At 48.6% G+C, this 60,948-nt stretch overlaps 1 protein-coding gene across 1 annotated transcript; it reads right to left on the bottom strand.

The window, feature by feature from the left end:
* Nucleotides 1-5,197: 5,197 nt before the first annotated feature.
* LOC147094554 (uncharacterized) lies at nt 5,198-26,017 on the bottom strand. The gene is made up of 2 exons (XM_085974392.1): nt 25,926-26,017; nt 5,198-9,360 (listed from the first exon to the last, which is right to left on the bottom strand). The coding sequence occupies exon 2, from the start codon at nt 9,344-9,346 to the stop codon at nt 8,147-8,149; it is 1,200 nt and encodes a 399-aa protein (XP_085830518.1). The 5' UTR covers nt 9,347-9,360; nt 25,926-26,017; the 3' UTR covers nt 5,198-8,146.
* Between the last annotated feature and the right edge of the window lie 34,931 nt (nt 26,018-60,948).

The raw sequence follows: 60,948 nt of genomic DNA, 5'->3' as shown, positions 1-60,948 counted from the left end.
AGCGCCGCACTGTCGGAGGGACAGTACTGAGGGAGTGCTGCACTGTTGGAGAGGCAGTACTGAGGGAGTGCTGCATTGTCGGAGGTGCAGTAATGAAGGAGCGCCGCAGTGTCGGAGGTGCCGTCCTACGGATGAAATATTAAACCGAGGCCCCCGTCTGCCCCCTCCGGTGGACGTAAAAGGTCCCATGGTGCTATTTCGAAGAAGTTATCCCCAGTGTTTTGAGCCCAATATTTATCCCTCAATCAACATGATGAAAAAACAGATTATCTGGTCATTATCACATTGCTGTTTGTGGGAGCTTGCTGTGCGCACATTGGCTGCTGCGTTTCCCACATTACAACAGTGACTACACTTCAAAAGTACTTCATTGGCTGTAAAGCGCTTTGGGACGTCCGGTGGTCGTGAAAGGTGGTTAAGAAGGCAAATGGAATGCTGGCCTTCATTACAAGAGGAGTTGAGTACAGGAGTAAAGAAGTCTTACTCCAATTATATCTTCTTCTTTCTTCTTAGGCAGACCCTCGGAACCGAGGATGACTTGCTTTCACATTAAAAATGAGTTTTCAGGTGACTGATGAGACCACACAGGTGGGGCAGATGGTGGTTGAAGGGGCAGGGTGCTTGGGTTGATGTGCGCTCCTTGCGCTTGGCTTCCGCTTGCTCCCGGTGAAGAGACTCGAGGTGTTCGGTGCCTTCCCGGATGCTACTCCACTTTGTGTGGTCTTGGGCCAGGGATTCCCAGGTGTCAGTGGGGATGTTACACTTTTTCAAGGAGGCTTTGAGGGTGTCCTTGAAGCGTTTCCTCTGCCCACCTGGGGCTCTCTTGCCATGTCGGAGCTCCGAGTAGAGCGCTTGTTCTGGGAGTCTCGTATCGGGCATGCGGACAATGTGACCCATCCACCGGAGCTGATCAAGCGTGGTCAAAGCTTCGGTGCTGGGGATGTTGGCCTGAGCGAGAACACCAACATTGGTGCGTCTATCCTGCCAATGGTACCACCAACGCTGGCTCCAATTATATAGGGCCTTGGTGAGACCACACCTGGAGTCCTGTGTACAATTGTGGTCTCCTTACCTAAGGAAGGATATACTTGCCATAGAGGGAGTGCAACAAAGGTTCACGAGATTGATTCCTGGGATGGCGGGACTGTTGTATGAGAAGAGATTGAGTAAACTAGGCCTGTATTCTCTTGAATTCAGAAGAATGAGATGGGATCTCATTGAAGCAGACACAATTATTACAGGGCTTGATAGGGCGGATGCTGGGAGAATGTTTCCCTTGGCTGGGGAGTCTAGAACCAGGGGCCACAGCCTCAGGATAAAGGGTCGGCCATTCAGGACTGAGATGAGAAGAAATTTCTTCACACAGAGGGTGGTGAATCTTTGGAATTCTCTACCCCAGAGGGCTGTGGAGGCTCAGTCATTGGGTATATTTAAAACAGAAGTCGATAGAATTCTGACTAGTAAGGGCATCAAGGGATATGGCGATAGGGCCGGTGAATGGAGTTGAGGCAGAAGATCAGCCATGATCTCATTGAATGGCGGAGCAGGCTCGAGGGGCCGAATGGCCGACTCCTGCTCCTATTTCTTATGTTCTTATAAACGCAAGTCTTTCTTTCTTATTGTGTCCAATTCTGGGCACCGCACTTTAGGAAGGATGTGAAGGCCTTAGAGAGGTTGCAGAAAAGATTTACCAGAATGGTACCAGGAATGAAGGACTTCAGTTATGTGGAGAGACTGGAGAAGCTGGAGTTGTTCTCCTTAGAGCAGAGAAGGTTAAGGGGAGATTAACCAGAATGGTTCCAGGGATGAGGGACTTCAGTTACGTGGAGAGACTGGAGAAGCTGGGGTTGTTCTCCTTAGAGCAGAGAAGGTTGAGAGGAGATTAGATGGAGGTGTTCAAAATTGTGAGGGTGTCTGGACAGAATAGAATGAGGGAAACTGTTCCCATTGGCGGAAGGCTCGAGAACCAGAGGACACAGATTTAAGGTGATTGTCAGAAGGTCCAAAGGCTCCTCACAGCTTACTGTCCCACCTAGCTTTGTATCATCAGCAAACTTGGATACATTACACTCGGTCCCTTCATCTAGGTCATTAAGATAGATTGTAAATAGCGGAGGCCCCAACACTGATCCACGCGGCACCCCACTAGATACAGCCTGCCAACCTGAAAAAGATCTGTTTATCCCTGCTCTCTGTTTTCAGTCCATTAACCAATCCTCTATCCATGGTACTATATTACCCCCAACCCCATGAGCCCTAATCTTGTGTAATAACCTTTTATGTGGCACCTTATCGAAAGCCTTTTGGAAATCCAAATATACTACATCCACTGGTTCCCCTCTATCTACCCTGTTAGTTACATCCTCATAAAACTCTAATAAATTTGTCAAACACGATTTCCCTTTTATAAAACCATGTTGACTCTGCCTAATCATGTTATGATTTTCTAAGTGACTTGATACCACTTCCTTAACAATGGATTCCAGCATTTTCCTGATGACTGATGTAGCTTTCAAAAGCTCTTACAATAATGTGTCCGTGACTACACAAACCACTCTGGGTCCAGGTATATTGTGTATCAGTAAAACAGTCCGTGACTACACAAACCACTCTGGGTCCAGGTATATTGTGTATCAGTAAAACAGTCCGTGACTACACAAACCACTCTGGGTACAGGTATATTGTGTATCAGTAAAACAGGTTTATTAAGCATTAAAAATCCAGTACAAATAAGTAATACTTAACAAGAAGATAGTCACAGTCTGTTCGTTCAAACCCCGGCGTTCCTTCCGAGTGAGCGCGGTGCAAGTCTCCTGATGTACCTTGCTGTGTTCCGTTGACCGATGCGTGCTTACTTGGGATCTTGCTGTGTTCTGTTGACCGAAGCTCCTATCAATCTCTGGTTACACGGTGCGCTGCTTTCGATGTTCAAAAACTGTATCTTTATACCCTTTTCCCTCTCGTTTTGCCTACGTGGCAGTAATTAACCCTCTAACACCTGGTGAAAAGTCTTGCTTCCCTCGTTACCCATCTTATGACCTTGTTTGATCCTTCTGACTTTTTCTCCATGTATAACAAAGTACCCTTATCTCAGATCTTCACTTTTCACAGAACACTTCCTAGAATGTTGACAAAACAGTCTGTCCATCCGATAGCTGGACCAATGAAGGACGTCTCCAACTCTTATCTATCTCTCTAGTTTTTATCTCTTTAAACATAATATTGCTGAATTCCTCATCTCCATAAACTTAGCACAACATTCCATTACTTCAGTAATTTTAAACAGAGGTTTTTAGTCAGGTTGGCATAATCCCATCCTGCTTTGCTCTCAGCCATTCTCCATTTTATACAGGCTTTTAGGATCTTAACATACAATTTCACATATTATAGTTATATAAAAATGGTTATCGAATCTTAATAATGTTTACTAAACCCTACAGGTACACCCTATCCTACATATCCCGACCTTGAGTGCGAGGCATTTGCCGACCCCTCAAAACTAAAATCTTACATATGGATTATTTTTCTTCCGTTTATGTAACTCTAACATGTTCTGGGCTGTGATCATATTTAAATGTGATTGGGCATTGGAATTTAGGTGTTTCAGGTAGCAGCTGTAGTAAGCACATCATTACTACAAGTTGGGCTATGACCAGTACATGGGAAATTATCCTAATCCAATGAGGAATTTCCATGTTTATCCCTATGTTGTCTTATTAGTCTTAACAATTTTTGACTCCCTACCTTGTGACATTTGTGTTAGAACATAAGAAATAGGAGCAGGAGTAGGCCAATCGGCCCCTCGAGCCTGCTCCGTCAATCGGCCCCTCGAGCCTGCTCCGTCAATCGGCCCCTCGAGCCTGCTCCGCCATTCGGCCCCTCGAGCCTGCTCCACCAACCGGCCCCTCGAGCCTGCACCGCCATTCGGCCCCTCGAGCCTGCTCCGCCAACCGGCCCCTCGAGCCTGCTCCGCCATTCGGCCCCTCGAGCCTGCTCCGCCATTCGGCCCCTCGAGCCTGCTCCGCCAACCGGCCCCTCGAGCCTGCTCCGCCAACCGGCCCCTCGAGCCTGCTCCGCCAACTGGCCCCTCGAGCCTGCTCCGCCAACCGGCCCCTCGAGCCTGCTCCGTCAATCGGCCCCTCGAGCCTGCTCCGCCATTCGGCCCCTCGAGCCTGCTCCGCCAACCAGCCCCTCGAGCCTGCTCCGCCAACCGGCCCCTCGAGCCTGCTCCACCAACCGGCCTCTCGAGCCTGCTCCGCCATTCGGCCCCTCGAGCCTGCTCCACCAACCGGCCCCTCGAGCCTGCTCCGCCATTCGGCCCCTCGAGCCTGCTCCGCCAACCGGCCCCTCGAGCCTGCTCTGCCATTCGGCCCCTCGAGCCTGCTCCACCAACCGGCCCCTCGAGCCTGCTCTGCCATTCGGCCCCTCGAGCCTGCTCCACCAATCGGCCCCTCGAGCCTGCTCCACCATTCAATAAGATCATGGCTGATCTGATCCTAACCGCCAATCTACTATCACAGAACCATCTCCTGAATCTAACAGAATTAGACACACAAAATAGGAGCAGGATCAGGCTACATGGCCCCTGGGCCCGCTCCGCTACCCACAGGGCCATGACCGATCCGAACCTAGATTCATGTCCAAATTCCTGCCCGCTCCCCGTAACCCTTAATTCCCTTTACTTCTAGGAAATTGTCTATTTCTGTTTTAAATTTATGTAATGATGCAGCTTCTACAGCTTTTTGGGGCAGCAAATTCCATGGACCTACCACCATCTGAGTGAAGTAGTTCCTCCTCATCTCAGTTTTGAAAGAGCAGCCCCTTATTCTAAGACTATGCCCCCTAGTTCTAGTTTCACCCATCATCTGGAACATCCTCCCTGCATCCACCCGATCCAACCCCTTCATAATCTTATATGTTTCAATAAGATCGCCTCTCATTCTTCTGAACTCCAATGAGTAGAGTCCCAATCTACTCAACCGCTCCTCATATGTCCATCCCCTCATCCCCGGGATTAACCGAGTGAACCTTCTTTATACTGACTCGAGAGCAAGTATGTCCTTTCTTAAGTATGGACACCAAAACTGTATGCAGTATTCCAGGTGCGGTCTCACCAATACCTTGTACAACTGAAGCAATACCTCCCTATTTTTATATTCTATCCCCCTAGCAATGAAAGCCAACATTCCATTGGCCTTCTTAATCACTTGCTGCACCTGCATACTAACCTTTTGAGTTTCGTGCACCAGGACCCCCAGATCCCTTTGTACTTCAGTACTTTCCAGTTTCTTGCCATTAAGATAATAACTTGCTCTACGATTTTCCCTGCCAAAGTGCATAACCTCACACTTTCCAGTATTGTATTCCATCTGATAAATCTCTGCCCACTTACTTAGCCTGTCTATGTTCCCTTGCAGGTTTTTTATGTCCTCCTCACTCACTACTTTCCCTCCCATCTTAGTATCATCTGCAAACTTTGATATGTTACACTCGGTCCCCTCCTCCAAATCGTTAATATAGATTGTAAAGAGTTGGGGACCCAGCACTGACCCCTGCGGAACACCACTAGTTACTGATTGCCAGTCTGAGAATGAACCATTTATCCCAACTCTCTGCCTTCTGTTAGATAGCCAATCCTCTATCCATGCCAGAATATTACCCCCAATCCCGTGATTTTTTATCTTAAGCAATAATCTTGTGTGGCACCTTGTCAAATGCCTTTTGGAAGTCTAAATACACTACGTCCACTGGTTCCCCTTTATCCACCCTATACGTTACTTCCTCAAAGAACTCCAGCAAATTTGTCAAACATGACTTCCCCTTCATAAAACCATGCTGACTTTGTCCTATTAAATTATGATTATCTAAATGTCCTGTTACTGTCTCCTTAATAATGGACTCCAAAATTTTACCTACCACAGATGTTAGGCTAACCGGTCTATAGTTTCCAGCCTTCTGTCTACTGCCCTTTTTAAATAAGGGTGTTACATTAGCAGTTTTCCAGTCTGCCAGGACCTTTGCCGAGTCCAGGGAGTTTTGGAAAATTATTACCAATGCATCCACAATCCCTACCGCCACTTCCCTCAAGACCCTAGGATGTAAGCCATCAGGTCCAGGTGATTTATCTGCCTTGAGTCCCATTATTTTACCGAGTACCACTTCCTTAGTGATTTTGATCGTGTTTAGCTCCTCCCCCCCTTCAGCCCCCTGTTTGTCCAGTGTTGGGATATTCTTAGTGTCTTCTACTGTAAAGACTGATGTAAAATATTCAGTGTTTTTACCATCTCCATATTTCCCACCATTAATTTCCCGGTCTCATCCTCTAAGGGACCAACATTTACTTTAGCCACCCTTTTTCTTTTTATATAACTATAAAAACTCTTACTATCTGTTTTTATATTTTTTGCTAATTTACTTTCATAATCTATCTTCCGTTTCTTAATCAATCTTTTTGTTATTTTTTGCTGTCTTTTAAAGTTTTCCCAATCCTCTATCCTCCCAATAGATTTGGCTACCTTATATGCCCTTGTTTTTAGTCGAATATTATCCTTAATTTCTTTACTTAGCTACGGATGGCTGTCTTTTCTTTTACACCCTTTTCTTCTCAGTGGGATATATATTTTTTGGAAGTTGTAAAATAACTCCTTAAATGTACACCACTGATCATGTATCGTCTTACCCTTTAATCTATTTTCCCAATCCACTCTACTCAATTCCGCTCTCATACCTTCAGTCTCCTTTATTCAAGCTTAGCACGCTTGTTTGAGATCTAACCTTCTCACCCTCTAATTGAATATGGAATTCAACCATGTTATGGTCACTCATTCCAAGGGGATCCTTTACTAGGACATTTTTAATTAATCCCGTCTCGTTACACAGGACCAGATCTAAGGTTGCTTGCCCCCTGGTCGGTTCAGTTACATACTGCTCAAGAAACACATCCCTAATACACTCAATGAACTCATCCTCAAGGCTGCCCTGCCCAATTTGATTTGTCCAATTAATATAATAGTTAAAATCCCCCATAATTATAGATGTTCCCTTATTACAAGCCTCAACTATTTCCTGATTGATACTCCATCCAACAGAGTTGCCACTGTTCGGAGGCGTATAGACTACGCCCACTAGTGTTTTTTTCCCCTTATTATTCCTTACCTCCACCCAAACTGTTTCATTATCCTGATCTTTTGACCCAATATCATTTCGCTGTTTAATTGGGTAGATCTTAAACAAACTTCTGATCTTACATAGTTCAAAGTTTTACTACATGGGTTACATATCTCAAATACAAAATCATTTCAAGTTGGAGAACAACCAGAGCGTGTGAAATAATACGAGCCTAAGGGCATGCTGATGTATTAAGCCCAATATCCCACCAGTGTGTGTTGTCCCTTATGCTTCCAATGTCAATATCTATTCTCCAGTTGTCTTGCTCCAAAACACAAAAAATGCTTTAGGGAGGCGTTCAGTCGTATCATGAGCTCACTGAAACCCTCAAACAATAGGGGAATGTCGGGTCTGAATTGTGCCACATAACTGTGCAGCTCGTACTGAAAAACGTGTTGGTTGATGGGATAGGTCCTGTTAGACCCGTAAAGCATGGTAGTTGTGGTGGTAGTGACACAGGAGGCACCACCAAAATCACCTCATACTGGATTCGTACTGGTTTTTCCCCACGCTCTGTTACCAACAAAACACAATTATTACAGTCACAGTTAAATTCAGTCTTACAATCATTTCAAGTGACATTACAGTTTCATATCTACTTCCTGATCTTCCAAATCGAGATCCTTTCTCCCTTCCGTTTTTCAAAATAGCGGCCACGGGATCTTTTACACCCAACTGAGAGGGCAGACGGGGCAGCAGTTTAACATTGCATCGTAAAGATAGCACCTCTGACAGAGCAGCTCTCCCTCAGTACTGCCCCGGAGTGTCAGTCTCAAGTCTCCAGAGTGGGACTCAAATCCACGACCTTCTGAATCTAGAGGTGAGAGTGTCACCCACTGAGCCGAGGCTGACCCCTCTTAAACTCCAGCCTAGTTACTGGGATTATCAGCATCTTCAAACCGCCCCCCAGCCCTCTAATTGCCATTATTAACACAGAACAGTCCTTCATGTGATTAACAGCAGAATGGGACCAGTGCGCTCAGGTGTGAACTCGCTGGTGTCTCAGGTGAGTTGAACTGGTGAATCCCTTTTCACACACTGAGCAGGGGAACGGCATCTTCCCAGTGTGAGTGCGCTGGTGTTTCCAAAGACTGGATGAGTGGGTAAACCTCTTCCCGCAGCGAGAGCAGCTGAACGGCCTCTCCCCGGTGTGGATGCGTCGATGCATCTCCAGGCCCTTGGAGCATTTGAAACTCTTGTTGCAGTCGGAACATTTAAATGGCCTCTCATCAGTGTGAACCAGCTGGTGTTCCCGCAGAGAGTCGGAATGTGTGAATCCTTTCCCGCACTCGGAGCAGGTGAACGGCCTCTCGTCAGTGTGAACGCGCTGGTGTTCCCGCAGGGAGTCTGAACATGTGAATCCTTTCCCGCACTCGGAGCAGGTGAACGGCCTCTCATCAGTGTGAACTCGCTGGTGTGTCTGCAGATGGAATGAACGACGGAATCCTTTCCCGCACTTGGAGCAGGAGAACGGCCTCTCGTTAGTGTGAACTCGCTGGTGTATCAGCAGAGCGGAGGGACGAGTGAAACCTTTCCCGCACTCGGAGCAGGAGAACGGCCACTTCCCGGTGTGAACTTGCTGGTGTGTCAGCAGGGTGGAGGAGAGAGTGAACCCTTTCCCGCACTCGGAGCAGGTGAACGGCCTCTCCCTGGTGTGAACTCGCTGGTGGTGCTGTATCAGTTCGCTGGATCTTCTGAAGCCCTTCTTGCAGTCGAAGCACTGAAAAGGTCTCTCATCGGTGTGAACACGCTCGTGTATCAACAGGTTGCAAGACTGGTTAAACCTCTTCTCACAGTGAGAGCAGGCGAACGGCTTCTCCCCAGTGTGAACTCGCCGGTGTCTCCGCAAGGAGCCTGAATGAGTGAATCCCTTCCCACACACGGAGCAGGTGAACGGCCATTTCATGGAGTGACTGCGTTGATGAGTCTCCAGCTCGGAGAGGCAACTGAATCCTTTCCCGCATTCCCGACATTTGCATAGACTCTCCTTGCTTTGGTTACACTTGTGCCTCCCCAGGCTGCTCGTTCGGTTGAATCCATGTCCATACACAAGACACGTGTGCAGTTTGCTCGTACTCTGATTGCTGCTTTCCGCTTCCATATGTCGATGATATTCAGGTCCTGATGAATCGAGTGACTCTGTCAGATCTTCGTGTGAAGTTTGCGTTAAGTTGCCCATCTGCAATTCCTCCCCTTGCAAGAGACAGTAAAAGAGGTTTATATAAGTAATTAATGTAAATACAGGAGAGAAAATAAAGAAAGACTGGCCTTTATACAGCGCCTTTCACGACCAACGGTTTTACAGCCAATGAATTACTTTATGAAGTGTAGTCGCTGTTGTAATGTGGGAAACACTGCAGCTAATTTACATGATAAATAATGGCCAGGACACCGGGGATAACTCTCCTCCCCTTCCTCGAAATAATGGGATCTTTTATGTCCACCTGAACGTCTCTTCCGAAAGACGGCCCTCCGACAGTGCGGCGCTCCCTCAGTACTGCTCCTCCGACAGTGCAACGCTCCCTCAGCACTGCCCCTCCGACAGTGCAGCACTCCCTCAGTACTGCCCCTCCGACAGTGCGGCGCTCCCTCAGTACTGCCTCTCCGACAGTGCAGCGCTCCCTCAGTACTGCTCCTCCGACAGTGCAGCGCTCCCTCAGCACTGCCCCTCCGACAGTGCAGCGCTCCCTCAGTACTGCTCCTCCGACAGTGCAGGGCTCCCTCAGTACTGCCCATCCGACAGCACGGCACTCCTTCGGCACTGCCCCAGAGCGTCAGCCTAGGTTTATGTGCTCGAGTCCCTGGAGTGGGGACTTTGAACCCACAACTTTCTGACTGAGAGACGAGGGTGCTCCCAACGGAGCCACTGGCTGGCTCTCAATGTCTTTCACATCCTTGCTAAAGTGCGGTGGCTGGGGGAATTGTCACAGTCCCTTTAATCAGAAAAACACACGAGAGGGGGGAGGGAGTCCCTTTAAATGTGGAGGGGGGCGGGTGTCCCTTTAAATGTGGAGGGGGCGGGTGTCCCTTTAAATGTGGAGGGGGCGGGTGTCCCTTTAAATGTGGAGAGGCGGGGCCGCGCATGCTCATTCGGCCCCCTCACCCCAACACCAATCTGCCAGTGCGCCTGTGCGGGGCTTCCCGGGAGCAGACGGAAGGCCGGGCCCAGGGATGAGGCGGAATCAGCGGCCGGGGTAAAGTCAAGTGTTTGGGGAATCGATTTAAATCGAGGTGAGCGGGGAGCGGAGAGCGAGTTTATAAAGTAAAATACGAGAAAAACCAAACCTGAGAGTCGGGCGAGCGGGCGGGACCTCCGCGGACGCCGAACGGAGCGGATTGAGCCACAGCAATGTGATTCTGACTGACGGGAGCACTGACCAATAGGTAGAGGGCTGAGCTGGGAGGACTGAACTGGGCGGCCTGGTCCTCCAACCAATGGCGGCGCGCCTAGGGGGCGGGGTCTCCTCTCCAGCTCAGGTGCGCTGGGGCCGATTGTGACGCACTATCCCCAGGTGAGAGCAGCACAAGGCTGGGGCTGGAATCTGGGAGAGGTCCGCAGGCAGCGGGCCTGGCAAAGGGCCAGAAGCTTCACAATGCAAGCTTCTTTCAAATGCTCGAGTCCATTAGAAAAGATGTAATAGCAGAGCACTTGGAAATCAGTGACAGGATTGGACAAAGTCAACATGGATTTACAAAAGGTAAATCGTACTTGACGAATCTACTGGAATTTTTAGAGGATGTAACTGGTAAAATAGATAAGGGAGAACCAGTGGATGTGGTGTATTTGGACTTTCAGAAGGCTTTCGATAAGGTCCCGCATAAGAAATTAGCGTGTAAAGTTAAGGCACATGGGATTGGGGGAAAGGTACTGACTTGGATAGAGAACTGGTTGGCAGACAGGAAGCAAAGAGTTGGAATAAACTGGTCTTTTTCTGAGTGGCAGGCAGTGACTAGTGGGGTACCGCAGGGATCGGTGCTTGGGCCCCAGCTAGTCACAATATATATTAATGATTTGACGAGGGAACTAGATGTAATATCTCCAAGTTTGCAGACGACACAAAGCTGGGTGGGCGTGTGTGCTGTGAGGAGGATGCCGAGAAACTCCAGAATGATTTGGACAGGTTGGGTGATTGGGCAGCAGCGAGAGAGTTCGAGTAGAGGAACAAGGATGTCTTGCTGCAGTTGTACAGGGCCTTAGTGAGACCACACCTTGAGTATTGTGTGCAGTTTTGGTCGCATTATCTGAGGAAGGATGTTCTTGCCATGGAGGGAGTGCAGCGAAGATTCACCAGACTGATACCTGGGATGGCAGGAATGACGTATGAGGAGAGATTGTGTCTGTAGTGTATGTACCTTTAAGTGGAGAACTACTTTTTACAGCTCCTGTATACTGTAGTACCGGCAGTGACCACACCTGTATATAACCCTGAGTAGGGATCTGTACTGTTTAGTTTTAGAGCCACCCTGATCCAGTAAACACCTGTTGTTTGTTCTCTGCAGCCTCTGTCGATTATTTGAAGGACACACTACCTAAAGATATCCAGATTTAACATTGGCGACGAGTCGTTTCGAACCTACCTGCAACTCTGAAGGCGGCGGCCGATTCCACCAGTGCGGGCGTCAACCATCCAGGGAGAACTTGAGCATCGCAGAGGAGGCTGTAGAGAGCTGGGCTTGGTTCTCCAGCCGCAACGATCCAGCGCAGCGGGCTGGCAGCAGGTACGGCGCAGACCCTTCCCGGACAGCGGCGGCAGGAGCCGACCGACGGCACAGAAAAAGGCCGAGCAGCGACGACGGGTAAGAGAGAGGGTAAAGCGCACAGGGCGCAGCCGGGGTTGAAGACCGAGCGGCGTCAACGTGAGAGGGTGAAGCGCGCAGGGCGCAGCCGGGGTTGAAGACAGAGCGGCGTCAACGAGAGAAGCGCGCAGGAAAACGCGCAGAGCGCGGCCAGTTTCAAGGGCTGAGCAGCGTCCGCGGGGGAAGAAAAGAAAGCGCGGGAGACGCCATTTGGGCCGCAGCAGAGAAGAAAGGGAAGCGCGGGAGATGCCATTTTGAGCCAGCGGAGAAGAAGGGAGAGCGCGGGTGATGCCATTTTGAGCCAGCGGAGAAGAAAGGAAAGCACGGGAGACGCCATTTTGAGCCAGCGGAGAAGAAGGGAGAGCGCGGGAGACGCCATTTTTAGCCAGTCTAACCACACCCAGGGATGCAGAAGAGTGGCAGGGTCACAGCGTTCGACAATGAGGTCGAAGATTGGGCGACATATGTAGAACGCATCGAAGTGTACTGCAAGGTGAATGAAGTGCCAGATGCCAGGAAAGCACTGGTATTGTTGAATTCCATGGATGCAAAAACGTACGGCTTACTGCGAAACCTAGTCACCCCAGAGAAGCCAGTGGAAAAGGATTTTGAAAGCATAGTGGCAATCCTACAGGACCACTTAAACCCCACACCGCTGCTGATAGCAGAAAGATTTAAGTTTCACAAAAGGAACCAGCATAAAGACGAAAGTAATGCTGAGTATTTAACGGAACTACGCAAGCTATCGAAACACTGCCAGTTTGGAACGGGACTAGCAGATACTTGAAGGGACAAGTTTGTGTGTGGGCTTCAAAGTGAAGGAACTCAGAAACGGCTTCTATCAGAAAAGGATCTTACGCTGGACAAGACTTTCAACATGGCAGTATCACACGAAGCAGCCGCACGGGGCGCTGCAGAGATACAACGGAGACCGCAAGAATATGGCACAAATGAAATGTCATATGGAGCAGTGAAGTGTTATCGCTGCGGCAGAACAACACACGACCATAAGGATTGTTGGTTCAAGGACCAAGTGTGCAGACAGTGTGGAAAAGTAGGACACATAATAAGAGTCTGCAGGTCGGGAAAGAAAACCAGCAGCAAGAAACCTCCACAGGAGAAGTACAAAAAGGTACATAAGGTGACGGAGAGTAGTTCAGACGAACAGAAAAGTGATACAGACTCCGGAAGCAAGGAGCTGGGTTGTCTGAAACTACATAATATAACCAAAATGGAGGATCACCAAACTATCTGGGTCACGCTCAAGATAGACGGAGTCCAAGTGAAAATGGAACTGGACACAGGATCAGCCCTAACAGTCATAAACCGAAGGGACTACAAGCGGCTATTCTCAAATATACCCTTGAGAGATACAGAGATTGTCTTGAAGACGTACACGGGGCAAAAAGTCTACCCCAAAGGAAAAATAAGGGTGAACGTGATATACAACAGCAAGGAAACACCAAAAATGGACTTGTATGTATTGCCAGATGGAGGACCACCACTACTAGGACGTGAATGGATCCAGAAGATACAATTAGATTGGCATTCCATACAAGCGCTGACGGTAGATGCCAAAAAGGATGACGACGTCACACCTGGACGACTGTCAAAAATGCTAACTGACGCACAAGAAGTGTTCCAGGAGGGACTCGGAACACTAAAAGGCATAACAGCGACGATCAAAATAGAGGAAAATGCAAGCCCAAAGTTTTTTAAGGCCAGACCGGTGCCTTATGCGATCCGCCCAGCTGTTGAAGCAGAGCTGGAAGGTTTGGAACGTTCTGGAGTACTGTCCAAAGTGGACTGGAGCGAGTGGGCTACACCCATCGTTCCTGTAATGAAGAGGTCGTTGAGTAATACGCCTGGGGAACCAAAGAAGATTCGCATCTGTGGGGACTTTAAGGTGACAGTGAACCCAGTCCTTCACACGGTACAATATCCGCTTCCGCGGATTGAAGATATTTTCGCCTCGCTATCTGGAGGAAAACGCTTCACTAAGATTGATCTGGCCCAGGCGTACCTGCAAATGGAGGTAGAAGAAGCCTCGAAACAGTACCTCATGATCAACACTCATAAAGGTCTCTACCAATACAACCGGCTGGTGTTCGGGGTAGCATCAGCTCCGGCTATTTGGCAAAGGGCAAAGGGCAATGGATCAAGTCCTGCAAGCGATTCCAGGGACCCAGTGTTATTTGGACGACATCCTGGTCACGGGCGAAAATGACAGTGATCACCTCGCCAACCTGGAGCAGGTACTCACTAGATTGAAGGAATATGGGCTCCGAGCTAATCGCCACAAATGCGAGTTTTTCCAGAAGCAGATCTCGTATTGTGGCCACGTTATTGATGGAGAGGGGTTACATAAGTCCGCTGAAAAGATTGAGGCAGTAGTCAAGGCTCCAGCACCGGAAAATGTGTCACAACTGAGGTCGTCCCTCGGGCTGGTGAACTACTGCCATAAGTTCTTGCTGAATTTGTCCACAGTACTACACCCACTGAACACCCTACTGCAAACGGGGGTACCATGGAAGTGGAATGACGAATGTAAACGAGCTTTCCAGAAGTGCAAAGAATTGATCACATCAAAAGAGGTGTTGGCTCATTTCAACCCAGCACTACCAATTCGGTTGGCGTGTGATGCATCACCCTATGGTATTGGAGCGGTGCTGTCGCACAAATTCCCGGACGGCTTGGAGAGGCCAGTAGCCTTTGCGTCTCGGTCACTAACCTCAGCAGAGCGTAACTACGCCCAGATTGACAGGGAGGCCCTCAGCCTAGTGTGGGGAGTGAAAAAGTTCAACCACTATCTGCACGGGCAGAAGTTCACTTTGCTGATTGACCACCAACCACTGGTCTCCATCTTTAATCCAAAGAAGGGCATTCCGGTGATGACTGCGCAATGGCAACAAAGATGGTCCCTTTTTCTAGGGGCGAACCAATATGAAATAGAGTATAAGGGCACGAAACAGCATGGAAACGCTGATGGGCTATCACGCCTGCCACTGCCTACTGCGGAGGAAGCACCAGCAGTGGACCCTGTCGAAATATTTTATTCGTCTATAATTGAACGCTTGCCAGTAACTAACGCCGGTATAGAGGAGACCCGAAATAACCCGACACTGTCTCGGGTATATGATTTGACGGTGAAGGGATGGCCAACACATGGCGACTCACTGTTGCCAGCATTCTCATCCAGAAGAGAACAGCTGTCAGTATGCCAGGGGACCTTGATGTGTGGATCCCGAGTGGTAATTCCACCCAAGTTAAGGGAGAGAGTGCTCAATGAGCTTCACGAAGGCCATCTGGGAGGGGTGAAAATGAAAAGCCTTGCTAGGGCTTGTGTGGTGGCCGGGGATTGATCAGCAAATCGAGGACCTGACAAAGAGCTGCTCAGGATGCCAGAAGGTCCAAAATGCACCACCACATGCCCCTCTACACCCATGGGAGTGACCCTCCTCTCCATGGCAACGAGTGCATATTGATTTTGCTGGTCCATTCATGGACTCAATGTTTTTAATAGCCATGGATGCGCACTCGAAATGGCCTGAGGTGATCAAAATGTCCTCCACCACCACGGAGAAAACGATTGCAGTCCTACGGACCATATTTGCCAGGAACGGCTTGCCAGAGCAGATTTGCTCTGATAACGGACCACAGTTTGTGTCCGAAGAGTTTCGGAAATTTATGAAAAGGAATGGGGTAAGGCATTACACATCCGCCCTGTATCATCCAGCCTGACCCTTTCGGGATAGCGCCTTTCCGGAGGTTCTTGTTCTTGGTGCAGAGGCAATTCTGACCCCCTTTCATCGGGTAGTTCATCGGGTTCCACTGCTACTGGGTCTGAAGTAGATACTACCGGTATGTCGGGTTCATCCCCAGGTACTCGAGACATGGGGTTGACGCATTCCTGTGATGCCAAGATCTGATCGACGTGGCGTCTCACAATGTTCTCCCCGACATCCACTGTGTACATTAATGGCCCCTGCCTTGTACATATCATTCCGGGTTGCCACTTCTCTGTTCGATAGTCCCGGGCCAAGACTGGTTGCCCTACATTGAAGCTCCTTGTCGGCTTCTCATTGATGTGCTGGAATTGTTTGTCCTCAACATTTCTTCGCACATTTGGTCTGAGCAAGTCGAGACGAGATCTCAACATTCAGTTAAAGAACATCATGGCCGGGGTCTGGTTGGTAACTGCATGTGTCGCGTTTCGGTAGGCGAATAAGAAATTGTCCATCTTATGCTGTAGTGGAATTTCCTCATCGCACATGGCCTTTGTCGCCTTCTTAAAGGTTTGTACGAACCTCTCAGCCAATCCATTGGTGGCTGGATGATACGGGGCGGATGTGTAATGCCTTACCCCATTCCTTTTCATGAACTTTTGGAACTCGTCGGACATAAACTGTGGTCCATTATCAGAGCAGATCTGCTCTGGCAACCCGTTTCTGGCAAATATGGTCCGTAGGACTGCAATCGTTTTCTCTGTAGTGGTTGAAGACATCTTTATCACCTCAGGCCACTTTGAATGAGCATCCACTGCTATTAAGAACATTGAGTCCATGAATGGACCAGCGAAATCAATGTGCACCCGTTGCCATGGAGAGGAGGGCCACTCCCATGGGTGTAGAGGGGCCTGTGGTGGTGCATTTTGGACCTTCTGGCATCCTAAGCAGCTCTTAGTTAGGTCTTCGATTTGTTGATCGATTCCCGGCCACCACACATAAGCCCTAGCTAGGCTTTTCATTTTCACTCCCCCCAGATGACCTTCATGTAGCTCATTTAGCACTCTCTCCCTTAACTTGGGTGGAATCACCACTCTGGATCCACACATCACTGTCCCCTGGCATACTGACAAAGACTGCCTATTTCCACCTCCGTAACATCGCCTGTCTCCGCCCCTGCCTCAGCTCAACCGCTGCTGAAACCCTCACCCGGGCCTTTGTTACCTCTAGACGCGACTATTCCAACACACTCCTGGCTGGCCTCCCACATTCCACCCTATGTGAACTTGAGGTCATTCAAAACTCGGCTGCCCGTGTCCTAACTCGCACCAAGTCCCATTCACCCATCTCCCCTGTGCTCGCTGACCTACATTGACTCCCAGTTCAGCAACACCTCAATTTCAAAATTCTCCTCCTTGTTTTTAAATCCCTCCATGGCCCTCCTCGCCCCTTCCTATGTCTGTAATCTCCTCCAGCCCCACAACCACCAGTGATATCCGCACTCCTCTAATTCTGGCCTCTTGAGCATCCCCGATTTATAAATCGCTCCACCTTTGGTGGCCGTGCCTTCAGCCGCCTGGGCCCTAAGCTCTGGAATTCCCTCCACCTCTCTTTCCTCCTTTAAGACGCTCTTTAAAACCTGCCTCTTTGACCAGGCTTTTGGTCACCTGCCCTAATTTCTTGTTATGTGGCTCGGTGTCATTTTTTTTGTCTTATAATATTCCTGTGAAATGCCTTGGGATGTTTTACTACATTAAAGGCGCTATATAAATACAAGTTGTTGTTGTTTCATTTTTAAACATTTAACCGTTCTTGCAGTGACCGATGGCGGCTTTGCCTGGCTGAAGTTCTGGAGTGTCCAGAACCAGGGGTCATAGTCTCAGGATAAGGGGTGGGCCATTTAAGACTGAGGTGAGGAGGAATTTCTTCACTCAGAGGGTGGTGAATCTTTGGAATTCTCTGCCCGAGGGCTGTGGAGGCTCAGTCGATGAGTATATTCAAGGCCGAGATCGAAAGGTGTTTGGGCTCTCGGGGAATCGAGGGATATGGGGATCGGGCGGGAAAGTGGAGTTGGGGTCGATGACCTTATTGAATGGCGGAGCAGGCTCGAGGGGCCGAATGGCCGACTCCTGCTCCTATAGAATCAGAATGGTTACAGCACAGAAGGCCATTTGGCCTGTCGAGCCCATGCTGACTCTCAGCGAGTCCCACTCCCCCGCCCTTTCCCCGTAACCCTGCACATTTCTTTACTTCAGGCACTTATCCAATTCCCTTTTGAAAGCGGTGATTGAATCTGCCTCCACCACCCTTTCAGGCAGTGCATTCCAGATCCTAACCACTCGCTCCGTAAAAAAGTTTTTCCTCATGTCGCCTTTGGATCTTTTGCCAATCACCTTAAATCTGTGTCCTCTGGTTCTCGACCCTTCCGCCAATGGGAACAGTTTCTCTCTATCTACTCTGTCCAGACCCCTCATGATTTTGAACACCTCCATCAAATCTCCTCTCAACCTTCTCTGTTCTAAGGGGAACAACCCCAGCTTCTCCAGTCTCTCCACGTCACTGAAGTCCCTCATCCCTGGAACCATTCTGGTAAATCTCCCCTTAACCTTCTCTGTTCTAAGGAGAACAATCCCAGCTTCTCCAGTCTCTCCACGTCACTGAAGTCTCTCATCCCTGGAACCATTCTGGTCAATCTCCCCTTAACCTTCTCTGCTCCAAGGAGAACAATCCCAGCTTCTCCAGTCTCTCCACATCAGTGAAGTCCCTCATCCCTGGAACCATTCTGGTCAATCTCCCCTTAACCTTCTCTGCTCCAAGGAGAACAACCCCAGCTTCTCCAGTCTATCCACGTCACTGAAGTCCCTCATCCCGGGAACCATTCTTGTAAATCTTTTCTGCACCCTCTCTAAGGCCTTCACATCCTTCCTAAAGTGCGGGGCCCAGAATTGGACACAATACTCCAGTTGAGGCCGAACCAGTGTTTTATAAAGGTTCATCATCACTTCCTTGCTTTTGGACTCTATGCCTCTATTTATAAAGCCCAGGATCCCATATACTTTTTTAACCGCTTTCTCAACCTGCCCTGCCACCTTCAACGATTTGTGCACACATACCCCCAGGTCTCTCTGTTCCTGCACACACTTTAGGATTGTACCCTTTAGTTTATATTGCCTCTCCTTGTTCTTCCTACCAAAATGAATCACTTTGCACGTTTCTGTGTTAAATTTCATCTGTCACATGTCCACCCATTCCATTAAACATAGAAACATGGAAGATAGGAGCAGGAGTAGGCCATTCGGCAGGGAATTCCAGAGCTTAGGGCCCAGGCAACAGAAGGCACGGCCACCAATGGTGGAGCGATTATAATTAGGGATCCTCAAGAGGGCAGAATTAGAGGAGCGCAGATATCTCAGGGGGGGTTGTGGGGCTGGAGGAGATTACAGAGATAGGAAGGGGCGAGGCCATGGAGGGGATTTGAAAACAAGGATGAGAATTTTGAAATCAAGGCGTTACTTAACCGGTCTCCTTGTTGGTGTAGATTTCTGTACTGTGAACCTGTCCATTTTTAGAGACTTCAGGCTTTCTTGAACAGTCTCTCTGTTTTCTGAAGATGAAGTTTAATTCCATTTTTTCCCCACAGTTTCCATATGTACGCTGACGACACTCAGCTCTACATCACTACCACTTCTCTTGACCCCTCCACTGTCTCTAAATGGTCAGACTGCTTGTCCGACATCCAGTTCTGGATTAGCAGAAATGTTCTCCAATTAAATATTGGGAAGACCAAAGCCATTGTTTTCGGTCCCTGCCACAAACTCTGTTCCCGAGCCACTGACTCCATCCCTCTCCCTAACATCTGTCTGAGGCTGAACCACACTGTTCACAACCTTGGTGCCATATTTGACCCTGAAATGAGCTGCTGACCACATACCCGCAGCAAACAGTTGGAATAAACGGCTCTTTTTCCGAGCGGCAGGCAGTGACTAGTGGGGTACTGCAGGGATCAGTCCTTGGGCCCCAGCTATTCACAATATATATTAATGATCTAGACAAGGGAACTAGATGTAATATCTCCAAGTTTGCACACGACACAAAGCTGGGTGGGCATGTGTGCTGTGAGGAGACCGAGAAACTCCAGGATGAATTGGACAGGTTGGGTGATTGGGCAGATGCATGGCAGATGCAGTATAATGTGGATAAAAGCGAGGTTATCCACTTTGATGGCAAAAACAGGAAGGCAGATTATTATCTGAACGGCAATAGATTGGGAGAAGGGGAAGTGCAATGAGACCTGGGTGTCCTTGTGCACCAGTCGCTGAAGGTAAGCATGCAGGTGCAGCAGGCGGTTCAGAAGGCAAATGGTATGTTGGCCTTCATAGCGAGAGGGTTTGAGTACAGGAATAAGGATGTCTTGCTGCAGTTGTACAGGGCCTTGGTGAGACCACACCTTGAGTATTGTGTGCAGTTTTGGTCGCCTTATCTGAGGAAGGAGGTTCTTGCCATGGAAGGAGTGCAGCGAAGATTCACCAGGCTGATACCTGGGATGGCAGGAATGACGTATGAGGAGAGATTGGGTCGACTGGGCTTATATTCGCTAGAGTTTAGAAGAATGAGAGGGGAGCTCATTGAAACTTATAAAATTCTAACAGGACTAGACAGACTAGATGTAGGAAGGATGTTCCCGATGGTGGGGGAGTTCAGAACCAGGGGTCACAGTCTAAGGATAAGGGGTAAGCCATTTAGGACAGAGATGAGGAGGAATTTCTTCACCGAGAGAGTGGTGAACCTGTGGAATTCTCTACCACAGAAGGCAGTAGAGGCCAATTCATTAATTATATTCAAGAAGGAGTTGGATATATTTCTTAAGGCTAAAGGGATCAAGGGATATGGGGAGAAGGCAGGGACAGGGTACTGAATTTGGATGATCAGCCATGATCTCATTGAATGGCGGAGCAGGCTCGAGGGGCCAAATGCTCCTATCTTCTATGTTTCTATGTTCGGCCTCAGACAAATGCTAGGGACAGGGATGGAGTCAGTGGCTAGGGAACAGAGTTTGTGGGGTGTCTGTCCCTTTAACTACAATTCATAGAATTATAGATATTTACAGCACAGAAGGAGGCCATTCGGCCCATCTTGTCCGTGCTGGCCGACAAAGAGCTATCCACCCTAATCCCACTTTCCAGCACTTGGTCCGTAGCCCTGTAGGTTACAGCACTTCAGGTGCACATCCAAGTACTTTTTAAATGTGATGAGGGTCTCTGCCTCTCCCACCCTTTCAGGCAGTGAGTTCCAGACCCCCCACCACCCTCTGGGTGAAGAAAGTTCTCAACTCCCCTCGAAACATCCGACCAATTACTTTAAATCTCAGCCCCCTGGTTATTGATCTGTCTGCTAAGGGAAATAGGTCCTTCCTATCCACTCTCTCTGCCTCTCATAATTTATACACCTCAATCAGGTCTCCCCTCAGCCTCCTCCGTTCCAAAGAAAACAACCCCAGCCTCTCCAATCTTTCCTGGTAGCTGAAATTCTCTAGTCCTGGCAACATCCTCGTAAATCTCCCATCTCGAGCAGTCACATCTTTCCTGCAATGGGGCGACCAGAACTGCACGCAGCACTCTAGCGGTGGCCTAACTGGTGTTTTGTACAGTTCAAGCAGAACCTCCCTGCTCTTACACGATACAGAAATAGAGAGGCACTGACATATGAGCAGAGGTTGGGTCGATTGGGCTTATACTCGCTGGAGTTTAGAAGAATCAGAGGGGATCTCATTGAAACTTATAAAACTCTTAACAGGACTAGACAGACTAGATGCAGGAAGGATGTTCCCGATGGCCGGGCAGTCCAGAACCAGGGGTCACAGTCTAAGGATAAGGGGCAAGCCATTTAGGACTGAGATGAGGAGGAATTTCTTCACCCAGAGAGTGGTGAACCTGTGGAATTCTCTACCACAGAAGGCAGTGGAGGCCAATTCATTAAATATATTCAAGAAGGAGTTAGATATATTTCTTAAGGCTAAAGGGATCAAGGGATATGGGGAGAAGGCAGGGACAGGGTACCGAATTTGGATGATCAGCCATGGTCTCATTGAATGGCGGAGCAGGCTCGAGGGGCCGAATGGCCTACTCCTGCTTCTATCTTCTATGTTTCTATGTATTCAATCTTTCCTTGCAGCTGAAATTCTCTAGTCCTGGCAACATCCTTGTAAATCTCCCGTCTCGAGCACAGTCACATCTTTCCTGCAATGGCGCGAGCAGAACTGCACGCTGCACTCTAGCCGGTGGCCTAACTGGTGTTTCTGTACAGTTCAAGCAGAACCTCCCTGCTCTTGCATGATACAGAAAGAGAGAGGCACTGCCCCTTTAAATACCTGGGGACACATAGAAACATAGAAGATAGGAGCAGGAGTAGGAGTAGGCCATTCGGCCCCTCGAGCCTGCTCCACCATTCAATGTGATCATGGCTGATCATCCAAACTCAGTACCCTGTCCCTGCCTTCTCTCCATGTCCCTTGATCCCTTTAGCCTTAAGAAATATATCTAACTCCTTCTTGAATATATTTAATTAATTGGCCTCTACTGCCTTCTGTGGTAGAGAATGCCACAGGTTCACCACTCTCTGGGTGAAGAAATTCCTCCTCATCTCTGTCCTAAATGGCCTATCCCTTATCCTTAGACTGTGACCCCTGGTTCTGGACTCCCTGACCATCGGGAACATCCTTCCTGCATCTAGTCTGTCTAGTCCTGTTAGAATTTTATAAGTTTCAATGAGGTCCCCTCTCATTCTTCTAAACTCCAGCGAGTATAAGCCCAATCGACCCAATCTCTCCTCATACATCATTCCTGCCATCCCAGGTATCAGCCTGGTGAATCTTCGCTGCACTCCCTCCATGGCAAGAAAATCCTTCCTCAGATAAGGCGACCAAAACTGCACACAATACTCAAGGTGTGGTCTCACCAAGGCCCTGTACAACTGCAGAAAGACATCCTTGTTCCTGTACTCAAACCCTCTCGCTACGAAGGCCAACATACCAGTTGCCTTCTTAACTGCCTGCTGCACCTGCATGCTTACCTTCAGCGACTGGTGCACAAGGACACCTAGGTCTCGTTGCAGTTCCCCTTCTCCCAATCTATTGCCATTCAGATAATAATCTGCCTTCCTGTTTTTGACACCAAAGTGGATAACCTCGTATTTATCCACGTTATTATTGCATCTGCCATGCTTCTGCCCAATCACCCAACCTGTCCAAATCATACTGGGGTTTCTCGGCATCCTCCTCACAGCACACACGCCCACCCAGCTTTGTGTCGTCTGCAAATTTGGAGATATTACATCTAGTTCCCTTGTCTAGATCATTAATATATATTGTGAATAGCTGGGGTCCAAGGACCAATCCCTGCGGTACCCCACTAGTCACTGCCTGCCACTCGGAAAAAGACCCGTTTATTCCAACTCTTTGCTTTCTATCTGCCAACCAGTTCTCTATCCAAGTCAATACCTTGCCCCCAATCCCATGTGCCTTTAACTTTACACGCTGTCGAACGCCTTTTGGAAATCCATGTACACCTCGTTAACCGCATTGCCCTCATCAAAAAACTCAATCAGAATTAGAGCAGCCGGACCCGGCGGACGTGCGGCCAGGGCCCTGGCACCAGGAAACCCAGGGTGCAGCGCCTCCCCCATCCGAGCTGCTGCTTCCCGGTTTCTTCAGCCAGTTCCACCAAGTCCGACTCAGGACAAAGGACAGGAGCCAGGCTCCCAGAATGGCCCACGGCCCCAGGGAGCATGCGCACTCTCAGCGGGGAAATCAGCGCGTTGCATAGAGTGGTTTCTGGGGCTCGGGGAATTGTGGGTGCTGCGGCCACCATTAGTCAGCAGCTGTCCGGAAGAGGTTTATTGCAGGCTGACGGAAGGTAGGTCCCTGGCCGCCTGTGTCTGTCTTTTTGTTGCAGCAGTTTGAGCTGGAGTGGAGACGGAGGAGAAGCTGCTTGGTTTTCGATGGAATCTGAACAGTACCCATGGATTGGAGGGTAGCTAATGTTACCCCACTATTCAAAAAAGGTGGTAGAGAGAAAACAGGGAATTACAGACCGGTAAGCCTGACATCGGTAGTGGGGAAAATGCTAGAGTCCATTTTAAAAGATGTAATAGCAGAGCACTTGGAAAACAGTGACAGGATCGGACAAAGTCAACATGGATTTACAAAAGATAAATCGTGCTTGACTAATCTACTGGAAATTTTTGAGGATATAACTTGTAAAATAGATAAGGGCGAACCAGTGGATGTGGTGTATTTGGACTTTCAGAAGGCTTTCGATAAGGTCCCACATAAGAGATTAGCGTGTAAAGTTAAGGCACATGGGATTGGGGGGGGGCAAGGTATTGACTTGGATAGAGAACTGGTTGGCAGATAGAAAGCAAAGAGTTGGAATAAACGGGTCTTTTTCCGAGTGGCAGGCAGTGACTAGTGGGGTACCGCAGGGATCGGTCCTTGGACCCCAGCTATTCACAATATATATTAATGATCTGGACGAGGGAACTAGATGTAATATCTCCAAATTTGCAGACGACACAAAGCTGGGTGGGCGTGTGTGTTGTGAGGAGGCTGCCGAGAAACTCCAGGATGATTTGGACAGGTTGGGTGATTGGGCAGAAGCATGGCAGATGCAATATAATGTGGATAAATGTGAGGTTATCCACTTTGGTGTCAAAAACAGGAAGGCAGATCATCATCTGAATGGCAATAGATTGGGAGAAGGGGAAGTGCAACGAGACCTGGGTGTCCTTGTGCACCAGTCGCTGAAGGTAAGCATGCAGGTGGTTAAGAAGGCAAATGGTATGTTGGCCTTCGTAGCGAGAGGGTTTGAGTACAGGAACAAGGATGTCTTGCTGCAATTGTGCAGGGCCTTGGTGAGACCACACCTTGAGTATTGTGTGCAGTTTTGGTCGCCTTATCTGAGGAAGGATATTCTTGCAATGGAAGGAGTCCAGCCAAGATTCACCAGGCTGATACCTGGGATGGCAGGAATGATGTATGAGGAGAGATTGGGTTGATTGGGCTTGTACTCGCTGGAGTTTAGAAGAATGAGAGGGGATCTCATTGAAACTTATAAAATTCTGGCAGGAGTGGACAGACTGGATGCAGGAAGGTTGTTCCCGATGGTCAGGGAGTCCAGAACCAGGGGTCACAGTCTAAGGATAAGGGGTAGGCCTTTTAGGACAGAAATGAGGAGGAATTTCTTCACCCAGAGAGTGGTGAACCTGTGGAATTTTCTACCACAGAAGGAAGTAGAGGCCAATTCATTAAATATATTCAAGAAGGAGTTGGATATATTTCTTAAGGCTAAAGGGATCAAGGGGTATGGGGAGAAAGCAGGGACCAGGTACTGAACTTGGATGATCAGCCATGATCGCATTGAATAGCGGAGCAGGCTCGAGGGGCCGAATGGCCTACTCCTGCTCCTATCTTCTATGTTTCTATCTCTTATGTGGGACCTTATCGAAAGCCTTTTGAAAGTCCAAATACACCAGATCCACTGGTTCTCCCTTATCTATTTTACCAGTTACATCCTCAAAAAATTCCAGTAGATTAGACAAGCACGATTTACCTTTTGTAAATCCATGTTGACTTTGTCCGATCCGGTCACTGTTTTCCAAGTGCTCTGCTATTACATCTTTTATAATGGACTCTAGCATTTTCCTCACTACCGATGTCAGGCTTACCGGTCTGTAATTGCCCGTTTTCTCTCTACCACCTTTTTTGAACAGTGGGGTAACATTAGCTACCCACCAATCCATGGGTAGTGTTCCAGAGTCTATCGAGTTCTGGAAGATGACCAACAATGCATCTACTATTTCTAGGGCCACTTCCTTAAGTACCCTAGGATGTAGATTATCTTCTATGTTTCTATGTATTCAATCTTTCCTTGTAGCTGAAATTCTCTAGTCCTGGCTACATCCTCATAAATCTCCCGTCTCGAGCACAGTCACATCTTTCCTGCAATGGCGCAAGCAGAACTGCACGCTGCACTCTAGCCGGTGGCCTAACTGGTGTTTTTGTACAGTTCAAGCAGAACCTCCCTGCTCTTACATGATACAGAGAGAGGCACTGCCCCTTTAAATACCTGGGGGGCACCATTCCCCTTTAAATGGCCAAGCAATTGTTTTTGTTGAAAAGGGGCCGCAGTCCCCTTTGACTCACACCCGCCCCGCCCCCTCTCACCCACCACAAATACTCACAAGAGAGAGAGAGAGAGGAGGAAGAATGCTGGTCTTTGTCCCTTTAAAAGTGGCTGCCCACCAAAATGTTCACAGCACCAGGGCTTTGTGTTCTGGATAAAAGAGAAAAGGTTCACTTATTTTTAAATGAATGCAGTTGATGAACAGCCTTGCAATAAAGGTAATGTAAAGGAATAAACACTCACAAGCTGGGTTTTTTCCACCCCCTCCTCCCCTTCCCTTTAACAGCTCCTGCAGACAATGAATGCAGGAAAGCGGCGCGCGCAGCCCACCGAGGTCCCGCCCCCCTCCCTCCCGCGCCGCCATTGGTTGGAGGACCGTCAGCCCGCCCGGTCCTCCCAGCGTTTTCCGCGCTCCTGATTGACGCGAGGCGCCCGCCAATCACCGCCCTCCGATTACGCGCTAACGCCAGCACGCAACGCCCAGGGGTCGGTTGGATCGGCGCGCGCCACCGCAAGGTAAAAAAAAGAGGAAAAAGAATAATAATAATCGCACTTTAGAGAGAAGCTTGTATTTTGAAGCTTCTGCCCCTTTGCCAGGCCCGCTGCCTGCGGCCCCTCTCCCAGATTCCAGCCCCGGCTCTGTGCTGCCTGCGGCCCCTCTCCCAGATTCCAGCCCCAGCTCTGTGCTGACTGAGTTGCTCTCACCTGGGGACAGCGCGTCACAATCGGCCCCAGCGCACCTGAGCTGGAGAGGAGGCCCCGCCCCCTAGCCGCGCCGCCATTGGTTGGAGGACCAGGCCGCCCAGTTCAGTCCTCCCAGCTCAGCCCTCTTCCTATTGGTCCGTGCTCCCGTCAGTCAGAATCACATTGCTCCGGCTCACTCCGCCCCCCCGCGCGGCTCAATCCGCTCCGTTCGGTGTCCACGGAGGTCCCGCCCGCCCGACTCTCAGGTTTGGTTTTTCTCGTCTTTTACTTTATAATCTCGCTCTCCGCTCCCCCCTCACCTCGATTTAAATCGATTCCCCAACACTTGACTTTACCCCGGCCGCTGATTCCGCCTCTTCCCTGGGCCCGGCCTTCCGTTTCCTGCCCATAGGCCCCGCGCAGGCCCACTGGAAGCCTGGTTTTGTGGTGGGGCCGAATGAGCATGCGCGGCCCCGCCTCTCCACATTTAAAGGGACACCCACCCCCTCCACATTTAAAGGGACACCCGCCCCCTCCACATTTAAAGGGACACCCACCCCCTCCACATTTAAGGGGACACCCGCCCCCTCCACATTTAAAGGGACACCCACCCCCTCCACATTTAAAGGGACACCCACCCCCTCCACATTTAAAGGGACACCCACCCCCTCCACATTTAAAGGGACACCCACCCCCTCCACATTTAAAGGGACACCCAACTCTTCCTCATTTAAAGGGACTCCCTCCCCCCCCCCGCTCATGTCCTCTACTGTGGAGGAGGAATTCCTGGAGTGTTTACGGGATGGATTCCTGGACCAATATGTCAAGGAACCAACCAGAGATCAGGCCATCTTACACTGGGTATTATGTAACAAGAAAGGATTAATTAGCAATATTGTTGTACGAGGCCCCTTGGGTCGGAATGATAACATGATTGAATTCTTCATTAAGATGGAGAATGAAGTTGTTGACTCAGAGACTTGGGTCCTAAATTTAAATAAAGGAAACTACGATGGTCTGAGGAGCGAGTTGGGTAGGATTGATTGGGGAATGTCACTCAAAGGGTTGACGGTGGATAGGCAATGGCAAACATGCCGCATGGATGAACTACAGAAGTTGTTCATCCCAGTTTGGCACAAAAATAAAGCAAAAAAGGTGACTCAACCGTGGCTAACAAGGGAAATTAGGGATAGCATAAGATCCAAGGAGAGGACATCAGGCAGAGCAGTAGAGGCAGGCAGGTAGTGCAGGGGACCCCTGTGGCCATCCCCCTTTCAAACAGGTATACCGATTTGGATACTGTTGAGGGGGATGACTTACCAGGGGAAGGCAGCAGCAGCCAACTTCCTGGCACCAGGGGTGCTTCTGCTGCTCAGGAAGGGAGGAAAAAGAATGGGAGAGCAATAGTGGTAGGGGATTCTATCGTAAGGGGAACAGATAGGCGTTTCTGTGGCCGTAGATGTGACTCCAGGATGGTTTGTTGCCTCCCTGGTGCCAGGGTCAAGGATGTCACTGAATGGCTGCAGGGCATTCTGAAGGGGGAGGGTGAACAGGCAGAGGTCATGGTTCATATTGGGACCAACGACATGGGTAGGAAGAGGGATGAGGTCCTGCAGCAAGAGTTTAGGGAGCTAGATAGCAGATTAAAGAGCAGGACCTCAAAGGTTGTAATCTCTGGATTACTCCTGGTGCCACGTGCTAGTGAGTATAGGAATAGGAGGATAGAGCAGATGAATGCGTGGCTAAGGAGTTGGTGCAGGAGGGAGGGCTTTTTCCTGGATCACTGGGTCTGCTTCTGGGGAAGGTGGGACTTGTACAAGTCGGACGGGTTGCACCTGAACCAGAGCGGGACAAATATCCTTGCAGGGAGGTTTGCTAGCACTGTTGGGGGGGTTTAAATGAACTTGGAAGGGGGATGGGATACAGAGTGGAGCTATAATAGGGGGTGATGTACAGCCAAATATAGAGGAAAAAACAAGTCAGCTTGGAAGGCAGAGCAAATATGTAACGGCACAAGGGAGTATGGCAAGGCTGGATGGCACTTATTTTAATGCAAGGAGTCTTGTGAATAAGGTGGATGAACTGAAGGTATTGATGAACACATGGGAGTATGATATTGTTGTTGTCACGGAGACATGGTTGAGGGAGGGGCAGGACTGGCAGCTCAATATTCCGGGGTATAGAATCTTCAGGCGAGACAGAGGGGGTGGTAAAAGAGGAGGGGGTGTTGCAATATTAATTAAGGAGTCAATTTCTGCTGTAAGGAGGGATGATATCTTCGCAGGTTCCTCTAATGAGGCCATATGGGTTGAACTTAAAAACAAAAAGGGGGCAAGCACTTTGCTGGGAGTGTACTATAGGCCCCCAAACAGTCAGGGGGAGATAGAGGAACAGATATGTAGGCAAATCTCAGAGAAATGTGCAAATAATAGGGTAATAATAGTGGGGGATTTCAACTTCCCCAATATTAACTGGGATAGTCAGAGTGTGAAAGGCTTAGAGGGTGCAGAATTCTTAAAGTGCATCCAGGAGAGCTTTTTGAGCCAACATGTAGAAAGTCCTACAAGAGAGGGGGCGGTACTGGACCTAATTCTAGGGAATGTGGCCGGCCAAGTGGAAGAAGCGTTAGTAGCTGAGCACTTTGGTGACAGTGACCATAATTCGGTGAGATTTAAGGTAGTCATGGAAAAGGACAGAGATGGACCGGAAATAAAGGTTCTAAATTGGGGGAAGGCCGATTTTAATAGGATAAGGCAGGATCTGGCCAAAGTGGACTGGGATCAGCTACTTGAAGGAAAATCCACATCGGAGCAATGGGAGTCTTTCAGAAGGGAAATTGAGAGAGTACAATGGCAACATGTTCCCGTAAAGGTCAAGGGTGGGTCCAAAAACCCCAGGGAACCTTGGATGTCAAGGGATATACGAGAATGGATTAGGAAAAAAAGGAGGGCTTTTGGCAGATACAAAGGACTAAAGACAGAGGAAGCCCTAGAGGAGTATAAAAAGTGCAGGGGCATACTTAAAAAAGAAATTAGGAGAGCGAGGAGGGGCCATGAAATAACACTGGCGAGCAAAATAAAGGAAAATCCTAAGGTGTTTTATAAGTATATTAAGGGTAAGAGGATAACTAGGGAAAAAGTAGGGCCCATTAGGGACCAAAGTGGCAATCTGTGTGTGGAGCCGGAAGATGTAGGTGGGGTTCTAAATGAATTTTTTGCATCTGTGTTCACTATGGAGAAGGACGATGCAGACATAGAAATTGGGCAGGGGGACTGTGATATACTTGAACATATTAGCATCGAGAGGGAAGAGGTACTGGTGGTTTTAGCAGGCTTAAAAGTGGATAAATCCCCAGGCCCGGGCGAGATGTATCCCAGGCTGCTGTGTGAGGCAAAGGAGGAGATTGCAGGGGCTCTGACACAAATTTTCAGAACCTCTCTGGCCACAGGGGATGTGCCAGAGGACTGGAGAACAGCTAACGTAGTACCATTATTCAAGAAGGGTAGTGGGGATAAACCAGGGAATTACAGGCCAGTGAGCCTAACATCAGTGGTAGGGAAATTATTGGAAAAATTTCTGAGGGACAGAATTAGTCCCCAATTGGAGAGGCAAGGATTAATCAGGGATAGTCAGCATGGCTTTGTCAAGGGAAGATCATGTCTGACTAACTTGATTGAATATTCGAGGAGGTGACTAGGTGTGTGGATGAGGGTAGTGCAGTGGATGTGGTATACATGGATTTCAGTAAGGCTTTTGATAAAGTCCCGCATAGGAGACTGGTCAAGAAGGTAAGAGCCCATGGGATCCAGGGTGCCTTGGCACATTGGATCCAAAACTGGCTTAGTGGCAGAAGGCAGAGGGTGATGGTGGAAGGTTGTTTTTGTGACTGGAAGCCTGTGTCCAGTGGGGTACCGCAGGGATCGGTGCTGGGTCCCTTGCTGTTTGTGGTCTACATTAATGATTTGGATGCGAATGTAAAAGGTATGATCAGTAAGTTCGCAGATGACACAAAAATTGGTGGGGTGGTAAATAGCGAGGAGGGTAGCCTCAGTCTGCAGGACGACATAGATGGGTTGGTGAGATGGGCGGAACAGTGGCAAATGGAATTTAACCCTGAAAAGTGTGAGGTGATGCATTTTGGAGGGACTAACAAGGCAAGGGAATACACAATGAATGGTAAGACCCTAGGTAAGACAGAGGATCAGAGGGACCTTGGTGTGAATGTATATAGATCCCTGAAGGCAGCAGAACAGGTGGATAAGGTGGTTAAAAAGGCATATGGGATACTTGCCTTCATTAGCCGAGGCATAGAATATAAGAGCAGGGAGGTTATGATGGAGCTGTACAAAATGCTGGTGAGGCCACAGCTGGAGTACTGTGTGCAGTTCTGGTCGCCTCACTATAGGAAGGATGTGATTGCATTGGAGAGGGTGCAGAGAAGATTCACCAGGATGTTACCTGGGCTGGAGCGCTTCAGCTATGAAGAAAGACTGGACAGGTTGGGGTTGTTTTCCTTGGAGCAGAGAAGGCTGAGGGGGGTCCTGATTGAGGGGTACAAAATTATGAGGGGCATAGATAGGGTAGATAGAACGGAACTTTTTCCCTTGGTAGAGGGGTCAATAACAAGGGGGCATAGATTCAAGGTAAGGGGCAGGAGGTTTAGAGGGGATTTGAGGAGAAACTTTTTCACCCAGAGGGTGGTTGGAATCTGGAACTCACTGCCTGAAAGGGTGGTAGAGGCAGGAACCCTCACAACATTCAAGAAGCATTTGGATGAGCACTTGAAATGCCATAGCATACAAGGCTCCGGACCAAATGCTGGAAAATGGGATTAGATTAGACAGGGCTTGATGGCCGGCGCGGACGCAATGGGCCGAAGGGCCTCTTTCCGTGCTGAAAACTCTATGACTATGACTCTATAATCCCCAATCCTAACCAATAATCACTAACCCCAACCACTAACCCCTGGCCCCAACCACTAACCCCAATCCTAACCAATAACCATTAGCCACAACCACTAACCCCAATCCTAACCAATAACCACTAACCCCAATCCTAACCAATAACCACTAGCCCCAACCACTAACTCCAATCCTAACCAATAACCACTAACCCCAATCCTAACCAATAACCACTAGCCCCAACCACTAACCCCAATCCTAACCAATAACCACTAGCCCCAACCACTAACCCCAATCCTAACCAATAACCACTAGCCCCAACCACTAACCCCAATCCTAACCAATAATCACTAACCCCAACCACGAACCCCAATCCTAACCAATAACCACTGGCCCCAACCACTAACCCCAATCCTAACCAATAACCACTAGCCCCAACCACTAACCCCAATCCTAACCAATAACCACTAGCCCCAACCACTAACCCCAATCCTAACCAATAACCACTAGCCCCAACCACTAACCCCAATCCTAACCAATAATCACTAACCCCAACCACGAACCCCAATCCTAACCAATAACCACTGGCCCCAACCACTAACCCCAATCCTAACCAATAACCACTAGCCCCAACCACTAACCCCAATCCTAACCAATAACCACTAGCCCCAACCACTAACCCCAATCCTAACCAATAATCACTAACCCCAACCACGAACCCCAATCCTAACCAATAACCACTGGTCCCAACCACTAACCCCAATCCTAACCAATAACCACTAGCCCCAACCACTAACCCCAATCCTAACCAATAACCACTAGCCCCAACCACTAACCCCAATCCTAACCAATAACCACTTGCCCCAACCACTAACCCCAATCCTATCCAATAACCACTGGCCCCAACCACTAACCACAATCCTAACCAATAACCACTAGCCCCAACCACTAACCCCAATCCTAACCAATAACCACTAACCCCAACCACTAATCCCAATGCTAACCAATAACCACGAACCCCAACCACTAACCCCAATCCTAACCAATAACCACGAGCCCCAACCACTAACCCCAATCCTAACCAATAACCACTAGCCCCAACCACTAACCCCAATCCAAACCAATAACCACTGGCCCCAACCACTAACCCCAATCCTAACCAATAACCAGAAGCCCCAACCACTAACCCCAATCCTAACCAATAAGCACTAACCCCAACCACGAACCCCAATCCTAACCAATAACCACTAACCCCAACCACTAACCCCAATCCTAACCAATAACCACTAACCCCAATCCTAACCAATAACCCCAATCCTAACCAATAACCACTGGCCCCAACCACCAACCCCAATCCTAACCAATAACCACTGGCCCCAACCACTAACCCCAATCCTAACCAATAACCACTGGCCCCAACCACTAACCCCAATCCTAACCAATAACCTCTGGCCCCAACCACTAACCCCAATCCTAACCAATAACCACTAACCCCAACCACTAACCCCAATCCTAACCAATAACCACTAACCCCAATCCGAAACAATAACCACTAACCCCAATCCTAACCAATAACCACTGGCCCCAACCACTAACCCCAATCCTAACCAATAACCACTGGCCCCAACCACTAACCCCAATCCTAACCAATAACCACTGGCCCCAACCACTAACCCCAATCCTAACCAATAACCACTGGCCCCAACCACTAACCCCAATCCTAAACAATAACCACTAACCCCAATCCTAACCAATAACCACAAGCCCCAACCACTAACCCCAATCCTAACCAATAACCACTGGCCCCAACCACTAACCCCAATCCTAACCAATAACTACTGGCCCCAAACACTCACCCCAATCCTAACCAATAACCACTAACCCCAACAACTAACCCCAATCCTAACCAATAACCACTAACCCCAACCACTAACCCCAATCCTAACCAATAACCACTGACCCCAACCACTAACCCCAATCCTAACCAATAACCACTAACCCCAATCCTAACCAATAACCACTAACCCCAACCACTAACCCCAATCCTAACCAATAACCACTAACCCCAACCACTAACCCCAATCCTAACCAATAACCACTGGCCCCAATCACTAACCCCAATCCTAACCAATAACCACTGGCCCCAACCACTAACCGAAATCCTAACCAATAACTACTAACCCCAATCCTACCCAATAACCACTAACCGCAACCAGTAACCCCAATCCTAACCAATAACCACTGGCCCCAACCACTAACCCCAATCCTAACCAATAACCACTAACCCCAATCCTAACCAATAACCACTAACCCCAACCACTAACTCCAATCCTAACCAATAACCACTAACCCCAATCCTAACCAATAACCACTAACCCCAACCACTAACCCCAATCCTAACCAATAACCACTAGCCCCAACCACTAAACCCAATCCTAATCAATAACCACTGGCCCCAATCACTAACCCCAATCCTAACCAATATCCACTAGCCCCAACCACTAAACCCAATCCTAACCAATAACCACTGGCCCCAATCACTAACCCCAATCCTAACCAATAACCACTGGCCCCAACCACTAACCCCAATGCTAACCAATAACCTCTAACCCCAATCACTGAACCCAATCCTAACCAATAACCACTAGCCCCAACCACTAACCCCAATCCTAACCAATAACCACTGGCCCCAACCACTAACCCCAATCCTAACCAATAACCACTAGCCCCAACCACTAACCCCAATCCTAACCAATAACCACTAACCCCAACCACTAACCCCAATCCTAACCAATAACCACTGGCCCCAGCCACTAACCCCAATCCTAACCAATAACCACTAGCCCCAACCACTAACCCCAATCCTAACCAATAACCACTAACCCCAATCCTAACCAATAACCGCTAACCCCAACCACTAACCCCAATCTTAACCAATAACCACTGGCCCCAACCACTAACCCCAATCCTAACCAATAACTTCTGGCCCCAACAACTAACCCCAATCCTAACCAATAACCACTAACCCCAACAACTAACCCCAATCCTAACCAATAACCACTAACCCCAACCACTAACCCCAATCCTAACCAATAACCACTAACCCCAATCCTAACCAATAACCACTAGCCCCAACCACTAACCCCAATCCTAACAAATAACCACTAACCTCAACCCTAACCAATAACCACTGGCCCCAACCACTAACCCCAATCCTAACCAATAACCACTAACCCCAACCACTAACCCCAATCCTAACCAATAACCACTGGCCCCAACCACTAACCCCAATCCTAACTAATAACCACTAGCCCCAACCACTAACCAAAATCCTAACCAATAACTACTAACCCCAATCACTAACCCCAATCCTACCCAATAACCACTAACCGCAACCACTAACCCCAATCCTAATCAATAACCACTGGCCCCAACCACTAACCCCAATCCTAACCAATAACCACTAACCCCAACCACTAACCCCAATCCTAACCAATAACCACTAACACCAATCTTAACCAATAACCACTAACCCCAACCACTAACCCCAATCCTAACCAATAACCACAGGCCCCAACCACTAACCCCAATCCTAACCAATAACCACTAGCCCCAACCACTAAACCCAATCCTAACCAATAACCACTGGCCCCAATCACTAACCCCAATCCTAACCAATAACCACTGGCCCCAACCACTAACCCCAATCCTAACCAATAACCACTGGCCCCAACCACTAACCCCAATCCTAACCAATAACCACTGGCCCCAACCACTAACCCCAATCCTAACCAATAACCTCTAACCCCAATCACTGACCCCAATCCTAACCAAGAACCACTAGCCCCAACCACTAACCCCAATCCTAACCAAGAACCACTGACCCCAACCACTAACCCCAATCCTAACCAATAACCACTAGCCCCAACCACTAAACCCAATCCAAACAATAACCACTGGCCCCAATCACTAACCCCAATCCTAACCAATAACCACTGGCCCCAACCACTAACCCCAATCCTAACCAATAACCACTGGCCCCAACCACTAACCCCAATCCTAACCAATAACCACTAGCCCCAACCACTAACCCCAATCCTAACCAAGAACCACTAACCCCAACCACTAGCCCCAATCCTAACCAATAACCACTGGCCCCAACCACTAACCCCAATCCTAACCAATAACCACTGACCCCAACCAATAACCCCAATCCTAACCAATAACCACTACCACTAACCCCAATCCTAACCAACAACCAGTGGCCCAAACCACTAACCCCAATCCTAACCAATAACCGCTAACCTGGAGAAACTCGCTGCCGTGCGAATGGCCTCCTTCTGTGCTGTAACCATTCTATGATTCTATTTAATATTAGAAAGTTGTTTCCACAGAAGCACGAGGTTTATCTGCTTTTATTGATGAATTTAAAAAGTCTCTATTAAAACCTGAGCCAGTGTGTTGTGAGCCAAAGAGCCTTGTGTCCAATGCGGGGAATAAAGGCCCACAGCCTCCCCGGGCCCCGGGCCCTGAACAAGGGACTGGAGAAACTCGGTGCCCTGTGGATCAGACAATCAGCCGGCGCTAGTCCCGCCTCTCAGGCTCCCCGATTGGATGGAGGACCCGCCGTCGGCTCGCTCCTCCAGCCCCGCCCACTGGGTGCCGCTAGTCCCGCCCCTCGGCCTCCCCGATTGGTTGGAGGACCCGCCGCCAGCTCGCACCTCCAGCCCCACCCACTGGGTGCCGCTAGTCCCGCCCCTCGGCCTCCCCGATTGGTTGGAGGACCCGCCGCCGGCTCACGCCTCCAGCCCCGCCCACTGGGTGCCGCTAGTCCCGCCCCTCGGCCTCCCCGATTGGTTGGAGGACCCGCCGCCGGCTCGCACCTCCAGCCCCGCCCACTGGGTGCCGCTAGTCCCACCCCTCGGCCTCCCCGATTGGTTGGAGGACCCGCCGCCGGCTCGCACCTCCAGCCCCGCCCACTGGGTGCCGCTAGTCCCGCCCCTCGGGCTCCCCGATTGGTTGGAGGACCCGTCGTCCGCTCGCTCCTCCAGCCCCGCCCACTGGGTGCCGCTAGCCCCGCCCCTCGGGCTCCCCGATTGGTTGGAGGACCCGCCGCCGGTTCACTCCTCCAGCCCCGCCCCGCTCGCTCCCTATTGGTGGGAAGCTGCCGTCAATCAGGCGGCAGGCCTGGGTGACGTGTCCCCGAGGAGATCACGTGCACCGTCCAAGGGCCGCCGCTCGGTCCGGGGCCTCGCAGACTCTCCGGTTTTTCTATTTCTCTCGATTCTCTCCCGATCCACCCCGCGCCATTCTCCACCCAATCGGAGCGGAGAAAACTCACTTCGCGTCACCCATCGCGACTCTGGAACCGACACCAAGGCCTTTCCCCGGAATGGCCCCGCGCCGACTCCGTCCGGCAGGATCCGAGTGCGCAGGCGCAGCTCCGAGTGGGGGAGGGGGGTTGGTCTCCTCTGAGCATGCGCGGTTGTTGCCCTTGGTGACCGGGAGGGGTCGCTGTGCCGGACTCGGCCCAAACCGCCGCTCCCTGTGTGCATGCGCGGACTCTCGGCTGTCAATCAACCAACCGCCAGAAGAGGTCGCTGGTGAGACCAGTGAAGAAAGAAAGACTTGCATTTATATAGCACTTTTCACCACCACCGGACGTCCCAAAGTACTTTACAGCCAATGAAGTACTTTTGCAGTGTAGTCACTGTTGTAATGTAGGAAATGCGGCAGTCAATTAGCGCACAGTAAGCTCCCACAAACAGCACTGTGATAATGACCAGATAATCTATCATTTTTTATGTTGATTGAGGGATAAACATTGGCTCGGACACTGGCGATAATTCCCCTGCTCTTTCCCACGTTACAACAGTGACTACTTCATTGTAGTACTTCATTGGCTGTAAAGCACTTTAGGATATCTGGTGGCACTATATAAATGCAAGTCTTTCTTTCCTGTAATAATGCCATGGGATCTTTTACATCCACCTGAGAGAGCAAACAGGGCCTCAATTTAACATCTCATCCGAAAGACGGCACCTCCGACAGTGCCACACTCCCTCAGCACTGCACTGGAGTGTCAGCCTGGATTTTTGTGCTCAAGTCTCTGGAGTGGGACTATGAACCCACAACTTTCTGACTCAGAGGCGAGAGTGCTGCCCACTGAGCTACTGGCTGACACTAAAGAGCAAGCAGTTCTGACGAATGGTCATCGACCTGAAACGTTAACTCTGTTTCTCTCTCCACAGATGCTGCCTGACCTGCTGAGTATTTCCAGCATTTTCTGTTTTTATTAAAGAAACGAGGGAGTGATTGCTGACGGGAAGAATGTTGGGTCGTCCTGCGCATGCGCACCTCCCTGGCGGCTGAGGCGAAACACCGACTCGCCACCACCTGAGCCGCTCACGCGTACCAGATGTTGCGGCTCTGCATGCACGCCCGATGTTCCAACCGCGGGGTTTTGTGTGCTGAGCATGCGTGTTGCGGACTGATCGGGATGGGCGATTGTAGAGCAGGAGGGAGTGCGCGGGGGCCATGAGCACATGCGCGGGACTCAGAGTCAACAGAGCGCTTTCTGGAGCGCCGGGGCCTTGTGGGTATTACAGCCGCCATTACTGCTGATCCTTTCAACCAACCTGTGCAGCAGCTGGGGCCTGAAAATCAGCTTCACTGCTCCTAGGTTCGGAAAGGGGAAAATTAAACAACAGTTTGCCTCTGATCCTTTTCTGATCTCAATTTACAGGGTTATAGAAGTGGAGCAGTTACAGGCGGGAAGCTCAGACCAAACATCACGTCAAGATCTGACAGAGTCGCTGGATTCATCAGGACCTGAATATCATCGGCCTTTGCACATGGAAGGAGAGAGCAGGGATCGCAACGCAGACAAACCGCACACGTGTTCAGTGTGTGGACGTGGATTCAGCCGATCGCCTGACCTGGTGAGACACGTGCACCGTCACACCGGAGAGAAACCGGGTAAAGGTGGGGACGGCGGAAAGGGATTCAGTTCCCCGTCTGCATTGAAAGTTCAACGGCGCAGTCACACCAGGGACAGTCTGTTCACCTGCTCCGTGTGTGGAAAGGGATTTGTTTCTTCATCCCACCTGCAAACACACCAGGGAGTTCACACTGAGGAGAGACCATTTCAGTGTCCTGACTGTGGGAAGAGCTTTAAAAGCGCTCAGTATCTGAAGGCACACCAGCTTGTTCACACTGATGAGAGACCATTTCAATGTTCTGACTGTGGGAAGAGCTTTAAAAGACCCAGGGAACTAAAGCAACACCAACTTGTCCACACTGATGAGAGACCATTTCAGTGTCCTGACTGTGGGAAGAGCTTTAAAAGTGCTCAGTATCTGAAGGGACACCAGCTTGTTCACACTGATGAGAGACCACTTCAATGTTCTGACTGTGGGAAGAGCTTTAAAAGCCCCAGGGCACTGAAGGGACACCAGCTTGTTCACACTGACGAGAGACCCGTTAAATGTTCTGACTGTGGGCAGAGCTTTAAAAGCCCCCAGGAGCTGAAGCGACACTGGCTCCTACACACTGGGGAGAGGCCGTTCACCTGCTCTGTGTGTGGGAAGGGATTCACTCGGTCACCCCACCTACTGACACACCAGCGAGTTCACACTGGGGAGAGACCGTTCACCTGCTCCGTGTGTGGGAAGGGATTCATTCAGTCATCCCACCTGCTGGAGCATCAGCGAGTTCACACTGACGAGAGGCCCTTTAAATGTTCTGACTGTGGGAAGAGCTTTAAAAGCTCTGGGGAGCTGAAGGGGCACCAGCGAGTTCACACTGACGAGAGACCCGTTAAATGTTCTGACTGTGGGCAGAGCTTTAAAAGCCCCCAGGAGCTGAAGCGACACTGGCTCCTACACACTGGGGAGAGGCCGTTCACCTGCTCTGTGTGTGGGAAGGGATTCACTCGGTCATCCCACCTACTGACACACCAGCGAGTTCACACTGGGGAGAGGCCGTTCACCTGCTCCGTCTGTGGGAAGGGATTCATTCAGTCATCCCACCTGTTGGAGCATCAGCGAGTTCACACTGACGAGAGGCCCTTTAAATGTTCTGACTGTGGGAAGAGCTTTAAAAGCTCTGGGGAGCTGAAGGGGCACCAGCGAGTTCACACTGATCATAGAATCTAACAGCACAGAAGGAGGTGATTCGGCCCATCGTGTCTTTGAAAGAGCCGTCCAATTTAGTCCCAAACCCCAGCTTTATCCCCAGAACTCTGCAAACTAGTCCTCTTCAAGGACTCGTCCAATTACTGTTTGAAAGTTCCTGTGGAACCTGATTCCAGCATTCTTTCAGATGGTGCGTTCCAGATCTGAACAACCCTCTGTATGAAAACAATTCTCCTCATTTCCCTCTAGTTCTTTTAGCAACTATTTTAAATCTGTGACCTTTGGTTACCGACCCACTTGCCAGAGTGAACAGTTTCTCTCTACTTGCTCGATCAAAACCCCTCATCATTTTGAACACCTCTATTAGGTCTCCTCTTAACCTTCTCTGCTCTAAGGGGAACAATCCCAGCTTCTCCAATCTCGCCACATAACTGAAGTCCCTCATCCCTGGTACCATCCTGGTCAACCTGCTCTGCACCCTCTCCAAGGCCTTGACATCCTTCCTAAAGTGTGGTGCCCAGAACTGTACACAAGACTCCAGCTGAGGCCAAAACCCTGCAGCTGTACAAAACCCTGGTTAGACCACACCTGGAGCACTGGGAGCAGTTCTGGGCATCACACCTTAGGAAGGATATATTGGCCTTGGAGGGAGTGCAGCGTAGGTTTACCAGAATGATACCTGGACTTCAAGGGTTAAGTTACGAGGAGGGATTACACAAATTAGGGTTGTATTCCCTGGAATTTAGAAAGTTAAGGGGTGATCTGATCGAAGTTTTCAGGCTATTAAGGGGAACAGATAGGGTAGATAGAGAGAAACTATTTCCGCTGGTTGGGGATTCTAGGACTGGGGACAGAGTCTAAAAATTAGAGCCAGACCTTTCAGGAGTGAAATTAGGAAACACTTCTACACACAAAGGGTGGTAGAAGTTTGGAACTCTCTTCCACAAACAGCAATTGATGCTCGGTCAATTGTTAATTTTCAATCTGAGATTGATAGGTTTTTGTTAACCGAAGGTATTAAGGGATATGGGCCAAAGGCGGGTGTATGGAGTTAGGTCACAGATCAGCCATGATCTCATTGAATGGCGGAACAGGCTCGAGGGGCTGAATGGCCTCCTCCTGTCCTATGTTCCTAACTAGTGATTTGTAAAGGTTTAGTGTAACTTCCTTGTTTTTGTATTCAATGGCCCTATTGACAAAGCCAAGTATCCCATACGCTTTCTGAACCACCTCACCAACTTGCCGTGGCACTTTCAAAGACTTGTGAATATGGACCCCCAGGTCCCTCTGCTCTTGCACCCCCTCAAAATAGTCCCATTTAGATTATACGGCCTCTCCCTGTTGTTTCACCCAAAGTGCATCACTTCACACTTATCCTCATTTAATTTCATCTGCCTTGTGTCTGCTCATTTCACAGTCTGTCTCTGTCCTTCTGAAGTCTGCTACTACTACACTCACAAAACTTGGCAACATAGTAAATAGTATCATCCGTAAACTTTGAAATTGTTCACCTATACCCAAGTCCAGGTCATTTATATATAACAAGAAAAGCAATGGTCCTAATCCCGACCCCTGGGGGAGCCCACTGCATACTTCCCTCCAGTCAGAAAAACATCCCTCAGCACTGCTCACTGCCTCCTCTCCCTCAGCCAATTATATACCCAACTTACCATCAGCCCTTTAATTCCCTCTGCTTCTATTTTCAGAGTAAGTCTCTTCTGTGGTATTTTATCAAATGCCTTTTGAAAGTCCATATATACAACATCTGCTGCACTACCTTCATCAACCCTCTGTCACTTCAGAGAACTCAATCAGGTTAATCAGACACGCTGTACCTTTAACAAATCCATCCTGGCTGCCCCTTATTAATCCATGCTTCTCCAAGTGAGAATTAATTTTGTCCTTGACAATGGTCTCTAGTCGTTCACCCACCACTGTAGGGGTCGCAAAATCGCCTCAGCCCCCGAAGATTGGGAAATATTAATCCACATCGTGGACGAAGACTTGTGTGATTTAAATTGTCTCTGGGTTGGACAATGTTTCAAAACAGACCCAGAACCGCAAAAGGCTGCGTTAAAAAGCTCGTAAGCTAGGCAGCACTTGGACACTGGAATCAAAGAACTTTGTGAAAATCGCACACTTTAAGATTGTACATTTTATTAAAAGATGTACTCTTGAGTTTTGGACTGTTTAAATTGCCCAGGGCATAAAAATGGCTGAACAGACCTCATGGAAACAGAATTTTAAAAGGCAGCAGAAAAGGACAGACAGGCTGTTAGCATATGAAAAGCTCAGCGCTGCCCTGTAGTAAGTTTGAATGGAGCCCGAGCTGTCAGTCACCCTGTGGTATTGGGCAGGTCCGGTAACCTACAAGCCGCTTGTTTACACTGGGGAGTAGCCCATTTGAATCAGCCAATCATCGGACGGCAAGCAAAATGGGTTGTTAACACACATCCATTCACTGAAATTGACTCTACTATGTGATGTCTCCATGTATGAATGGAGGAAGTTAAAAGCCCTTCTCTTGTGTATTCAGACTTTTCGGCACGAAATTGCGCATGGACCTTTTCGGCGCGAAAACAGCAGGGACTCCCAGGGTATAAAGATTAAGCCCAGGAAGTCCTCTGCCCCCTTTTTTGTCTCTTTTACTCTTTGGACTGCAGGTGAGCAAGGCTTCTGACCCACTAGCAAGACAATCTAGTGAGAAGTAAAGGGGTGGTAATTTAAGGGAAATGTTGCTAAGATTGTAAGGTTAACATTGTAGCCATTTATCCCTCATTTTTGCCGTCTGCCTTCCCCTGTTAAGCAATTTTACCGTGATTACTTTGATCGTGTGGTGTAGTTTCTTTAGTTTTAATAAAATTTGACTTTCTTGCATCCAGACTATTTGTCCGTTTTTAATATATCATTAATTATAAGTTCCTCCAGTCAGAACTGGAGGCGGGGGGGGGGGCGGGTTTAGCGATTCAAAACCGCTGATTGGAATTGGTCACCGTGCAGTGACAAAGGCTGCCTGACCAGGTAAATTACCGTAAACCAGGTAAAGGATGCCCACCTACACCACTGACATTAGACTGATTGGCCTGTAGTTACCAGGTTTATCCCTCTTCCCTTTTTTTAAACAGGGTGTAACATTTGCAATTCTCCAGTCATCTGGCACCACTCCCATATATCTGAGGGAGATTTAAAGATTGTGGTCGCAGCTTCTGCTATCTCCACCCTAGCTTCCCTCTGCAATCTAGGATGCATCCACCTGGACTGGGTGACTTGTTAACTTTGAGTGATGACAACCTATTTAGCACCTCCTTTCTATCCATTTTTATCCAATTTCTCTACTCCCCCCTCCTCTACTGCGACATTAACTTCATCCTCTTCTTTTGTGAAGACAGATGCTATGTACTCATTCAGTACCTCAGTCATGTCCTCTGCCTCCGTATGATGAGCTCCTATTTGGTCCCTAATCGGCCCCACCATTCCTTTAACTATCCTTTTACTTTTCATATGTTTATAAAAGATTTTTGGGCTCCCTTGTACTCTCTCCCTTGTGTCAGCTGTGGCTCAGTGGGTCGCACTCTCTAGGTGCGAGGGGCTAGGAGTGAGCCAGGTGTGGCTGGTTGCCTAATTGCAGCTGGGTTTTGGAGGAAGTTTTGTAAAAAGTTGGTGGAGGGTTTTGGGGTGTTGTTTTCAGGTTTTAGGGCCTTTTTGGCCCACAAAAAACAGCCAGATGGCTGCTGAGGGGTCCGGAGTGCCGGGCCCCTCAGAGGACAATATTCCCGAGAGGAATTTTATTAGGGAAAAAACTGTGGTGGGAAGGGGGAAAAAAAGGTCCAAAGATTTGGGCCGGGACCTCAGGAGGTTTGGTAAAGAAAATACGGTGGTGGTGCAATGTGAAGATAAGATTCAAGCCTGGGATATAATCCAGGCGGTTCATGAGGACTGTGGTGAGGGAAGCTGTTTTGCCTGCCGACCAAAACCAAATGTGGGATTTGAGGTGACGGTCAGTGGCCATGAGGAGGTGGAAAAACTGCTGCTCAGTCTGAAAGTTGGGGAGAAATTTTTGGAGGTGACTCTGCTATATTCAAAGGAGGTGGTGGTTTCATTTTTGAACTTGCCTGTGTACATCGAGGACGAAGTGCTGAGCAAAAAGTTGGAGTTGTGGGACATTAAAATCTGTTCCGAAATAAAGAGGAGGTACTATCCGGGAACACGGGTAGCAGACAGAACCCGGTATGTAAAGGTGCGGTTTCCAGAGGGGGTGAGGTCTTTGCCTTACAGTATGAAGTTCGAGACACTGGAAGGAGTACAGTACTTTCGTGTGCTGCACGATAACCAAGTAAAGGTGTGTTACTGTCGTCTGGGACATGACCATCTCGTGAGAAACTGTCCTGATTTGTATTGTTACTATTTCGGTGAGTCGGGACATATCGCGCGGAGCTGCAAGGCGGAGAGCTGTGGGGTGTGTCGTAAAGGCCCCGCCCGCTGTGAGTGTGTGGCAGAAGGGAGCGAAATGAGTGATGAGGAGATGGGAGAAGGAGCAGGAGAGGAGTGTGGAATGGCCGGAGGTGCGGTGCAGTCGGAGGACACAGCCGGTAAAATGAAGGAAAAAGGAGCACAGGAAGAGGCAGAGGTTGGCGGAGCGGAGATCGAGATGGAGATGGCGGAAAACACGGCGAGTGCTATGGAGGGGAACAAAGACAGCAGCGGGCAGCAAGGGTCGAGTGCAGACTCGAGCCTTAGTGCAGTTCGGCTCCCCCTGGGGAGTCTGGTGTCTGCGGGGGGAGAGGAGGCAGGAGCGGGGTGTGTGGTGGAAGTGAGTGCTCCGGGGAGAGGCGGGGAGTCGGATATTTTGGTGAGCGGGAGGGGGCAGGGCGGGGAGAGGGTGCAAGAGGCAGGAGCCTTAAAGGGACAGCAGAATGGGATCGGCGAGATAGAGACGTCAGAAGGGAACAATTTAGGTGCGCCATTGTCCCATGGAGTGAGGGAACAAGGTGCAAGGGTCAGAGGTAGAGACGTGGTTGAAGGGGCCGGCACAGTGGGAGAAACTGCGATAGCAGGAAGACTATGGGAGATGAAGTATCTGACGGGGAGCAGGCACAGGGGGTTGCAGAAGAGCTTGAGTGTGAGGAAGTAGAGGGGGACAGAGACATGGAAGTCGGGGGTGGGGTGGCATCATGTGGAAAGGGAAAGGTTAGTGAGGGGCAGAAGGAGGGAGAAAGGGCAGCTCCTGGGTCCAAACTTAAGGCAAGGAAGAGGCTGAAACAGCAGGGAGGGGTCAAACAGGAGGGGAAAAAGAGCCGGAGGCTTCAGGAAAAAGCAACAGCTGCCCAAAAAGTTGGGAAGGAGCTTGAGAGGAGGGAAGAGCCAGAGATTAAATGATGGGGAGATTATCAGGCATACTTCCCTTCTTTGGAGCCATGATTACATTGGTCTCGATTAATGTGAATGGACTGAGGGGTGAGAAGAAATTGCAGCAGTTGTTGCAGGGTTTTAAAGGCACGGACATGTGTCTGCAAGAAACCTTTTGGGATGAGGATATTCTAGAAAGAGTTCAGAAGGTTTGGAAGGGAGAGGTGTTTGCAAGTTGTGCAAACAATAACCGTAGAGGGGTGGCTGTTTTGGTGAGTCCGTCCATAGAAGAGAACGTTGCCTTGGTGGACAAGGACACTGAGGGGAGATTTTTACGGCTAAGGGTAAAATTGGAGGGATTTAATTGCGATCTTTTTAATATCTATGCACCGAACGACCATTGCAAGCATCGCAAGTTTTTTCGGGGGTTAGTCACTGAAGTGGCAGAGGTGGAAAATCCTTGTATAGTGGGGGATTTTAATGTATTTTTATCTTGGATGGACATTTCAGCCCAGATGACCATTAAAGAGGATAACTCCAGAGGGATGATTGTAAAAATGATGGCAAATTTAAATTTGAGAGACTTATGGAGGGACCAGAATCCCATAAAAAGAGAGTTCTCCAGAGCAGGTTGGGTGGGTGATGTTTTAAAACAGAGCTGAATAGAGTTTGTGTTAATGCGGGATGGGTTAAGTTCGGAGGTGGTGGAGATTTATTATAAAAAAGTATTTTTTAGTGATCACTCGGCTTTGGTTCTTAGAATTAGGAACAGCAGAGTTAAGATCGGTTCAGGGGTGTGGATTTTAAACAATCAATACCTGAAGGAAAGTGCTTATAAAGAAGGGATTATAAATATAATAAAGAATGCTCAGAAGGAACTTTAGTTCTTGAAAGAAAGAAGAGTTTGGTGGGACAATTTCAAATATGAGGTAAAAGTTTTTTCGGTACGTTATGGGAAAAAGAGGGCGGCAGCTAACCGGCATCGAGAAGAGAATATAAACAAAAGGTTTACGGATGTCTGTAAAGCAGTTGACAGAGGGGATAAGGGAGCTGAGACTAAGTTCCGGGTGCTAAAGGAAGAGTGGGAATTATTGCAAGCTGAAAAATGCAAGGGGGCCATTGTCCGTGCAAAGGCTAGAGATGCATTGGAGGGCGAAAGATGCACTAGATATTTTCTAGAGCAAGAGAAGCTGCGACAGAGATTATCATTAATTGAGGAGTTGAAGGTTGGGGAGAAGATCATTCATGAAAGTGAGGAGATTTTGGAGGCAGCTAGCAGCTTTTATCAAGAGCTATATACAAAAGAAGACATTTCCAATTTGGAGATGGAGAAGGTTACTGCTTTTATTGAAAAGGGTTTAAAGGAGGATGAGAGAAGCATGTGTGATAAAGAAGTAGGATTAGCGGAAATAAAAATAGCAATAAGTGGAATGAAGGGGGGGGAAAGCCCAGGGTCCGATGGACTAAGTGCAGAATTTTATAAGGAATTTTTCGAGATTTTAAGTCCATTGCTCTTAGAAGTTTTTAAGGAAATTAAAATTGAGGGAAGCCTGGCCCCATCTATGAGGAGAGGTATCCTAAGCTTAGCTTATAAAAATAAAGGGGATAGACAGGATCTGAAGAATTGGAGGCCCATCACACCATTAAATGTGGATTATAAGATCTTGGCGAGGGTTATGGCAAATCGTTTGAAGGAGGTGTTACCGGAGATAGTTTGGCCCTCTCAGTCCTATGGAGTCATAGGCCGGGACATCGCAGACTCTGTGGTCTCAATCCGAGATGCGATAAAGCTCATGGAAGAGAGTGGGAGGGAGGCTTATGTATTAAAGATAGATCAAGAGAAAGCCTTTGATAGGGTCTCTCATGAGTTTTTATTGAAGGTTTTGGAAGCATTTGGTTTCAAGGAAAATTTCATTCAGCGGATAAGGATTTTTTATTCAAACATATTTAGCTGTGTTAAATGTAATGGTTTTTTATCTAAGTATTTTCCGATACAGAGATCAGTGAGACAGGGTTGTCCCCTGTCCCCACTGCTGTACACATTGGTAGCAGAACCATTAGGTTACATGATGCGAAAGAAACAAGGTGTAGTTGGGATTGTGGTACCCAGTTCCGGGCTGGTGTCGGTGATACACCAATATGCAGATGACACAACCTTAACATTGAGAAATGGGGAGTCAGTGAGGAAAGCTATGGAGGTAGTGGAGGAATATTGTAGAGCTTCAGGTGCCAGAGTGAATTATAGTAAGTCCCAATGCCTGGTTGCAGGGAGGGGTAGGGGGGAATGGCTGAGGGAATGTCCCTTTAAGGTGGTGGAGGTTTTGGAAGTTCTGGGGGTGCATATGGGGTGCAAGAAAGACAGGGAAGAAGTGGATCGATTAAATTGGGAACCGAAGGTTATGAAAATTAAAAAGATTTTGGGAAGATGGGAAAGAAGGTGGTTGAAAGTGCAAGGAAGAGCGACAGTGGTGTCTGCTCTCCTGCTATCTAAGCTATGGTACTTATTGACGGTGGAGGATATTCCTGAGTGGGCAGAAAAGTCCATCCGAGAGGCTTGTGTGAGGTTTTTATGAGAAGGGAAACCAGCCTTGGTGGCTTACAATACCAGCATTGGACGGAGAAATCAGGGAAGTCTCAATTTCCCAGATATTGATTTGAAGAAAAAATCCTTTAGAATCAAATGGGTGGAGAGATTTCTTCAGAAGTCAAATTCAAGTTTTTGGAAGAGTTGTTTTGAGCATTTTTTAAAACGAAGTGGGATAGGAGGGTAGGGGATATTGTATATGGAATACAATAATAGGTTTTTGAAATCGATTAAACTTCTCCCTAGGTTTTATCAGGGGGTTGTAGAGACTTGGGCTCAATTTTTAAAAAGTGTGCAGTTTACGCCCAAGGGGGCTGAGGAATTTTTAGCACAGCCCTTATTTTTGAACAGTTGGGTCAACATCGAAGGAGAGGTTTTATTTAATTAAGCTTTTATAAAAGCTGGGATTATATCGGTGAAAGATGTATTATACGAGGTGATTCCAGGTTGGTTGCCGGAAGTGATAGTAAGAACATAAGAACATAAGAAATAGGAGCAGGAGTAGGCCAATCGGCCCCTCGAGCCTGCTCCGCCATTCAATAAGATCATGGCTGATCTGATCCTAACCGCCAATCTACTATCACAGAACCATCTCCTGAATCTAACAGAATTAGACACACGAAATAGGAGCAGGATCAGACTACACGGACCCTGGGCCCGCTCCACTACCCACAGGGCCATGTCCGATCCGAACCTAGACTCATGTCCAAATTCCTGCCCGCTCCCCGTAACCCTTTATTCCCTTTACTTCTAGGAAACTGTCTATTTCTGTTTTAAATTTATGTAATGATGTAGCTTCTACAGCTTTTTGGGGCAGCATATTCCATGGACCTACCACCCTCTGAGTGAAGTAGTTCCTCCTCATCTCAGTTTTGAAAGAGCAGCCCCTTATTCTAAGACTATGCCCCCTAGTTCTAGTTTCATCCATCATCGGGAACATCCTCCCCGCATGCACCCGATCCAACCCCTTCACAATCTTATATGTTTCAATAAGATCGCCTCTCATTCTTCTGAACTCCAATGAGTAGAGTCCCAATCTACTCAACCTCTCCTCATATGTCCATCCCCTCATCGCCGGGATTAACCGAGTGAACCTTCTTTGTACTGACTCGAGAGCAAGTATGTCTTTTCTTAAGTATGGACACCAAAACTGTATGCAGTATTCTGTGGTGTATGTGCCTTTAAGAGCCCCTGTGTACTGTATTGCCGGTAGTGGCCACTTGGGCTATATAAGCCTGTATAGTGTCTTGTATCTTTTAGTTCACCTCCAGACTTTGTTCAGTAAACACCTGTTAAACCAACTCCTGCATTCCGTGTCTCCATTAACACACAGATACAACAGTGGCGACGAATTGGAAGCGGACTTACCTGCAATTCGGCGATCGATTCCTCAGACGAAGGCTGAAGAAAAAAAAAAAGAAAAAACTCTGGTTTCACCAGCTAGCCGGGCTGGTGGCAGGTACTGCACTAATCCTTCCTGGGCGGCGGGCTGGGGCTCAATCGGCTGGCTCTGCAGCGGGGCCGAGCAGTGAAGGCGGAGGCAAACAGAGACGGAGGGTGGAGCACTCGGGAGACGGCCGGCGCTGCAAAGCAGGTCGGCGTTCGGACCAAGCAGAGGGAGGGAAAAGTCCCAGAGAGTCCGGCGGGAACGAGTCTCCAACTATTAAAAATATCTGTGTAAATAAAAACCACGGAGAACAGCGTTGTCAGCAGCGGCGGGAAAGCGCGGGAGGAGCCATTTTTTTCAGCAGGGAAGAAAGGAAAGCGCGGGAGGCGCCATTTTTTTTTCAGGATGCCTAAGACTGGCAATATTACTGCTTTCGATAGTGATGTGGAAGATTGGACCAAATATGTGGAAAGAGTGGAGGTATATTGCACAGCGAATGAAATAGAGGATGATAAAAAGGCATCAGTACTTCTAAATCTAATGGGCGCAAGGACATACGGGCTGTTACGATACTTAATCACTCCATCCAAACCGATGGACAAGAATTTTAAGGATATTGTTGATACCCTTCAGGAGCACTTAAACCCAACACCGCTGCTGATAGCGGAACGATTCAAATTCTTCAGGAGGAATCAGCACAAGAATGAAAGTAACGCTGATTACCTCACCAAATTAAGGAAGTTGTCAAAGCCCTGCCAATTCGGGGCAGGACTGGCAGATTCTCTTCGAGACAAATTCGTCTGCGGTCTCCTAAGTGAAGGAACACAGAAAAGGCTACTTTCTGAGAAAGATTTAACACTGGACAAGGCTTTCAATGTGGCTGTATCATATGAAGCAGCAGCAAGAGGAGCTGCAGAGATACAGCAAAAGCCACAGGACTTTGGCACCCATGAAATGACACAGGGTTTCGAGAGATGTTATCGCTGCGGCAGATCCACCCATGACCAGAGGGACTGTTGGTTCAACGACAAAGCATGCAGGCAATGTGGAAAGATGGGACACATTGCACGTGTATGCCAATCTGGAAACAAAAAATCCACTGACAGAAAAAAAATCAATAAGGAAAAGTACAGAAAGGTACAAATGATGACGGACAGTAGCTCCGAAGACCAGAAGAGTGATAGCGACTCCGGAAACAAGAGACTAAGCTGTCTCAAATTACATAATGTAATTGCCAAAGAAGATTACCAGACCATTTGGGTTACCCTCACGATAGCGGGGTTCCCAGTTAAAATGGAGCTAGATACAGGATCAGCTCTGACCATCATAAGTCGACGGGATTACGAGCGGCTATTTCCGCATATACCTTTAAAAGACACATCCATTATCTTGAAAACATATACGGGGCAGAAAGTATACCCCAGAGGGAAAATAAGGGTGCCTGTTTTATACAACGGCAAGGAAATACAGAAGTTGTATTTATATGTTCTGCAAGATGGTGGTCCAGCACTGTTGGGACGTGAATGGATCAGGAAGATACGTTTAGACTGGCACTCCATTCAGGCACTGACGGTGACCAGTAAGAAAAAAAATGATGATGACGTCATACCTGAATGATTAAAAGACATCTTGGCCAATGCCAAAGAAGTGTTTCAACAGGAACTAGGAACCTTGAAAGGCGTCACCGCCTCAATAAAAGTGGAAGGTGCGGCAATTCCCAAGTTTTTTAAGGCAAGGCCGGTGCCATACGCAATTCGTCCAGCAGTCGAGGCAGAGCTGGAGAATTTGGAAAATGCAGGCGTGTTATCCAAGATAGATTGGAGCGAGTGGGCAACACCCATCGTCCTGGTCATGAAGAAAACGTTGAATAATGATAAATCTGAAGAACAGAGAAAAATTCGCATCTGTGGGGACTTCAAGGTGACTGTAAACCCGGTCCTTTACACAGTACAGTCCGAGGATAGAAGATATTTTCGCCTCACTATCCGGAGGGAAACGTTTCACCAAAATTGACTTGGCACAGGCATATCTACAGATGGAGGTTGAGGAGGCCTCTAAAACGTATCTCACGATAAACACACACAAAGGCCTGTACCAGTACAATCGACTGGTTTTCAGAGTAGCATCAGCTCCAGCTATCTGGCAAAGACCTATGGAGCAAGTCCTGCAAGGGATTCCGGGAACTCAATGCTACCTAGACGACATCCTTGTAACAGGAGAAAACGACAACGAGCACCTTGCCAATTTGGAGCAGGTGCTCACTAGGCTGAGAGAATGGGGCCTACGAGCAAATCGCCCCAAGTGCGAATTTTTCCAGAAACAAATATCATATTGTGGCCATATAATTAATGAAGAAGGGTTGCATAAGTCACCTGAAAAAATTGAAGCGGTCATAAAAGCCCCAGCACCTGAAAATGTCTCACAATTAAGGTCGTTCCTGGGATTGATAAATTACTATCATAAATTTTTACCGAAGTTGTCAACTGTTCTGCAGCCTTTTAACGAACTGCTACAAACGGGAGTAATTTGGAAATGGAGCGAAGACTGTAAACATGCCTTCCATAAATGCAAAGGCTTGATCACGTCCAAGGAAGTTTTGGCTCATTACAACCCATCACTGCCAATCAGACTGGCGTGCGATGCATTCCCTTATGGCGTAGGAGCGGTATTATCGCATAGATTCCCTGATGGCTCAGAGCGGCCGATAGTATTTGCATCACGCTCATTAAACTCAGCTGAGCGTAACTATGCCCAGATCGACAGGGAAGCACTCAGCCTGGTATGGGGAGTGAAGAAATTCAACCATTACCTACACGGACAAAAATTTACCTTGTTGACTGACCATCAACCCCTCATCTCCATATTCAACCCTAAAAAGGGCATTCCCATTATGACAGTGCAAAGGCTACAAAGGTGGTCCCTTTTCCTAGGGGCACACCAATATGACATAGAATACAAAGGATCAAAACAGCATGGAAATGCTGACGGGTTATCACGCCTACCGTTGCCAACGGTAGAAGAGGCACCTACAGTGGACCCAGTGGAGATGTTCCACTCAACCATAGTGGAATGTCTACCAGTAACAAATTCTACCATTGAAAAGGAAACGAGAAATGACCCGACTCTCTCATGAGTCTACGATTTAATGGTGAAGGGATGGCCAGCACATGGCGAACCACTGTTGCCAGCATTCTCGCAAAGAAGGGAACAGCTGTCAGTGTGCCAAGGAACATTGATGTGTGGATCCAGAGTGGTGATTCCACCCAAACTCCAGGATAAAGTGCTAAAGGAGCTTCACGAGGGGCATCTGGGTGGAGTGAAAATGAAGAACCTAGCCAGAGCGTTTGTGTGGTGGCCAGGTATCGATGGAGACATCGAAGAAATGACCAAGGGCTGTCTAGGATGCCAGAAGGTCCAAAACGCCCCACCACAAGCCCCTCTACATCCACAGGAGTGGCCCTCATCTCCATGGCAAAGGGTACACATCGACTTTGCTTGTCCATTTATGGACTCAATGTTCTTAATCGCGGTTGATGCACACTCCAAGTGGCTGGAGGTAATAAAGATGTCCTCCACCACCACGGAAAAAACCATCACAGTATTAAGGACCATATTTGCCAGGAATGGGCTGCCTGAACAGATCTGTTCTGATAATGGACCGCAATTTTTGTCCGAAGAATTCAGGAGTTCTTAAAAAACAATGGGGTTAAGCACTACGCGTCCGCCCCATACCATCCCGCCACCAATGGATTGGCTGAAAGGTTTGTCCAGACCTTCAAGAAGGCCATAAAGGCCATGGGTAATGTAAAGTCTGTGGGTTGTTCAGTTAATTAATACACAGACTACCAGAGTAACTTAAAACAGGACTTTACTATTCGAAGGTCAGGGCGAATCTGCCCCATAAATCCTGACACAGCACTTATATACCGGTGTGGTCACCGTCGGTATTACAGTATACAGAAGCCAACAAAGTAGTGCAACACCTAAAGTAGTTCTCTTAAAGGTGGACGGTTACATACAATAGTTCTCTTAAAGGTAGACGGGTACATACACTACAATCCTCCCTTTTTAGCTTACAACATACTGATTCCCCATTAAACATACATTATAACATATATACAACTTTATGCAAGACAGTTCACAGATTCAGTCTCTCTGGAGGTTTCCGGACTCTGTCCGGATAACGCCTCGGTGGTGTCGTAATTCCCGGCGGGGTAGTAGGTGCTTCTGGCAAAGTCGATTCAGCTTGAATGACAGTGTCAGGTTCATCTGATTCCAGTATTACCAGATCGGAGGTAGGTGTTCTGGGTATCTCTGTCTCAACATTAACCGTGTAAGGTGGTGGAGTAGGTTGGCCATTTGTGGCTGACCCTATGATCTGGTCAACATGGCGCCTTATTATACTGTCCCCAATGTCCACCGTATACATCAACGGCCCTAGCCTTTTTCCAATAGTCCCAGGCTGCCATTTCTCGGTACGGTAGTCCCGGGCCAAAACTTGTTGACCTATCTGAAAAGATCTAGTGGGCCTTTCATTCATGCCCTGGAATTGCCGGTTCTCTACGTCCCTTCTGACGTTTGGCTTGAGCAAATCCAGCCGGCATCTTAGTCGTCTATTACAAAACATCATGGCGGGAGTTTGATTTGTGACCGCATGTGTTGCATTCCTGTACGCCAACAAGAAGCTATCCACCTTATGTTGTAAGTTAATGGCTTCATTACCCATGGCCTTTATGGCCTTCTTGAAGGTCTGGACAAACCTTTCAGCCAATCCATTGGAGGCGGGATGGTATGGGGCTGACGTGTAGTGCTTAACCCCATTGCTCTTTAAGAATTTCTTGAATTCTTCGGACACAAATTGCGGTCCATTATCAGAACAGATCTGTTCCGGCAGGCCATTCCTAGCAAACATAGTCCTTAACACTGTGATGGTTTTTTCCGTGGTGGTGGTGGTCATCTTTATTACCTCCGGCCACTTGGAGTGTGCATCCACCGCTATTAGAAACATTGAGTCCATAAATGGACCAGCAAAGTCGATGTGTACCCTTTGCCAAGGAGATGAGGGCCACTCCCATGGATGCAGAGGAGCCTGTGGTGGCGCGTTTTGGACCTTCTGACATCCTAGGCAGTTCTTAGTGATTTCTTCGATGTCTCCATCAATGCCTGGCCACCATACAAACGCTCTTGCTAGGTTCTTCATCTTCACTCCACCCAGATGTCCCTCGTGCAGCTCCTTTAACACCTTCTGTTGAAGTTTGGGTGGAATCACCACTCTAGATCCACACATCAGGGTTCCTCGACACGCTGCCAGCTGTTCTTTTCTCTGTGAAAATGCTTGCAGCGTTGGTTCTCCCTGTGCTGGCCATCCCTCCACCGTTAAATCATAGACTCGTGAGAGAGTCGGGTCATTTCTTGTTTCGTTTTCGATCATCGAATTTGTTACTGGTAGACACTCCACTATGGATGAGTGGAACATCTCTAGCGGGTCCACTGTAGTCGCTTCTTCTACTACCGGCAATGGCAAGCGCGATAACCCATCAGCATTTCCATGCTGTTTGGACCTTTTGTATTCGATGTCATATTGGTGTGCCCCAAGTAACACGGACCACCTTTGTAACCTTTGTGCTGTCATGGTGGAAACGGCCTTGTTTGGGTTGAATATGGACACCAACGGCTGGTGGTCTGTCAGTAATGTGAACTTCTTGCCTTGCAGGTAATGATTGAATTTCTTCACGCCCCACACAAGGCTGAGGGCCTCCCTATCTATTTGAGCATAATTTCGCTCCGCGGAGGTCATTGACCGGGACGCGAATGCCACTGGCCTTTCCAAGCCATTTGGTAACTTGTGTGAAAGTACTGCTCCAATTCCATAAGGGGAAGCATCACAAGCTAGATGAAGAGGTAACGTTGGGTTGAAATGAGCCAACACTTCTTCCGAGGTAATCAACTCCTTGCTTCTGCGAAAAGCCTTTTTACATTCCTCACTCCACTTCCATGGTATTTCTTTCCGCAACAGAGCATTCAGCGGATGCAGCACCGTGGATAGATTTGGCAGAAACTTGTGATAATAATTAATCAACCCCAAGAATGATCTTAACTGTGATACGTTTTCCGGAGCGGGGGCCTTCACGACAGCTTCTATCTTGTCAGGTGACTTGTGCAGCCCCTCTCGGTCAATGACATGACCGCAGTGCGAGATCCGTTTTTGGAAGAACTCACATTTCTTGCGATTAACTCGAAGGCCATATTCCCTCAACCTGGTGAGCACCAGTTTCAAATTTGTGAGGTGTTCTTCCTCGTCTTCTCCCGTAATCAGGATATTGTCTAAGTAACACTGCGTGCTTGGAATTCCTTGTAATACCTGCTCCATGGCCCTCTGCCAAATTGCTGGGGCCGAAGCTACCCCAAAAACCAGTCTATTATAACGATACAAGCCTCTGTGTGTGTTGATGGTGAGGTACTGGTGCGACTCTTCCTCGACTTCCATTTGTAAGTATGCCTGTGCCAGGTCTATCTTGGTGAAGTGTTTCCCTCCAGCCAACGAAGCAAAGATATCTTCGATCCGCGGAAGCGGGTATTGTACCGTGTGAAGCACCGGATTCACTGTGATCTTGAAGTCTCCGCAGATGCGGACCTTCCCCGGTCCCCCTGGCTTGTTACTTGGTGAAGACTTCATGACGGGAACAATGGGCGTGGCCCACTCACTCCAGTCCACTTTTGACAGTACCCCTGATCGTTCAAGTTCTTCCAGTTCTGCCTCCACAGCAGGTCGTATCGCGTAAGGTACCGATCTGGCTTTGAAAAATTTTGGGCTTGCATGTTCTGCAATCTTAACCTTTGCTTTAATTCCTCGCAGTGTTCCCAGTCCTTGCTGGAATACCTCTTTAGCTTTGTCCAATATTCTGGACAACCGTTCAGGTTTGACATCTTCCTTTCCGGAATCCACCGTCATGGTGTTTAGTGAATGCCAGTCTATCTTTATTTTCCTGATCCACTCCCATCCCAGAAGTGGTGGACCTCCCTCAGGCAACACATACAGGTCCATCCTTTGGTGATCTTTATCCTTGTATCTCACCTTGACTTCTATCTTTCCGATGGGGTATACTTTGTGCCCCGTGTATGTCTGCAATACTAGTTCCGTATCCCGTAGGGGAATATGCTTGAAAAACTTTTTATAGTCATGCTTATTCATGACCGTCAACGCCGATCCGGTGTCCACTTCCATTTTCACTTGGACTTTTGCAATCTGTAATGTGATCCAGATAGTTTGTCGGTCAGCTTCGTTACTCACATTGTGAATTCTCAGACTATCCAGTCCCTTGCAGTTGGAGTGTGAGTCCGAATTCTGTTCTTCCGGACTCTTCCTAGTCACCTCATGTACCTTTCTGTACCTCTTTTGTGGTGACTCATTATTGTTGGTCTTCTTCCCTGACCGGCATACCTTAGCTATGTGACCGAGCTTGCCACATTTCCTACATTCCTGGTTTTTAAACCAGCATTGGTTCTGGTCGTGTGTTGTCTTCCCACAACGATAGCATTTCGTTGTACCCGAAGTAATTTGCTGCACCCTGAGTGCCGCTGCCTTTAGCTGCATTTCTGCAGTTCCCTTCACTGCGGCTTCGTTTGATGCTGCAATAAGGACAGCCTTATCAAGTGTAAGATCGTTCTCTTCGAGCAGTCGTTTTTGTGTTTCTTCCTTCAACATTCCGCACACGAATTTGTCTCTCAGTGCCTCTGCCAGATTGTCCCTAAACTGACAGTGTTTCGCTAGCCTACAGTTCAAGCAGGTACTCCGCGTTGCTTTCCTCTTTCCGTTGCGTTCTCGCATAGAATTTGAATCGTTCAGCCAACATCAACGGTGTGGGGTTCAAGTGATCCTTCAGAACAGCCACAATATCATCGAAAGTCTGATCCGCTGGTTTAGCTGGTGATAGTAGATGCTTCAAGAGCCCGTATGTCTTTGCGCACATCGAGTTTAGCAAGGTTATAGCTTTGTCATCTTCTTCTATTTTATTGGCCTCACAATAGATCTCAATGCGTTCCACGTACGTGGCCCAATCTTCTATCTCGGAATTAAAATCGTTGATGTTACCACGCTTAGGCATCTTCCTCTCTTTCTGATAAACACCACGAATTATCTCTTTAAATTATTATTTCTTTTCCTAAGATGGCGGTTTTCCCGCAAAAATGGCGGTTTCCCGCGCTTATCTTCTTTCCCCGCCCACTTCAATGGCGGTTTCCTGCTTCTGTCTTCTTCCCCGCCTAATGGCGGCTTCCCGCATTTCTTCCCTGGCGGGAGGGGTACACTTTCCCCACGGGCGACGGCGGCTGGCTTTCAGGTTCACAGCCTGCGCGTCGGCTTCAGGGCTTTCCCCTTTTCTCAGCAGGGCAACCGGCGCTGGGTACACCCCGTTGACGGCGAACAGGTTCAGCCGCTGGGCTGGCTCTCGCACAGATCCCCTTGCTCGGGCTCTGTCTCTCTCCCGCTCGCTCGGCTCTACCGGCGCTGGGTACACCCCATTGACGGAGAACAGTTTCAGCCGCTGGACTGGCTCTCGCGCAGTCTCCCTTGGTCGGCTCTGCCTCTCCCGCTAGCTCGGCTCCCAATTGCACCTCCCAGCCCTCTCGCAGTCCGGTGCTTCCCTCCCCGGCTGCGGCTGAGTTTATCTCTTCCCGCGCCTACGCTCCCGGTCGCAGCGCTTCGTGGCTTCGGTCGCTGCCCGGCTTTTCCCGCCGGTCGCGGTCTAGCTGTCTCTCGACGCCGTTGCGTCCCCCAGCCTATTAGTACCGCGGCTTCCTTGCTCCACGCTGCCCCAGTCTCAGCGCCTCTGGACCCGACTTTTGTCCGGCTCCTTTCCCCCTCGACCGTGGTCGAGTGCACAGCCCTTATCCTCCGGTTATTCTTTTCACTTTCCCTTACTCACAGTCACCGTGGCTGCCTTGCTTCTCTTGCTGATCGGCTCACTCCTCACCGTGGCAGAGGGGACAGTCAGTGCCTGTTGCTGATGGAAGTTTTTGTCGCTAAATTCTTCTTCCTTTCTATTGCTGCAGCCTCGAGTTTTATCCCAGCAGAACGACGAGGGCGGTTGCCTCTTTTCGACGCTCGTTAGTTGCTTCGGTAGTATTGTTGCCGCAGGGTATGATCGGACTCGTCGCCACTGTAAAGTCTGTGGGTTGTTCAGTTAATTAATACACAGACTACCAGAGTAACTTAAAACAGGACTTTACTATTCGAAGGTCGGGGCGAATCTGCCCCATAAATCCTGACACAGCACTTATATACCGGTGTGGTCACCGTCGGTATTACAGTATACAGAAGCCAACAAAGTAGTGCAACACCTAAAGTAGTTCTCTTAAAGGTGGACGGTTACATACAATAGTTCTCTTAAAGGTAGACGGGTACATACACTACAGGTAATGAAGACATAAATCTACAGCATAAGGTAGATAACTTCTTGTTTGCATACAGGAATGCAACACATGTGGATCCAAACCAAACCCCCGCCATGATGTTTTTCAATAGAAACCTAAGATGCCGGCTGGATTTGGTCAAGCCCAACATCAGAAGGGACGTGGAGAACCGGCAATTTCAAGGCATGAATGAAAGGCCAACTAGAACCTTCCAGATAGGTCAACAAGCTTTGGCCCGGGACTACCGTACCGAGAAATGGCAGCCTGGAACTATTTGCACACGACTAGGACTGCTGATGTATACCGTGGACATTGGAGAAAGCATAATAAGGCGCCATGCTGACCAGATCATAGAGTCATCCGAAAAGGGACAACCTACCCCACAACTCTATACGCCTAATGATGAAGCAGAGATACCCATTGTATCTACCTCCGATCCGGTGATATTGGACCCAGATGAACCCGACACTGGCATTCAAGCCGAATCGACCTTGCCAAAAGAACCTACTACACCACTGAAAACTACTACACCACCGAGGCGTTTTCCGGACCGAGTCAGGAAGCCTCCAGAGAGACTGACTTATAATTGATTAAATTCAGCAAATGTGTAGATTATTGTTCTTGTAAACATGTTAATTAATGATTACTTAAAATGTTATGTACTGGTTGTCTAAAAGGGGAGGAATTGTGGTGTATGTGCCTTTAAGAGCCCCTGTGTACTGTAATGCCGGTAGTGGCCACTCGGGCTATATAAGCCTGTATCGTGTCTTGTATCTTTTAGTTCACCTCCAGACTTTGTTCAGTAAACACCTGTTAAACCAACTCCTGCATTCCATGTCTCCATTAACACACGGATACAACATATTCCAGGTGCGGTCTCACCAATACCTTGTACAACTGAAGCAATACCTCCCTATTTTTATATTCTATCCCCCTAGCAATGAAAGCCAACATTCCATTGGCCTTCTTAATCACTTGCTGCACCTGCATACTAACCTTTTGAGTTTCGTGCACCAGGACCCCCAGATCCCTTTGTATTTCAGTACTTTCCAGTTTCTTGCCATTAAGATAATAACTTGCTCTACGATTTTTCCTGCCAAAGTGCATAACCTCACACTTTCCAGTATTTTCCAGTATAGTGAGGGACATGGTGTGGGAGGAGGATCAGGAGGTAGAAGGAAAAGCAATAGGAATCATGTATGAGAAGATTGTGAGGGCAATGCCACAGGATTGGATGGAAGAAATAAATGTGGAAATCTCCAAAGGAAGTAAAATGCGTCCTGCTTTTCCAAGCTTTGTACTGGAGAAAGGGGGAGAGTTAGTTCAATTTGACAACTGTAATACTCGAGATTTCTGTGAGGTATTCAGAGAATGGAGATTCAAGACACCTGCTGGTCAGGAGTTTTGGCAGAGTATATACCCACAGCTGGACTTCAACAGGATTTGGAAGGGAGTGTGGGCGAATTTTAAATGTCCAGAGTGGATTGAACTGGATTTCAAATTGGCTCATAACCGGATTTTTACCATGACAGCCTTGTGCAAGATTGGACGAGTGGAGGCGGCAACTTGCCCAATGTGTGGGACACGGGATGAGATTCTGTCCCATTTACTGGTGCTATGTCTGCAGGTAAATGACTTTAAGTACTATGTTCGACAGTTGTGTGAAGCTTTTTTGCTGGGTGGGGACCGAAGAGCGAGAATGGGAATCCCGTGGGACTCAATTTTGAGATGGGGATTGCAGGAGAGTCTGCCCGAGTCTAGCGGAGCGGCAATTAATTTAATGTTCAGTTTGACTAGATTCGTGATTGTGCAAAGAAGGAATGCTCCATTTTTTAAGGGGAGGAGAATCAATCTAAAAGACTATTTTAAATATAAGCTAAAAGACCATTATAAGGCTCTGTGGATGTTTTATTCAGAAAGGAATTTAAGGACAGTATTTTACAACCAATTTTTAAAGTACAATCGATTAATATATGTTACAGGAGACAAATTAAACTTCAGGTTTTGATGTTAAAATGTGATGGCGGAATGACTGTGCAGAGCGGCGGAATTGATTTGTATCATACAGTGAAATGATCAAGATGTTGTAAATCTTCTTAATGTTCAATAAAGTATAATAAAAAAAAAGTGGATAGCAGAGTCAGAAGGTTGTGGGTTCAAGTCCCGCTCCAGGGACTTGAGCACATAAAGCGAGGCTCACACTCCAGTGCGGTGCTGAGGGAGCGCTGCACTGTCGGAGGGGCAGTAATGAGGGAGTGCTGCACTGTTGGAGGGGCAGTACTGAGGGAGTGCCGCACTGTCGGAGGGGCAGTACTGAGGGAGTGCCGCACTGTCGGAGGGGCAGTACTGAGGGAGCACCGCACTGTTGGAGGGGCAGTACTGAGGGAGCACCGCACTGTCGGAGGGGCAGTACTCAGGGAGCACCGCACTGTGGGAGGGGCAGTACTGAGGGAGCGCCGCACTGTCGGAGGGGCAGTACTGAGGGAGCGCTGCACTGTCGGAGGGGCAGTACTGAGGGAGCACCGCACTGTCGGAGGGGCAGTACTCAGGGAGCACCGCACTGTGGGAGGGGCAGTACTGAGGGAGCGCCGCACTGTCGGAGGGACACTACTGAGGGAGCGCCGCACTGTCGG

The sequence above is a fragment of the Somniosus microcephalus genome, unplaced genomic scaffold (assembly GCF_052327205.1).
Source record: "Somniosus microcephalus isolate GS21.2 unplaced genomic scaffold, FLI_Smic_1.0 unresolved_chr1, whole genome shotgun sequence".
Classification (NCBI taxonomy): domain Eukaryota; kingdom Metazoa; phylum Chordata; class Chondrichthyes; order Squaliformes; family Somniosidae; genus Somniosus; species Somniosus microcephalus.
Note: the sequence above shows the minus strand (reverse complement) of the source record. Positions and strands in the feature narration are given on the sequence as shown.

What these genes read in the sequence shown, in the direction of transcription:
- LOC147094554 (XM_085974392.1), bottom strand. Translation starts at nt 9,346, where the DNA reads ATGGGCAACTTAACGCAAACTTCACACGAAGATCTGACAGAGTCACTC.